Source organism: Apodemus sylvaticus, chromosome 10, assembly GCF_947179515.1.
Source record: "Apodemus sylvaticus chromosome 10, mApoSyl1.1, whole genome shotgun sequence".
Classification (NCBI taxonomy): domain Eukaryota; kingdom Metazoa; phylum Chordata; class Mammalia; order Rodentia; family Muridae; genus Apodemus; species Apodemus sylvaticus.
In genome coordinates, this window is record NC_067481.1 from 65,018,217 (window position 1) to 65,085,576 (window position 67,360).

The 67,360-nt window shown below is 52.3% G+C and overlaps 1 protein-coding gene across 1 annotated transcript; it reads right to left on the reverse strand.

Annotated features, from left to right (window-relative positions):
• Positions 1–33,946: 33,946 nt before the first annotated feature.
• On the reverse strand, positions 33,947–59,793 carry Wnt9a (Wnt family member 9A). Its single transcript, XM_052194144.1, has 4 exons — positions 59,638–59,793; positions 39,875–40,131; positions 38,865–39,127; positions 33,947–36,580 (listed from the first exon to the last, which is right to left on the reverse strand). The coding sequence occupies exons 1-4, from the start codon at positions 59,730–59,732 to the stop codon at positions 36,098–36,100; spliced, it is 1,098 nt and encodes a 365-aa protein (XP_052050104.1). The 5' UTR covers positions 59,733–59,793; the 3' UTR covers positions 33,947–36,097.
• Positions 59,794–67,360: the final 7,567 nt, after the last annotated feature.

Genomic DNA, 67,360 nt, shown 5'->3' on the forward strand with positions numbered 1-67,360 from the left:
ATTGCCTTGTTTAGAGATCCAATTTTTACATTTTTTCCCTAGTTGGAATAATACTACAGACTTGTGTGTGATGTGCTGTTTCAGTGAATGCAGACCGCCAGTAATGTTCAAGGTAATGTGGGCATGGGGGGCACCTTTCTCCTCCTATCCCCCGGCCTGCTGTGTCTGTACACAAAAACCTCTATGACACATTAAGGCTGCTGACCCATGCATTTTCCAAGCTTCTGAACATGCCTCCTCATTTGTAGCCCCCAATTTGTGGGTTTCCTCCTAAGACACAGGAGCCTGCTGCTTCCTGGCATCTTGACGTCTCCTGCCACAAGGGGGCAGGTCTTTGGCGCCCAGGAGTGGGACTTCCCTGGACCCTAGGCTATATGGACTGTCTTCTGCATAGACTCCTCTGCTCAGTGGGAGGAACAATTGTAATACCTGTCTTAGGATGCTGAGGTTTCTAGTGGAGATGGCAGATTAAAACCACAGCCTCACCAGCATCTTGTCGGTTCTAAGCATCAGAGAGTGAGAACAGGCGTCCCGAAGGCCCAGCCCACAGGGCCACAGAGTCCGCCTCTGCTTCGCAGTGCAGGCTGGGGTGCCATGAGCTACAGCACCAGTGTGGCTTGTGTTCTGTTTTCGTTCCACCTTTGGAAGAAGCAGCTGAGATTGGTAGTGGGGAATCGGGGTGAATCCTGGTTCGTGGATCTTTGAATGAAGGTTCAAGGGCCAGGGGAGCCCATCTCCCCCAGCCCCCTGCCTATTTGAAATCCTTCCAGCTCCAAGCCCTTGGGAATCCAATAGTTATTCAAGAAATAAAATATAAGTACCATGAAATGCCATGTTATTAGGATGAAGGGGGAAACATTGACATCTCAATTATTAAAACAACAAAAGAAGCATTGGACAAGAGCCAACATCCTTTTCTGATTAAAAAAAAAAACACCACACATTTAATAGACTGGGAATAAAATAGAACACACACAACATAAAAAAGGGCACGTTTCAAAAGCCCACAGCTGGTTCCCTGTCTAATAGGAAAAGAGACAACTTTTCCCTGAGATAAACAATACAAGATTTCCCTACTGCCACCCAGCAGCCTGCTGGGAGTGTTCACCAGAGCAAGAAGACAAGGACAAGGAATGGTGGCCCAGTAGGAAGAGAGGGAAGGAGCACTTTCTGAATGGCCCAGTTTTATGCTGTGGCATTTCTAACAGGCACACACACATTCCCTCTCCCTCTCCCTCCCCCTCCCCCTCTCCCTTTCCTTCTCCCCCTCCCTCCCTCTTCCTCTCCCTCTCCCTCCCTCTTCCTCTCTCTCTCTCTCTCTCTCTCTCTCTCTCTCTCTCTCTCTCTCTCTCTCATAAACCTCAAAAAGTTGCAGCATACAAAATCCACACACAAAAATCAGTCACACTTATAAACATTAGCCTTCAAAAGCCCAAGAAGGAAATAAAGAATACTAGATACAGGCCCAGGACAAGTGCCCAGGGCCCACCCACAGAATCAAAGCCGTGGTGTCAAGGCCACAGAGGCAAGCCCACATTTCTGGCCTGTTTCCTGGTACACATGGCGGAGCCGCTATGGGCAGAGTCTGGAAGGTCTGAGCAGCCAGGAAGGCATGCACGAGCTCTGAGGCCTTGCAGGAGGATACGGAGCCAGACTACAGGGAGATTCTGCCTTTCCAAGGCTGGGTTCTACTTCCAGTCAGCATTGTATGCTGTTGCTCCTTAGTGCTCTCTAGGGATGACGGATCCCGGGACCTTCAGGGTGGCCTTCCCATCACACACATTCTGCACTGCATGCCCTGAAAGAAAGGGGCCTTATTGCCAGGCGGGACTGGCTCTCTGGACTTCAGAAGTCTCAGTGGCTGAGGGATTCTGATGGGAGAAGGTAGTCCGGAATGGGGCAAAGGTAGGGGACAGGGACTTAAGCCCCAGAGCTAGAGGAACTTTAAGGGTATGGTTAAGACTTCCCAACAGTATGGGTCTCCCCACTCTCCCTAGCCAGAAGGGAGACTGGGTTTGTCAGTCTATGAGGGGCCAGGGTAGCCTACAGTCGAGAGAAGGAGGGCTGAGGACTCAGGCAGGAAGTGTCAGGGATGGACACGTGCCTGACTTTCTGTGTGGCCAATCTACACAGTCACTGACAGTACACAGGGGGTGGGAGTGAAGGTAAGCCTGTGGGGCCACCGGGCAGGGCACGATCTCCCCTATTTATTTACAGGAGGGAAATATGAAGAGCCCAGTCACTGGAGCAGATTATACAGTTCTAAGCGGGCTGAGGCTTCCTCTTCTTCCCAACTCTCCCCCTCTTTCCAACTCTTCCCCTCTTTCCCCTATACAACCTCCCCACCCCATATCTTCCCTCCCTGGCCCTTCCCTCCCTGGCCCTTCCCTCCCCTTCTCTTCCTGCCCCTTTCCTCTCTAGCCCAACCACCCCTCCAGCCTGCCTCTCCTTAGCTCTCTCCTCCCAAGCCTCAACCCCTCCTCCTTATGCTGTGGAGCCGCCAAGCCTCTCAGCTCCTAAGTGGGGCTCTTGGTCCTTTATGAGTCTCCCACCCCATAAAAGAGATCACAGCTGAGCAGTCCAGAACCTCTAGAAGCAGCTGGGCCAGCCGCAGCCTTGCAGGCCTGGCCCAGGGAGGGCACAGTGGGATAAGGCCGTCACACGTCTCACGTGGTGGGAAGGATTCTTGTCCCTCAGTCTACAGTGGCCCTGGCCACTGAGAGACCTGTTTGGCCTTGTCTTGGTCCCCGTTGATCTCTGGGCCCCGAGCCTTCCTCTGTTGGAGCAGATCGTGTAAGCAGGAGACCAGGCACTGGATAGGCCCCAGAAAGCCCAGGCCTCTCCCTGGACATTCAGAGGGATCAGACAGGGGTTGGTTTACAACAAACGCCTCCTGATTAATAAAAGTTTGATGGAAATTTCATATGTTGACTGAGGTCCTAAACATTTTCCAGGCGCGTCTGGCAGAGGCCACGCTGCCTGTTTATGTTCACAATGAGAACATTTTTTCCAGTGAGGTCCATAGCGATTGTCTCTGTCAGAACCAGCGTGGGGGACAGACACATTCAAGTGGGGCTCTGGGTTGTTCTACTGCCCAGACCCACCCATCCCCTCAACTGGTGACAGTAAGATCCCTCCCCAGAAATACAAACCCAGCCCCCCCCCCCCCTCAGCAATGCGAGCCTCAGGCCAGACGCCTCTCATTCCTTTCTCACAAGGGTCCCAAATGCCTCCATTTCCACAGAGGGCCTTCCTGGTGCACAGCCCACAGCACAGGTGCACGGCCTTGGAGGGGGCTGCTTGTGTGGAACACCAGAGAGGGCCCCTATCCTTCCCATGGGATGGGGATTGGGCTGTGGCTTTTTTAAAGCTGTGGTTGGGTCCAGCCTCCCCTGCACTGATCCTGGATTGGTGGTGGTGGGGGTCTTACTGGGAGAGTAAGCACTCTACCGTGTGGTGTGTGTGTGTGTGTGTGTGTGAGTGTGTGTGTGTGTGTAAATCAATGAACAGATGGGACATGTCTGGCGTGGTATTTGGGTAGGGAGAATGAGAGCCAGGACACGGTCCCCAACTGTTTTAAGCACAATATACCAGGACTTCTAGAGGAAAGAGGTAGCAAATGATACCTTCCCAGAGGGACACCAGGGGAACAAGGCTTTACTCAGTTTCCCAATACGTTCCAGATCCCCGGCCAACAATCCTAATGCCCCCTCAGAGAGCAACCCTGTACAGAACTCACGGGTGTACCTATCTGGCTCCGGTTCTGCCCCTGGCCTTCTACTGCCATGGGGGTCCGGTTTGGAGGTGGCAGTGACGGTGCAGTGTGCCAGCTGGGACTCAGCCTGCCCTGCGGCTACACCAAGCCACCGTGTGTGGTCCTTGTGGGAGACTCTCATTTATTTTTCTTTCTTTTTTTTTCTGCCCCCCTTCCTTTTTAATAAAATGCATTGGAGTGGAAGCCAGACACCACCTCTATCCCGTGTCCTTATAAAATCTGTGTGCCTGTGATGTGGATGCCTGTGGATGCAAGTGCATGTGTTCACGGCTCGCTTCAGGTAGAGACAGGCAACCCACCTACATCACCACACTACACCACGACTCCACATCCCTGCACAGCTCCCTCTCTGAGTAAAGAGTAGGACCAAGGACCACGACCCAGAGCCCAAAGAGGCTAAATCTTGGGCACTGTGGAGAGCTTCAAGCTTGAGTGGCCCCTGCTCTTCAGCTGTGAGCTGCAGGAGGCCATGCCCCTCCCTGACTGCCCCAGAAGGTTTGCAGTGTAGGATTCCCAGGCACTGCCTGCCAGAACCCTCACCTTTGCTCTGTGCTCCTCCAGATTACTTTGCTTTTCCTGGAAGAGTTTATCCCTGACACCCACGCCATGCTCACCACACAGACACAACCTCTGCAAAACACCTGTGAGCAGGCCCTGCCTAGCCTCTCTCCACAGGCCCTGCCTAGCCTCTCTCCACAGGCCCTTGGGTCCCTTTGGTGGATATAAGCATGGGGCCTAGATCTCCTAGGCCCAAGATGGGGGCCTGCCTAATGTAAGCTTCCAGCTGGCTTCCCCTTCCAATCGCCCCCACATCGAGATGCGTTCTTGTTATCAGAGTTGGGGGCTCCTCTCCCCACTCAGACACAGATTGCGTCCCTTCCTGGGCCTAAGCTCTGTGTAGGCAGTGTACAGAAGGCTGGGAAGGCAGAGAGTTCCGGGAATGGCAGCCCACGAAGCACCTTCTGTGCAGAGGCCACCTTCCCAGTTCTGCCTCACCCCTCCCCTCCTGTAGGCCCCTCCTTGGGCAGCTCTGAAGAGGCCGTTGCACCCCCAAGGGAACAGAGCTGGGGGGGACAGGCTCTTGGAATACCCCTGTAGTCAGAGGTGTCCTGACTGCCCTTGGGCCAGGTGGCTTTCCTCTTAGGGCTTTTCTCCTGAGCTAACACTCACAGCCACAGCTAGCCCTCTGCAGGATGGACCACTCATCGGAAACCCTCCCACGCTACCCCACACTAGCCTGTATCTCTCAGGAAACACCCCACTTGCTTTTTCCCTGCCTCCCGCCAGACACTGGCCTAGGAAACTGGGAAACTACCCCCGCCCCCACCCCAGAACCCTTCTCTTCCCCCTCCTCCATCATATCTCAAACCTCCTCCCACCCTTTGGTTCTGTCCTCCTGTTTCCTAGGAATGCCAGTTTTGTTCTCCCATGGACCGCATCTGGGAAGGGCGATTTGAATGAGAATGTTCCTATAGTTCTCGTGTGTTTGAATGCTTGGCCCTTCAACAGGGGCATTTTAGTGGGGAGGTCTAGAAGGTAGATGTGGCCTTGTTGGTAGAAGCGTGTCACTGGAGGAAGGCCCTGAGACTCGATGCTCCATTCCACTTCCGCTTTCTTTCTCTCAGCTTCCAGTTCCTACTGTTGGCTTGCTGCCGTCTCCATGGTTTTCCTGCCATGACGGACACTTATATCATTGGTACCAAAAGTCAGATTAAGCTCTTGTGATGGTTGGTATATGCTTGGTCCGGGAAGTGGCACTGTTAGGTGCGGCCTTGTTGGAGTAGGTGTGTCACTGTGGGTGTAAACTTCTAAGACCCTCACCCAAGCTCCCCGGAAGCCAGTCCTCTCTTGCAGCATTCAGAGAAAAGATGTAGAACTCTCGACTCTTCCTGCACTATGTCTGCCTGGATGCTGCCATGCTCCCCGCTTGATGATAATGGACTGAACCTTTGAACCTGTAAGCCAGCCCCAATTAAATGTTGTCCTTTATAAAAGTTGCCTTGGTCATGGTGTCTGTTCACAGAGGTGGGAACCCTAACTAAGACAGCCCCCCTTCTTTTCATAAGTCACCATAGTCAAGGCATTTATTACAGCAACCGAGAATTAACTGATACAGACCTCTAACTCTTTTGAGGTCCCCAGTCTCTCATGCTGTTCTCTCCCTCTCTTTGTCAAAGCCCTGGAAAGGAAGCATCTTCACAGGAAAGCATCTGGGAAGGTGGGTGTGGTAAGCTGGAGTCATGGACGTCAGTGGCTTGGACACGGGGGGGGGGGGGGGGCCCGGGGGGGAAGAGAGAACAGGGACAACAGAGGGAGAGGGTTCGCATGGTGACCACCTGCATTCCACTCTGCAGAACATCTGCAACTGTTCTCCAAGGCAGGCACAGTCACTAACGCTCCCACAGGCCTTGGCCAGGTCTATCCTTAGATCCCTGAATCTGGTTTCCTGTCTGTCTAAGATGTCCTTGGCTGGAGAGGTCCCCATCCATCCTCCTCATCTCTGTGTGTCCAGCGTGGGGTCAGACTGGAGAAGCAAAGAAGCTTTATCTCAGAAATCTGGCTTCTCTGGAGGCAGGGGTGGCCTGTGGAACCCACAGAGTGAGGCAGACAGAGTTGACGTATGGTGCTTGCACTCAGTTTCATCATAGTGTGATGCAGAAAGATGCCCACCTCCATGGTCATGACACAAGATCCTCTCCCAGAGATGGTCCTTAGAAGTCGACCAGCTTGGTCAAAATAGCCAGATAGCTATCCCTGAACTCTAGCCTGAGAGGATCATGGGGGCAGCAATGGCCTTTGATCGTGGAGAGGTAATCATTCAGTGTTGGCTTGGACCTTTCATGTTCAGGGCTTCCTGGCCAAGATGCATCAGAATACATATTCCTAAGGGGCTCTGACCTGGAGGGGACACGATCTGTCTTCCCATCGTGGGCTGTCCGAGGCCTGTGAGGGCTGGTGTGCACATGTGTGCGTGCACATATGTGTCTATGAAGAGTGAATGGTAGCTTTGCTGCCCCTGGGTCCTAGAGTTTCATGTGTGGGGCTCCATTAGACTCTGAATGTCTACTTGCCTTGAGCCAAGGTGCAAAGTCACCATCTCCATCACAGAGAGAAGTAGGACCTGGCCCTGTACTCGTGTCAGGAGTCTCTGTGACCCTACCTGTGGCACTATATATGCTCTAACAGGGGCCTCAGGCCAGAGAAGCAGGCTTCAGAAGCCATCTGCATTGTTTCTGTAGATAGGAGAAGTCAGGAGAGCCAGTGAGCCCTGACTCACTTCATAAAGGGCCCCTTGTGCCCAGAGGGCCAGTCCTGCAGAGGCCGCAAGCCCAGGGACCACCAACCCATCTTTGTCTACCTTCTAGAGACAAGGTAACTGAAGAGACCATTTCTCTCCATGCTATCTGAGACCCAGCCCATTAAACAGCAGAGACAGCCCTTTGTGCAGAGGGACACAGGGCCAGTGAGGAGAGTCCCGGCTTCATCTGCTTCCTCAGTTCATGGCGAAAGTGGAGACGTTCCTTATGATGATTTGAATGAGAATGGATGGCTCCCACATATTCATATTTGAATGCTCGGTTCCTAACTGGTGGACCTGTTCAGAGGGATTAGAAGGTGTGGCACTGTTGCAGGAGTTGTGTCCCTAGGAGTGGGAGTTGAGGTTTCAAAAGCCCACACAGGCCCAGTCTCCCCCCACCCTCCTCTGGACCTCCAAGTTGTAGATCTGATGTAAGCTCCCAGCTACCGCTTCAGTGCCTGCCTGCTGCTTTCTTTCTGGCCATGATGGTCATGAACTCACCCTCGGAAACAGCAAGTAAGCCTTACCCCACTTAAATGCTTTTTTTTTTTCTAAGTTGCTTGAGTCATGGTATCTCATCACAGCAATAGGAAAGTAACTAAGACACTCCTGGAATTTTAAATGATGCCACCCAAGGGAGAAAGACCCGCACTCCCAGGACAGCAAAAGGCTGGGGACAGGTAAGGCAGGTAGGAAAAGTCCTGATGCAGCAGGCACCAGACAGGGAGAGTGCACCATAGGCAGTGTATCCATGAGCACACTCACCTACACAAATGTGGAAAGAACACAAGCATATATTCAGGCATTTAAACAGCACATACGTGCACACACGAACCTGTCTGTGCATATAAGCATATGCATTCATGTACATGAGCACACACCTACATCTAGAATCCTCCTCAATCACACATATGAACATATTCCATGCACACAAATAACCATCTTATGCACTTACAGATGAGCACACATCTATATACGCAAGCTTGCTTATACACACATAAGCAGACACAGGCACACAAATGAACACAAGCACATACCTACACATACCTCATGCACGCATATGAAAACATTCATGCTTATATGCACAAGCACACACATGCACACACACACACAAGTCTGTGTGTGTACACACGAGCATACACAGACAGCACATGTGTGCAAATACCTAGACAGAGAAACTTACTTGGCCACTCACACACACGTAAGCACACACTTACACAGAGGATGCTCGCTCCCATACAGACACACTCATGCATACATACAAAATGCACAAATGAACAAATTCCTGTATACACATATGTACTGTCACACATGCACACATGGAGCACAATCACACACCAGGGTTGCTCATTCCAAAATGCATTTTTCCTGAGCATTTCTGGCCCAAGCCTTCCCAGTTTGGCCTCCCTCCCTTTCGCTGGCTCAGGGAAGCTTTGTGGGAGGCGAGGGGCAGCAGCCAGCAGCTGGACCTCGGGGCAGCCTGAAGCCTGGCTCCCAGGAGGACAGCCGCTGGGGCCTGCAGACACGTGTGAGAGGCCAGGCGACCCCCTGCGTGGACACAAGGGTGGACCCCAGGTTTGATTTATGATGGGCTCCTGCACATGTGTCAAACATGCTGTGTTAAGCACCGGCATAAAAATAATATATAGGTTACCACAACGTTTTTATGACCTTCCCCAGCCCTGCCCTGGAATGCCGGAATCTAGCAGGTGAAATAACACACGTTTCAGTGGTTGCCGCCGCCGCCACCGCTGCCGCACCCGGTGCAGGCGTAGAGCCTGGGCTGCTGAGAGGGCTTCATCTGGACCCGAGTGTTGTGGAAGCCCAGTCAGTCGGTTGCCGCAGCACGGTGAGGAAGCAGGCTCCTGGATGGAGTCAGGGAGCTTCTGAAGCTCAGGGAAGGCTGTCCTGCAAGAGGGATGCCGGATGCAGTCTCCACGTATCCCTTCCTGTCCTGTCCGTGGTGCACCTGCTCGCTACCTATCCCAGGACAGGCTGCAGAGTCTCTCCAGGTGTTAGGTCACAGAGGTGCAAAGGAGGATCAGGGACAGCCCCAGGCTACTGTGTGGAAGGCAGGCGAACGCAGAATGCAGTTGTGGAGAAGCTGCAGATGTCCCTGCATGTGACTAGTGAGTGCCCATCACCCACCATTGCTGCGGGGCTAACATCCACCCTCACACCCAGCTCCATTGAGCAGCCTGTGTTCTTGCTCCTGTCTTCCCGTTGGGAAACAGGATTTCTTCTTTCCACAGATGAGGAAACTGATGCCTTTTATAAGATGAAGGCCTCTGTTGGCTGGACATCTTGAGGATGCAAACCAAGTGTGGGAGTATACATCTGTAGTCTCAACACTGGGAAGCAGAGACAAGAATCTATGACCAAAAGAGTTTAAGGGCCAGCATGGTCTACATAGCAAGTCCCAGGCTAGCCAAGGCTACCTGTTGAGACCCTGTCTGGGGGGGGGGGGGGAAGAAACAACTACATCAAAAACAAATGCAAACAGCCCAAGCACCACCCTTTGGAATGTTGGATAATAGATGGGGTGGGGCTTTCTCAGTGGACTGCCCCAGAGCTATATAGACTGGATCAATCTCCTCAGCCAGAAGGATAGTAGGCAGTAGCTAGAGACTGCTGTGACTGGGGGCTTGGTATGCAGGGGACACAAAGAAGCAACTCAGGTTCATTTGCTGGACAAAAGGACATCTCTATCCTCAGTCCAGGTGGGACTTGGGGACTCCTGGCTAGGCACGGGCTTTGGTCTCTGGTCCTCTGTCCTCTCCTGCTGTGGGGTGTCTCAAGGTGCCTGTTTAACAGGCTGAGATTGTACCTTCTGAATACTTGCTACAAGTTCTTCTTTTATGTCCCTGCTAGGCCCTTCCACCGAGACCTCTCCTGGATCCCTTTCCTACCCCACAAATGGAGTAGGATGCTGGGCCCATTACCAGGGCTGTCCCTGTAGTAAGGGGCAGTCACTTTGTGCCTCAGGCACAGGACTTTGGTGGACGCTGCCTTGCCAGCCCAGCAAGGGAGAAGAGGAGGCAGGCACCTCTTTACTGGGTATGCTGGGTTGTCCTTACAGAATGGTGCTAGGGGTGCACGGATGGGGCAAGGAGGAGGCTGACCTGGGTTCCTTTGGGCTCTCATTGGGCTCTGCAGTGTGGTAACCTCCCAGACAGGTAGGACTGTTATTAAAGCGCTCAAAGAGACCAGAGCCTGAGGCACTCGGCCCCGCCCAGAAGCTTCCTCCTCCCCTTCTAGCAGGTGCTGCATATCAAGCTTTGGTTTCCTCATCTTGGAGCCAGGACAGGATATCACTTGTTGAGGCCTGCAGCCCTTCCCTACCCCAGGCTCAGAGAGTCAGTCAGCTGGGAAACAGAAGGAACAGCCTTGACCTCTGTCTTCATAAACCCCACAGAGAGAAGCAGGAAGCAGAGAAACCAGGTTCGTTCAGGCAGGCTTTGGAAACACCTTCTCTTGGGAAGCAGAGGCATCAGCCAGCTGCTAAATTTGGGGATGCTGCCCACATGGTGTCCCCTATGGGCAGCACAGAGGCAGGCTAGAAAGACAGGATAATTAAGGGGACATGAGAGGGGAAAGGGAACCTGGCTGAGGCTTTTCAACAGCGGAGAATCAAGAATTCCAGCACCACCACTTGCTATGAAGGTTGATGACACAGAAATAGAATTCCTTTTATAGAGGGGTATTTTATGTTAAAATAGCAATGACAAGCCCTAAGCACATACGGCCTTCAAGGACGCTCTCACTCATTTCTCTTTTTTAAGATTTATTTATTAATTTTATGTATTGAGTGTTCTATCGGCACGTACACCTGCATTCCAGAAGGGGGCATCAGATCGGTGGAGACAGCTGTGAACCACTGTGTGGTCTCTGGGAATTGAACTCAGGACCTCTGGAAAAGCAGTTGGTGCTCTTAATCTCTTCAGCCCCTGTGACCTTACTTTTACCACATATTTTCTAGAGAATCTTTTACTTGTCTGTCTATCTGTTTGTTTGCTTGAAGACAGGGTCTCACTACATGTCCCTGGCTGTCCTGGAACTCACTATGTAGGCTGACCTAGAACTCACAGAGATCCACCTGCCTTTACCTCCAGAGTGCTGGGATTAAAGGTGTATACCACTATGCCCATCTTAAAAAATTACTATTTGTTTGTTTTTGGTTTTTTGGGGTTTTTTTGTTTTTTGTTTTGTTTTTTTTTTAGTTTTTGAGACAGGGTTTCTCTGTGTAGCCCTGGCTGTCCTGGAACTTACTCTGTAGACCAGGCTGGCCTTGAACTCAGAAATCTGCTTGCCTCTGCCTCCCAAGTGCTGGGATTAAAGGCATGTGTCACACTGCCTGGCTATTTGTTTTTTTAGTCATTATTTCCAGTGTGTATGTTTTGCCTACATGTATGTATGTACCTCAGATCCCCTGGAACTGGGAGTACAGACTGTTGTGATTTGCCATGTGGATGCTAGGAATCGAATCCTGGTCCTCTGGAAGAGCAGACCATGCTCTTAACCCCCTAGCCATCTCTCCAGCCCTGGAGAATCTTAAAAACAACACAAAACCACTTTTTCTTCTTTTTATTTTGTTTACAATATAAACTTCTTTACTTTCCCACAACCCTTATGTCCTAGTGGGGTTTTACTATGACAGCTACAATCCCACTCAATGCATAGAAACCACCCTATGATCTCACTTAGGTTCCTTAGCAACCCTTGAATACATACGGCTCCAGATGCCACCCAGAGTGATACCTATGGCCACTGAGAAGACAATTCAAATTCTCTTTGAGAAGGCCATCCCATGCCCCCGAGTTTGTCTTATCATTTCCTGAGTGGCCTTCTCTTTTTATTAAACCCTTGTACTAAAATTCACGTTGAACTTTCTTCTCAATAAACACCAGCTCTGTTTTGTATTGTATCACCCTGAAATTATTTTCTGCGGCGAGGTCGGTGATCCAGCTCTGTCATTCACTCCGAGGCTTAGGGAACATCATGCAAGAGGAGATGGAAAGAATGCAAGAGCCAAAGAAAGGGTGGAGTGCCGTGGAAAGGCAGAGTGGTGTCTTCTGAGCATGATGTGGCTTCTGCTGGCTTGGAGTTGCAGCGACTGTAATGACTCAAACAAGACTGGGCCATTAGCACTGTCACAGAAAGAGGAGGGGGTCGTGAGGCCTAAACCAGAAGGACAGATATTTTTTCAGTGCTCTAGTTACTGGTAAGTTACCTATGCTCCTGTAAGTAATACCTTGCCCATGATCATGTAAGCAACTCTAACTAAATTAAGTGGGTTACAAAAAATAGAAAAAGACATGAACAGATCAGAGGAAATAAACAGGGACAGGGAGGTTACTATGGCTGTAATAAAACACCATGATCAGAGCAACTTGGGAAGGAAAGTGTTTATTAAACTTATACTTCCATATCACTGTTTATCACTAAAGGCAGTCAAGACAGGAACTCAAAGAGGGCAGGAACCTGGAGACAGGAGCTGTTGCTGATACCATGGAGGGCTTGAACCCTGGGATTTGCTTAGTCTCCTTTCTTACAGAATCCAGGACCACCAGCCCAGGGGTGGCTGTCCCCAACCACAACGGGCTGGGCCTTCCCACGTCAATCACTAATTAAGAAAACACCCTACATCTTGCCTACAGCCCATTCTTGTGGAAGCATATTCTCAAGGGAGGCTCCCTCCTCTCCAGTGACTCTAGCTTGTGTCAAGTTGACATAAAATTAGCCGATACACAGGGTGAATATGACCAAAATGCTTTATATACATGTATGAACATGTCATGATGGAATCTATTATTCTGTTTAATTAGTATATGCAAATACAAAATGTCAAATAATAAAAATAATTTGTCTTTACCAGAGTGGAATTCCCTGAAGGATATGAGAATTCCTCAGGCTACTGGCATCAGTTCTGGGTTTTTCTGCTTGCCACACCCTTCCCCTCCCATCCCCCACCCTCATATCACAAAGACAGCTGGAAAGATGGAGTCCTGGACTAGATTCCACAGGCCAAGATGGGACTAGAGGGTGTGGCCTCCTGAGAGTGAACCTGAGGTGTCATTGAGGCCAAATATGCAACTGGTGGGTGAAGGACCAGGGTGTGAGTGGGGAAAATTCTCAGAGAGGGGGCTCAACAGGCCTTTTTAGGAAAGCCACACACAGCTCCAAGCCTCCACTCCATGTGGTTCTTCAGTAATGTACACCTTTGCCCAGGAGTGCACAAGAAGAAACTGAGACTCAGAGTAAGCCAGCTTCGGAAACAATTTGTTTCTTCTGAGGGGGCTGTAGTAGAACCAGGAGATCTTGGGAGCTGCTATGACAACCTACTACCACCCTGGCTGGTAACCACACCCCCCCACTTCAGTCCTTGGGCCACCCTGGCCGTGTCAGGCTTCCAGACGGCTGAAGGGGTCACACGTGATCTGGGTGTGGGAAATAGTTGGGTGAGATCCACATGCTTGTCACCATGAATCTGTGGACCCAGCAGGGCATGACGAGACAGGTTTGTGGTCATGTGTGATCTGCCTTCACAGCCATTCTTCCAGAGCACCTCACAGTACCTCTCAGCCAGCCTCAGAAGCTGTGGGCTGGGCGGGGCCTCAATGCTTCAGTGCTCAATGTCTGGCCCCACAGTAGGCACAGGCTCCACTCATGAGGGCGTTCAACCTCCTGATGCACCTGTCTCCAACTGTTTCTGTCTTTGTCTCTTTCTCTCCTTTGTCACCCTTCTCCCAATCTCTGTCCTCTCTCTCTCCCTTTCTTTCAGTTTGTCTCCAGGTCTGTCCTTATTTGCTTTCTTCTGCCTTGCTGTCCTCACTAATCTCTCTTTGCTGTTTCTCCCCCTCTCATTTAGTCTGTCTCCCTGCATCTATTTCTGTGGACCTCTCTTAGTCAGTCTCTTCCATTTTTCCCTGTCTCTCTTCCTAGCTTTCTCTTTATTTGAGTATGTGTATATGATATTTATGTATGTGTACACGTATATGTGTATGAGGTATATGTATGTATATGATACATATGTATATTCATATGTATATACACACATATATTATATTTCTGTCTTCCTTATCTCTGTGTCTGTGACTCTGTCTCTCCCATGTCTCTCTCTCCATCCACTCTTGAGCCCTGTGCAGGTTCTTAGGAACCCCACTGCTTAAGATTAGACACTGGGAAGTTTGGTCAGCCTAGTGGGTTTCCAGCTTGTTTTCCAAATCAGTCTTCCACCAACTCCTTTCCTATCACTCCCCTGGAGCGTGGCTGGGATCTCAGGAGTGCTGAGACTGGGATCTCAGGAGTGTGGCTGGGGTGGATCTCAGGAGTGTGGCTGGGGTGGGTCTCAGGAGTGTGGCTGGGGTGGATCTCAGGAGTGTGGCTGGGGTGGATCTCAGGAGTGTGGCTGGGGTGGATCTCAGGAGTGTGGCTGGGTGGATCTCAGGAGTGTGGCTGGGTGGACCCCAGAGTGTGGCTGGGATCTCAGGAGTGTGGCTGGGTGGATCTCAGGACTGTGGCTGGGATGTCATAGCCCTCGTGGAGTTCTGAGGGCTAGGCCACACTGAGAGGCCTGGATCCAACAGAGAGGCCATAGCCCAACCCATGCTGGGAGAAGGGGAGTTAGGGGATTGAGAAGGAATTCCTGGAATTTGCCAGGAGGGGGAGAGAGGGCTGCCAGAGCAGGCAGCAGATGCCTGCAGGAGGGGCTCAAGATTTCTCTTCCTCCAGCTTTCCATGGTTGACAGACTGTTACATTTAGGACTAGAAGAGACCATAATGGCTAATGGTCCCCAAAAGGCCACTTTCTACAAGCTGGGTACACTCTAGACCCTCCCAGTTGCAGGCTCCTCAGACTGGCTTCAGGTCCTGTCCTCTGTCTCTCCGGGTCACAGCCCCAGCTTCTGCCTCTGGTTCTAGAGTATCAACGGTAAATGGGAACTTCCAGGGAGAGGTGTGGGGCTCAGATATCAAATAGGCCAGGTGTCAATGGGGATAAAACCCTCATTCCAGAGTCCCAGGGGATCCTGGAGGTTACTGGAGCCAGGTCTGGTCCTGGGCTAGTTCTATAGGACCTATGGGAGTAGCTGCAGGGAGCCGGCCAGGGTATCCTGTGCCTGAGCCCAGTGGGGAAGAGTGGAGAGGCTAGGGCCGTACAGGTGCATCAGGCCTACTGAGGAAGGGGCTTCTAAGACTAGTCCCTTAGTATACATTTTTAAGAGCTCAGGAGAAAGAGGTGACATCCTGGAGTGGGGTCTGTCTTCAGAGCCATCCTGACTATAGGCCCTGCAGTCTACTTGACAATGCCTATCTATGATTGGAAAGTCCCAGCCCTTGTCCAAGATTGGGATTAATCCCACTACAGGAAGGACAGAGAAAGTCATCACTCCTAGCTCAGGGATTGCCCTTGGGGATGTCCCAAACCAGTTACCAACAGGCAGTGTTGAACTACTACAGTGTGCTGGGTCCTGAGCAGATGTAGCCAGACGGAAGCAGGGTTCAAGAAGGCCGGATGGTTGCACCCCACCCTACCCTTCCCTTCCAGCAGGCCTGAGCCTGGGGTGGGCTTTTATCCCCTTTGGCACCTGGTCCATTTAATATCTGAGCCCCACACCCCTCCCTGGGAAGGGAAGCTCCCATTTACCTTTGATACTCTAGGACTAACTAATAATACTCTGGGGCTGTTTCCATGGGCTCAGGCTGGGGCTGTGACCCAGAGAGACAGAGGACAGGGCCTAAAGCCAGCCTGAGGAGCCTGCAACTGTGAGGGTCTAGAGTGTACCCAGCTTGTAGAAAGTGGCCTTTTGGGGACCATTAGCCATTATGGTCTCTTGGGCTGAGGCCAAGGCCACTCTGATCAATGTGTGTGTTCCCCAGCCTCAGCAGCGTAAAAGCAGTAGAGGGGCCCAGGCTGCTCTGCCAGAACGAACCCGAGGGGGGGGGGGGCATGCTGTACAGGGAGAATCTGAGCCTGAGTGTTCTCCACTAATCTCTGGGGCTCCTGAGGGCTTTCTCTCCCCAAGAGTGGCCTCCACAAACCTGAAGGATTGACTTTCATCTTGGGTCTCCTCCTGTAGGCCATGGCCTAGCCCTCATTTCAGGTGCCACGTGGGTGGTGTTCCCAGAACCGTCCAAGCAGAGCCCAGAGGGCAGTGAGATGAGGAGGTCCCCAAACACTTGGCCTTTCTGATAGCCTGGGCCCTCCAGTTCGAGACCGAAGTGGATCTGCTCCAAGGACAAAACAAATGAAAAGGATCCTCACATCTTCTCTGGGTTCTCATCGCCTTCAGAGCCTTACAAAGCTGAGTCGGCCTCCCCGAGACACCAACTAAAGGGTGGCATTTCTTGGATAATAACAGATTTTTCTGTATTTAAAAAGACTGTAAAAGAAGAACAAGTCAGGCAGACATGCCACAGCCCTGGGGCGTGGCACAAAATGCACACAAGCAGATGCACACATGTATGTACACGGGCATCCACAGCTCATGATTCTGCACACAGAGTGAGTGTCTATTCCATACTGAAACACACGAGACCCACAAGCCACATGTGTTCAGGACACATGATGTCCCAGGTGCCCAGTACTTACATGATGCATGCAAATCCATGCATCTGCCCTCACTGTGAGGTGTTTATACAGGTGGATTTCTACACACAAGAAATGCACCATTATACCCAGTGTCTGCAGATGTACATCCAATACAAGGTGTCCGTGCACGAACCTAGCTTTCCCAGTGCCCAGGCTGCTCACTTTCAGCACTGTCTTGAGTTGTTGGCCACGTTGGAAGCTGTGTGGACGAGGTAGGCAAACACAGGAAATAGTCCAGGAGCTCAAGACCCTAGTTGGTTTAGGTTATTCATGCTCACCTCCCTTCTAATAATTCACCGGATAGCCTGCTTCCTTTACCTGCATGTCCTATGCGCATACATCCTCTCTGAGCAATGCACCGAGCGACCTCAAACATCTCATCAGACCCTCAATTCCCTCAGGTTACATATGTGGCCCTTTCTGAACAATAGTGTTTCTTGGCCCACTAAGAACTGTCAAATTTAGTTTCTTTTCCAATGCATTCCCAGTGCATCCAGATAATAAGAATAGAAAAGCTGATCTGGCCTCAATTGATTTTGGGTACATTCGCAAGAAGGCAAACTGTGTCCTTTGAAATGAACTTTTAGGACTGACAAGATGGCTCAGCAGTTAAGATACTGAGTTCAATCCCATTTGACCCAGGCCCTGACCTGACCACTAGTAACTGCACATATGAGTTCCTTCTCCTGCCTCTACTCAGAAGCCAGAGCTGACACCTGCTCTCACATGCAGTTCCTGAGCGCACAATACCTGGCGGCGTACACATCAGCTACTTCAGACAAGTACCTGGAAGCTTGGAGCAGGGAAGGCTTGTGGATTTTCAGGGAGGGAGAGGACCAGGCTTCTCCCAGATGTGGGAGCCATCTTCCCTGGAATCTGAAGGCCCAGTGGCTGTCTAGTGCTACAGGTGTGTCATGAAGGCCACTCATGCCCATAAAGACAACAGGGTTCTGATTTCATCTGACAGACCCATGGGGACAAGGGACATTGCCTGGACTCGCTAGCATGCTCTCTGGTAATGAAAAATGTACCTTTGACACTTGTTAAAGACAGACTTAGAGCTGGGCATCCCAGTGGGTACCGGGCTTCTCAACATGGCCTCACTGCAGGGGGAACTGTACCTTGAGCACATTTGGGTAGCAATTACATCCAGAAGCAGGGGAGCTGAGTGGTTAGAGAATGATCAAGGGGAAACATCAGGTAAGGGGACTCTGGGTCCGCCCATTTGACAGGGTCCTACTGAGGACCAGCTTGAGCCAATAATACCCAGGGCTGTTCATCGGAGGTGGGGCTTCCAGCTCAGCTGCCTTAGCAGGTCCTCAATAAACCAAACATGCAAAGGTGTGTATGGCTACACAGATCAGTGCTCTAAACAACAGAGCTCCCCAAGAACCTGGGTGATGTGGTCACCTTAGCTTGCCTCTCCAGGTCCCACAGGCTGAGCAGCAGTTGGCTTGGGTTCCCGAGTCTAGCCTTTCCTAGGTGCCACTCCTCTTTCCTGGGAGGCGCTAGCGCTGGCTGGGCCTGTAGCTTGTGGAGAGAGCATGGAGGCAGCCAGTCTCATCCCCTGTGGTACCCAACTCGGGAGCACAGAACAGAGGGCAACCGCCAAGCAGCGGCTAAGATGGCTGCTAACATTCTGTTCAGGGCCCACTTCCGCAGAACTGGCTACAGCAGGCCCTTCTGAGAGTCTCCTGGGTCAGAGACTGGCCTCTGGCTACCTCCCCTTATTGCCCAGCAGCCGACCTGGGGTGCCCACCAGAAGAAGCTAGGGTACAGTGAGTTGTTTGTTCTCAGATGGGCAGAGATGAAGAAGGCAGACACAGCGAATGGATTTTTAACACCTGGTCCCTCTAGGACTCTGGGTCTGATATAGCTATGGCCAGCTGCCTCCTGGGCCTCAGTTTCCTTTTTCTGTCCTCTTGACACCCATCTTCTTTTTATTGAATAGTCATTTGATCCTGTGCAAGACCCCTGCATTGGAGCTTAGTGGTAACCTCGGACTCAAAGGCAGCCCGTAGACACTTGTGACACTAGTTCCAGATGACCCAAACTCTTCTTCTGGCTTCCTTTTATATACATGTAGTATACATAAACTCAAGAAAAGCAAACACACACACACTAAATATAAATAAATACACTTTTAGAAGCTCCCTGGGAGCCTGGCGGTGGTGGCACACGCCTGTAATCCCAGCCCTCTGGGAGGCAGAGGCAGGAGGATTTCTGAGTTCAAGACCAGTCTGGTCTACAGAGTGAGTTCCAGGACAGCTAGGGCTATACAGAGAAACCCTGTCTCGAAAAAACCAAATCCAAAAAAACAAAAAACAAGCAAACAAAAAAGCTCCTTGGATCTAGTAAGGTGGGCACACAAAGCAGGCCCAAGTGGGGGCCCAGGATGGAGAGGCCTCTGGGAGTGAGTGTCCGTCCAGGAAGTGCTGTCAAAGGAGATGGTCCAAGGTGAAGAAGCCCGTTACTCTGTTGTGTCTGTCTCTACCTCTGTCTTCCTCTGTCTCACTCCTATTGCTATTTTGAGGTAAGGTCACATGGGGGCAGCCCAGGCAGTCCTGGACCTCATGACCATCTTTCTCCCTCAGCCTCTCCAGTGCTGGGACAGCAGATGTGAGCCATCACAACCCTCTGTCCCTGTCCCCTTCTTCATTCTGTAACTCCCTGCCAACCTCCCAGTCAGTGTTTCCCTATGTCTTTACAGCATCTCCCTGTCTCTGTCTCCCTCCTCCTCCTCCATCTGTATCTTTCCATCTCCTTCCCTGTTTCTTTGTGTCTCTACCTCCCTTTTTGTCCCCACTTCCCATCTCTGTCTTTACGCCTGTCTTTGTCTCTGTTGCCCCACCATCCCTCCCTGCTGGTCCCCAGATGTTCTTCTCATCTGGGCTGAGAGTGGTGCAGGGGAGGGTACTTCATAAGCAGAGCCCATTGATTCAAAGCTGCCTTCATCTCTGGCCAGGGATTTGATACTGCAGGGCAGAGGGGAGGTCACATCTGCCACATCTGCGCTGCTTGCCAGGAAGCACTCCCAGGAGAAAGCCTTCAGGTAGGCAGGCAGCAAGAGGTACTGAATCACATAGTACCTGTGAGAGAGAAGGTGGCCCCTGTCCAGGGCATGGCCTCAGTGACCACACGCCTGTCTCTTACTGCACAGGCAGGCCATCCCTGCCTGCCCCAAGAGGCTGAGATCCAGGGCTGGAGCATGAGGAGCAGTCTGCTATTAACCTGCCAATTCTGCTAAAGACACAGAGGTCAGCGCGATGGACTGCCCAGTGCCACCTGGTGCAGAATGGCCAGTCCTGACACTCACCAGAAACTCAGCCCAGTCTGTATCCTGCTCCTGTCCTTCTACAGTGTCCTGTCCCTCATGCTCTGAGGTGACCCTATATGTCCTCTGGTGTCCCATCCCTCAGGGACACTTTTTTTTTTTTTTTATGTATATGAGTACACTGTCACTGTTTTCAGACACACCAGAAGAGGGCATCAGACAGCATTACAGATGGTTGTGAGGCACCATGTGGGTGCTGGGAATTGAATTCAGGACCTCTGGAAGAGCAATCAGTGCTCTTAACCTTTGAGCTGTCTCTCCAGCCCCAGCCCCACCCCCCAGCCCCACCCCCAGCCCCACCCCCAGCCCCACCCCATGACTTGCAATGTCTTGTCTCTTGTAGTGGTTTGAGTGAGAAGTCCTGCATAGTCTCAGATGCTTGTACATTTGGTCTTCAGTTGGTGGCGCTGTTTGGGGGAGGTTTAGGAGGTTCAGCCTGATTGGAGGAGGTGTGTCACTGAAGAGAGACTTGGGAATTTAAAGATTCCATGCAATTTCCAGTTCTCTTTCTCTGCTTCTTGCAGAGATTCAAGATGTGAGTTCTCTATCCCTCCATGATGCACTCATATCTCTCCAGAACCATAAGCCAAAATAAATCCTTCTCTCTATAAATTGCCTCGGTCATGGATTTTATTACAACATGTCTTCTTAGTGCCCCGTATCTCCTGTTCTGTGGCCTCGCATGCCCCTCTAATGCCCTGTTTCTCATACTCTGAGGTGACCCCAGCATCCTCTCACTATCCTATCCTGTGACCTACATATCCTCTTAGCCTCCATGCTGCTATAGCACTCTCACAGAAGGTAAACCTTCAAGAGTCTGGAGATCTGGGCAACCCTAGGTCTGCAACCCTGCCGTCAGTGAGTGGATAATTTGAGCGTCTCTGCTGGCTTCAAGGCGCTCCCTGGCTCCCTGGCTCCCAGGAGTTGTACATTCTGGAAGGTAAGTCAGCCATAGAGCTGCCCTAGGTCCTGGCACAGTCGAAGCATCCTGTCTTTTCCATGTCTCAGTCCTTTGGAATTAGTCCAACTCTCCCAGAAGCCTGGGAGAACGGCCCCCGGGCAGCAGGGCCTCCACCCTTCTTTCTACAGCTTTCTGGAGCAAGAGGTCTACCCTATGCTCCCTGAGCCCTAGCAGGAAATCCCCAGCTGTTCCTTCTGCAGCTCCAGAGATGGCTACATCCCTGCAGTCCCTGCAACTGTGGGGCTCCAATGCCTTTCCTTTCTGAGTTCATTCACTGAAGGCCTGGTACAGCCCCAGGCCTACTCAGCCCTCCTGGCCAGCTCCCCAGACCCTGAGCCAAGCGGCGTGATTTCATCTCGGGAGAATCCAACTGCGTACGGCATTTACATAAATAGTCCTCCTCTGCCCTGCCCCCATAACCAGGCAAAGAGAAAGGCCTGAGCTCTGTGAGGCCTGGCCTCCCTCTGCCTGCTCCTGGGGTTCCTCCATTGTTTCTCTCAGTCTGCAAAAGGGGGTACATGAAGCAGACTCCTTGAAGGCAGAACCCCCAAGTCTCAGCCCTGACATGTAATCCCCGAGGCTACCTGCAGGTGGCACACTGGAGTCTGGGGGGTTCACAGGAGGACCAGAAGGCCTGGAAGGCCAGGACACAGGTTCTTAGGCCTTAGGAGGGTCCAGTTGCTGTCAGAGGAACAGAGCATAGGCTGAGCCATTGTGAGGCCAAAGTCCCAGGGTTTCTTAACTGGGGCTTCGGGGAGAAGGGGTAGGAGAGCCTCACAGATGCTCTGAGTGGTGACAGAAAGGGGGCCATGGAGAGGCACAGTGCCATCCTGTCCTCTAAGCTGAGTAGGCTGAACCCTTGCTCCAGTGCGGCCTAGTAATGGAAGGAAGGAGGGGCCATGGGGGAGAGAAGGCACGGATGGGGCAGGCCCAGTTTACTTCCGAAGCTCTCTGCGGAATATCGGCCCCATCTTTCCCTCCTCCTCCTCTCCCTCCCTCTCTCTGTCCCTCTGCTTATCTCCACCTCTCTGTTTATCTCTCTCTGTCTCTTCCCCTGCATCTCTCTTTCTGACTCTCTGTTCTCCATCTCTGCTTCTCTCTCAATCTCTGCCCACCTCTCTCCTCATCTTCTTGGCTCTCACTTTCTCCATCTCTTCCTGTCTCTGTCTCTCTATCGCTGTCTCTCTGAATCCCTTCTGTCTCTGTCTTGTCATCTCTCCATCTCTCTCTCTGTCTCTGCAACTCTCGTCACCTCTTCCTCTTACTGTCTGTCTCTATCTCTGCCTCCCTATTTCTCCATCTCTACCTCCCCATCTTGCTGTCTCTGTCTACCCCCGATTCTCACTACCTGTCTCTCCATCTTCCTATGTCTCTGAGTCAGCCTGCTGGGCCTCTGGCTAAGAAGCCAAGAAGTGTCTGTCTGGAGAGAGGAGTGATAGGACATGGAGGTTGGCCTGACTAGGGTTAGGAAGAGGCTGCGAAGGCATTGGGCTCTCATGCTGACTCGACCCCTAGAACTCACTTCTGCTCTCAATCAATGAAGTAAGAGTCCTCTGGGGACAGTGCTGCCCAGACAGTGCCCCACTCTCTCCAGATGACCTGAGATGGGTACAGCTCCAGCCCAAGGCCCTAGAGTGCAGGACAGGTGGGGCTGAGCTTCGGAGAGCACCCTACAGAGAGACCCTGTGATCTCATAGCCATGGCAATGCTGCTTCAGCCAAGCTGGGTCTCGAGCAGGGGAGAGTCTGTGTTGTGGCTCACGATCTGTGCTGTGACGCTGGGCTGAGACCAGGCTGTGGTAAGCAGAAAGCAACAAACACGAACCTACAGATGAAGTTGTGGCTTGAACCCCTGCTCCTACCACACTGAGAGATTTCAGCTCTGGGCTCTGAGCCCTCCTGGGAGAAGCAGCTCTAATCTGGACTCTTGGACTCAAGGCCTCCAGAACCATGATCTGCCATATTCCCATCCTTCTTGGATGTGCCTACCCAACAGCAAGATGTCCATCTATTCAGACCCTACCAACGTGCCCAAGCCTCTCTTTAGCAGGAAGGGTCAACCCCTCTGTCCTTTGATCAGCTTGGCTGAGGACAGGGGTCATCAGGAGGAACCATGGAACATATGTCTCCTTTGGCTTGCTTCTAATGTCATACTGGCTAAGCTCCTGGCTCACCCCTGGGTCGCCTAGCTGATTCTCTGGCTGGCTCTCAAACTTGAAAGTCTCATTGATCCCTGGATCGATCGGCTGATATCTATTGAATCAACTGGCCCCACCTGACCCTGGCTTCCTGAACTCCCTTATGCCTCAGGCATAGCTTAAGTGGAGTGGGGAAACTCTGGCCCTATTTCATGTTGGATCCCTCCGACATGGCCTACAGGGTCTAGAGTCACATGTCCAGGTCACTGGCAAGCCAGTGTCTTCCCAGATCCCAAGGTGGACCACATCCCACAGGTCTCAGAGTAAGTCAGTTTTCACAGTTGCTGCCAATAGGATGGACAGGGCCCCCTGTTGTCTTTGTGTCTATTTGACACAAGAGCATGTATTGAATGCTACTAGGTACCAGTAGGCAAATGCAGGATGATGCCAAGTCTGCCCCACCTCCCCAGCACAGCAAATTGGGAGTTACATACTTGACTGGAGCGGATAAGCAGCTGATGAGGAGGCCTGAGACGTTCCCTGTCCCATGGACCATGTGGCCAGGCCCCTCACAATAAACCTTTACAACCCCCTCTGCCTTCCTGGATTTCACACGTTCGTTGTCCATGTGCAGCCCTGCTGAGTTATTTGGCATGGAAAATGTCCCCAAGGGCACCATAAATGTCATCAGCAGTAGATGCTATCAATGACAGTTCCCAACAACCAGAGCTGGCCACCCAGCCCACAGCCCTGTACTGGGGGCCAACTGGGGGCTGGGTGGGGACAGCTCATCACTCCCCTGCTCTTGCTGTGAACCTTCAGGAAGCTCTGACCATCTCTGGGCTGATCTTGTCAACTCCCTTAAGCCCTGAGCAGGCTTCGGCCACCTCCGCCTGAGCCAGACACCGCAGAGGATCTATGTGGATGCTGGATCACTGGGGACCTGGACTCTGCAAAAATGAGTCTCAGACAGCCACAAATCCCAATTCCACACCAGAACCACTGTTCCTCCTCCATGGAGCAAAGTCTCCTACTGGCCACAGACCAGTCCTCATAGTCTCCCTTCTGGCATGCCTAAGGCAAGAGTAGATAGGACAAAAGGGAAGTTCTTAGTCCAAGTCCCAGAAGCTTCTAGGCCCTGCTCCAGGCAGCAGCACACCCCAGGAAGCCACTAGCTAAATTAGTGAAGCACTCAGCCCACTGCCCTTCACTTTATCATCTGAGCCAACCCCCTGGCCTGCCTGGGCTCCCCATCTTTCCTAAGTAAGCAGTGGCATGCATCTGCCCAGCTCCTTCCGTACCCTCCTGCCCACCCCACTGCCAGGCCCAGGCTGTCATCCTCACAGCCTACACTCCCAACTACATGGCTCTAATCCCTTGTTTGGGAGGCAAGTGCTACTTACAGGGCCAGCGGCTTGTCCCAGACACAGTAGACAGATACACAGTCCTCACCTTGAGCCTTTGGTGTAGTTTGGCCAGTTGTGAAAGCAATGTGAAATTCCCACTGTCATCAGTAGAGAATAGTGTTAACATGTGCTCTGACACGGCTCCATGGGGGTCCAGGAGGCCATACCCCAGCCAGCTTCTCTGCAGAGTAATTCCAATCTCTGCAGAGATTGTTCCAAAATCTCTGTACTCCAGTTTACTCCTTAGAAGCAGAGGTGTGCCTTTGGGGGTGAGCTTGCATCCAGACAAGGACCACATGGGTAGGGGATGCAGGGGGGGACAGGAGCCTCTGGGAATCCTCCCCATTCCATCCTCTGGGATGAACCCCTCTTAGCGTGAGGCTCTGGCCTCCCACAGCCAGCCAGCACCACCTCCTCCTTCTCCATAGCCAGCCAGGGGCTTCTCAGCTGTGCTCTGCACCTAGCCACGACCTCACATATTCTGGTTGAAGTCCCCAGGACAAACCTCACAATAACTGGGGTTTCCAATAGGAAATCCTGGCACTGGGTCAGCAGACCAAGCACCCCACAACAAATCCTTATGTCCTGCCAGCCTCTTCCCCATCCTTCATTCATACCTCTCAACCCTACTGCCTGTACACCAGGAATCCTCCTCCTCTCCACACTCATGTCTCCAGATGGATATCCCCCAGGTATAAGCATAACCTCTCTTGTCTTACTCTTTTTCTTACTTTACGTATGGTGTGTGTGTGTGTGTGTGTGTGTGTGTGTGTGTGTGTGAATGTATGTGTGTATTTTTAAGACAGGGTTACAAGCCGGGCAGTGGTGGCACATGCCTGTAATCCCAGCACTTGGGAGGCAGAGGCAGGCAGATTTCTGAGTTCAAGGCCAGCCTGGTCTACAGAGTGAGTTCCAGGACAGCCAGGACTATACAGAGAAACCCTGTCTCGAAAAAAAAAACAAATCCAAAACATCAAGACAGGGTTACTCCGTGTAGCCCTGGCTGTCCTGGAACCTACTCTGTAGACCAGGCTGGCCTTGAACTCAGACTCACCTGCCTCTGCTTCCCAAATGCTGGGATTAAAGACGTGCCACTGCCACCTATCTGGTTTATAAGTAGTGGAAACATCTCACTGTGGTCTCAGTAGGTGGATAATATCTTCTATTCTGCAGTGTTTTGGTTATGACTTGTGATGGCTTGACAAGGAATGGCCCCCATTGACTCATTTGTTGGAATGCTTGTTCCATAGGGAGGGGCTTCATTAGGAGGTGTGGCCTTATTGAAATAGGTGTGGCCTTGTTGGAGGAAGTGTGTCATGTAGGGGTGGGCTTTGAGGCCTCATATACGTTCAAGTTACACCGGTGTAACACAGTCTGCTGCTGCCAGTGGATCTGGGACTCTTGGATCCTCTGGTACCATGTTTGCCTGGACGCTGCCATGCTTCATACCATCATGATAATAGACTGAATCTCTGAAACTGTGGGCCAGCCCCAAGTAAACACTTTATATTAGGAGGCTGGAGAGATGGCTCAGATGCTAAGAGCACTGTCTGCCTTTCCAGAGGTTCTGAGTTCAATTCCCAGAACCCACATGGTAGTGATACAACCATCTGTAATGGGATCTGATGCCCTCTTCTAGTGTGTCTGAAGACAACAACAATGTACTCATATACATAAATAAATAAATCTTTAAAAAAAAGAGTTGGGTTGGGGCTACATAGAGAAACCCTGTCTCGAAAAAGCAAAAAAATAAAAAAATAAAAAAAAGAAAGAAAGAAAGAAAGAAAGAAAGAAAGAAAGAAAGAAAGAAAGAAAGAAAGAAAGAAAGAGTTGTGTTGGTCATGGTATCTCTTCACAGCACTAAAATACAAACTAACACACTTGTTCACCAAGAAACCTATTCCTTAGGATCTTGATATTAAGAGTTGGGACCTTGGGCTGAAGAGATGGCTCAGCAATTAAGAGCACTGGCTGCTCTTCCAGATGCCCTGAGTTCAATTCCCAGTAACCACTCAGTGGCTCACAACCATCTGTAATGGGATCTGATGTCTTCTTCTAGTGTGTCTGAAGGCAGTGACAGCGTACTCATATACATAAGATAAATAAATAAATCTTTACCAAAAACCCAAAGAGTTGGGATCTTGATGATCGCAGTGGAAAGTGGTTGGGTCACTGGGTGCTGTCCTTGGAATGAATTAGGGATGTTTTCATGGGATCCCAGTTTGTCGACGTCAAACACTGGGTTGGGATGGAGTTATGATCCTTCTCCACTAGTCATCCTATCACGGCTCCTGTGGCTTCTTGCGGCAGTTCACACCCGGTATTTCCCTCGCAGCAGCCCTAGGCCGGTACCATTGAGCTGACCAATGTCTATTGCTTGGACATGTTTGTGACTCACTTGTGTGTCCCCATCATGACAAGCGCTCCATGTGTCAGGCTCACAGAACCTCTTCTCTTCGTGGTATCATGCTGATGAGATCCCGGTCACTAAGGCTCACCGAGTAAGTGGCTTGTGTGACCGTACTTAGGGACAGGTGTTCGTCCTGTGGAGCATACTTCCCTCCACAAACTGCTTATTCTTGGTGGTAATCCTGACATCCTTAATCTCGGTATGTGCAGGAGGAGAACATGCAAGGTACTTGGTAAGTACTTGCCGGCTGGATATGGGTGTTGGGTGGATGGAGAGAAAAGAAGGAAAAAATACAAGAGGAAGAAAAGAAGTAAATAAAAAAAAAGAAGAGGGAAAAGTAAAACAATTAGAGAAAGAGCAGTTTTTCTTTAAAGAGAAGAAAAAAAAGAAAAAGGATAGGTGATAACTCAGGTCAGCAGTGAGCTCCAGGTTCACGGAGGGAGCCTATCTCCCAAGAGTGGCATGGAAGCAATGGAGAAAGTCGCCTGGCGCTGACCTCTGGCCTCCACACATGTCTGTATACACAGATGCACTGCATATACTTTTGGGGGCAGCCTGTCACTCAAATGAAAGATGAGGAAGAGGATGGAGAGAGAGCTTAATGTTTAAGAGCAGAGCATCCAGGCTTGCTTGATTCCCAACACTTACTTGGTAACTGGTAAGCAACTGTAACTCCGGTTCTAGGGAATCTGATTCCCTCTTCTGTTTCTGCAAGCACCAGGCACACACACACCGCACATACACACACATTAGTGTGCATAAAATAAAAAATATATTTTTAAACAGAAGGGGGCTGGAGAGACTGCTGAGTGGGTAAGAGCACCTGCTACTCTCGTGGGAGACTCGGCTTCCTTTCCCAGCGCTCACAGAGTGGCTCACAGCTGTCCGTAACTCGGGATACCCTCAGTGGCCCTCCACGGGCACACACATGTACACAAACATACATACAGGACAGGCAAACACTCATACGTATAAAACAAAAAGAAATCTTTACAAAATGGCAAAGAGAAAGAGGAAATACAGAACAGAGGGAAAATGACAAGAGAAGAGGGAAAATGAGCTAGAGAGCAAGGAGTGGATAAGATGTCCTTAGGGCACTGGGGTTGGCTCTGCAAGGACACAGCCACCATCTGTCCCAGCTCCCCATCCTCAGACTGGTCAGTTCAGCTCTTAAACGACCCCAGGCTCCCAGCTCCACTGTTCACAACTCAGATCTATTTTGTTTATTTGTTTGTTTTTGTTTTCCAAAGCAGGGTTTCTCTGTGTAGCTTTCGCTATCCTGGAACTCACTCTGTAGACCAGGCTGGCCTCAAATGCAGAAATCCCTCCCAAGTGCTGGGATTAAAGGCGTGCACCACCACTGTCCAGCCAGATCTGTTTTTTCCATGTATGTGAGTAGTATGTGGCATGTGTGTATTGCAGGTGTATGATAGTGCTCACGCATGTGTGTGCAAGTCTGTGAGGAAGCCAGAGTCTGACTGCAGTGGAACCAGCTTTGCTCAGCCTGACTTGGGAATTATGCAAGGCCTACATGGAAAGAACAGGGCACAGTGCCCTATGAAAATGCATATTCTGTTCCCATCCATATAAAAAGCTGTTTTATAAAAAGCTATCTTGGTGGGTGTAGACATCTGGGATGGAGATGACTCTTCCTTGAATTATCTAGGTTTGGTGGTGTTTTGGTATGGGGGATTAAGCCCAGAGCCACTCACATGCTAGACAAGCCTGTACAATGAGCTGCACCTGAGCTCTCCACCCATCCATCCATCCATCCATCCACCCACCCACCCACCCACCCATCCATTCATCCATCCACCCATCCATCCATCTATCCATCCACCCACCCACCCATCCACCCATCCATCCATCCATCCATCCATCCACCCACCCACCCACCCATCCACCCATCCATCCATCCATCCATCCATCCATCCATCCACCCACCCACCCATCCATTTATTTACTTACTTATTTACTTGCTTTTATTTTGAGACAAGTCTCATAGAATTGCCCAATGTCATCCTTGAACCCTTGCTCTTCCTGCCTCAGCCACCTTAGCAGCTGGGATCCTAGGCCTGCACCCCAGCCTGGCTTCAAGCTTAGCTAGAGCTCTGATGTAATTGCTGCAGCGTGCCTAATGTTCCGAACTTCATGTGGCCATCACAGAAAAATGTGTTGGTTTTTCTCAACGTAATCTACTCAAACAGACAATCTTATAAAAATTTTAACATGTGTTTGTTTATCTGGGGGTCGGAGATAGAACCCAGACCCTCGCACATGCTAAGCACATGTGCTGAGCCCCTCCCTCAGCCAGTGTTCATTGACATTAAGTCACACATGCAATGAAAACAAAGGGCAGCGTGGGAGCCCACGCTTTCTCCTCCATCAGCTTCCGTGTGTGACTTCCCTACTCGAGAGCTCAAGATAGCTGCTGTGGCTTTGCCACCAGGTCTCGTGTTCCAGACAGAAAGTGGGTGAAGGGTGAAGCTCTGAGCCGAAGAACGATCTCTCAGCATCTGGTTTTTGTCTGCACATTAGAGGACGGACTCTCAGACTTGAGCCCACGGTCAAAAAAGTGTCAGGTGGTCAACGATGCTGGCAGTCGGCCAAGAGAAGCTGACCTAGTTGTTTTCCAATTGAGTTCTTGGAATTTTATAGTCTCTGTGTGTGTGTGTGTGTGTGTGTATGTGTGTACATTATGGCACATGCACAGATGTCAAAGGACAACTTGGGGAAACTGGTTCTCCCCGTCCACCTTTTTGGTTGATGGTCTTAAATTCAGATTATCTGGCTTGGTGGCAAGTGCAACCTGCTGAGCCATCTTGGGACCTGAAACATTCTATAAGTCTTTATGATGCGTAAAGACTTCAGCGATGGGTGTGCCTCAGATCTCAGGGTTTTCTAATGCTCAGATTACGGATGTTTACCCATCTGTCAAATATCCCCTAGTCCAAAACATGTCTAACCTCGGAACCTCCTTTGATCCCAAGCTCTCCAGATGAGGAGTGCTCAGTCTGCACAGCGAACAGAATGCACCTATCAATGACGTTATAAAGCTCCAACCCAGAGTCCTCCCACGACAGCATCTGGTCCTGGAGATGACAGACTTGGGCTTACTTGCTAGCGTATGGCTTGACCTTTACCAGAGCAGAAGGCTTCAGAGGAGAGGCACCTCCTCAAGTCACACAGCCAGAGAACAAAGACAGTCCCTCACGTCAGAGCGCTTCTGGTCCCATACCATAGGAAGAGAGAAAGCAGGGACATAGTACCTGCCCTCCCAATTTCTCTTAAATGGATAGAAATGTGTGTGTGTGGAGGATTTGGTCCTGGAAAGGTTGGTTCTTCATGGAGTGTTGCTCGTATGTTGCTGTCTTCTCCCATAGGGAGGATCCTGGTTTAGAAAGTTGGAAGAAACAGGAGGCAGAAGGATCTGTGAGTTCAAGGCCAGCCTGGACTACAGAGTGAGTTCCAGGACAGCTATGAATACATAGAGAAACCCTGTCTCAAATACAAAACAACAACAACAACAAAAGGGGTTGGAGGAGGTTCTCCTGAGAGAGCTGATACCCTGTGCCAGTCTCATACCTCTAGGTCCTGTGGCCAGGCCTTTCCCTCCCGGAAGCCCTACATCCTCATCTCCTACAGGACTCCACAGGGCTCTTCATATGCCCCAGGGCATGTCTTCACGGGGGGGGGGGGGGGGGGGCGGGGGGGACCCTTCCTGGCCCCCACAAGCTCTGTGAGTCTCCACACCCCAGCCCTGGCCTCTCCCCTCTGCCCTCCCTGCCTCCCCTCTCCTCCTCCCTGCAATGCCCTCCTCGGCTGCTTCCCTTTCTTTCTCCCCTCTGCTCTCCTCTCTTCTCTGCCCTCTCATTTTCCTTCCCTCTCCTTATTCCTGCCACCTACTGACAGACTGCAGCAGGAACAGCCCTGCACCCCCAGCCCCAGCCGTTTCCATGGATCTGGGCCTAATACAAACAGCCCAGGACCCCCCACCTTCAGCCCGGCCTTGGGAGTAAGGTTGGGTGAGCAGATGAGGTCATTGCCACAGGCCCCCCAGCAGGCCAGCAGGCCTGTGAGGGGAGGAAGTGTTTGTTTGCTCTTGTTTCCCTGGCAACTTGCTGGACCCTTCCCCCACTCCCATTCCTGAGCAAGCCGGAAAAGCTGTGGATAGGACCACTGCCCCTTTCCAGCCCATGCCTTGCTGTGCTGAGATCCCAGGCCATTATCCTGGGCTGCCAGGAAGGGGCTGTAAACCTTAACACCACTTCCAGAGGTGGAGTTTGGAAAATGGAGACAAGACCATCTCTGCTCTGCTCGGGGCTGAGGATCAGCCTGAAGCTCCACCTGCTGTCCCTGGGAGGCAGCACCTCTTTGGGGGACCCTCTACAGAGGCAACAGGTTGGGGTCAGCTCCAACCTTCCAGGAGCTGAGCCCAACCATCCCTGGCAGGCAGTGGAAAGAGGAAGGACAGGGCAAAACAGTGCCCCAGTGTGGCCAGTCCCCAAGCAGCTACAGGGTCTCCAGGGTGCCAGTGTGCATGTCTGCCCCAGCCCTGCCCCACAAAGTCACTGGCAAGTCCTCTCCAGTTCTCTTGTGTGCCGAGGGATCATAGAGAATCTCACAGATAGAGCCCCCATCCCAGGTCAGACTAGGTCAACTCAGTCTCCACAAGGCTGGGGATGGGTGCACACAGGGTTTGTGTGTGTGCGCATGTGCAAGCAGGCTAGACTCCACCCCCAGGAATGACCCTGACCCAACCTGCTCACAACCTCCTACAGTCAGCATGCCCTCCCTTCCCCCTCCCTACCCTGACAGCAGCTCCTGTGGGAGCTTACCGTTAGCATGAGCGTGAGCGACCTGGGCCAGGAACTGGGGACAGTTAGGAAGCCTCTCGGGGTCCCCATGCTCCACAACACATCCAGGGCAACCAAAGACTTCCACAGTCTATACTGGTCCCAGTGTTCAGCCTCCTCTCCCTTCTCTCAGTCTGTTCTTCATCTACCTCCTCTTGTTCCCCCATCTCTCCGCTCTTCACATCTTCATTCCCCTGTCTCCTCTCCTCTCTACCTTCATCCCTGGTTCCTGAAGTCATCCCTACAGGCAAGGCGGGATCCAACCCAATACCTTCCCACTGTTGCACACTCAAGCCTTTCTGAGACATTACCTAAGTGCCTCCTTACCTAATCCCCCAGCCATCTCCCACACCAGCCAGCCCCGCTGGGAGGAGAGCCAGATGCCTGCCTCGGCCCTGTCTCAGCTCAGGGAGTTGCCGGTTGATTGCTGGCTGGCCCCTAGCACCTGCATATGCTAGGCTTGTGTCTCCACCTATGAAAGACCCTGGGGTCACACCATTGAAGAATCTGTCTCATGGGACCCACCCCTTCTCTGCGTTCACTTGCCAGCACTTGTGATTGGATACCCTGTTCTCTAAGAACTGCTGGGGAATCTCTTCTCCAACCAAGAGTGGGAGGTACCTTTTAGGAGCCAGGGTATCTTGGTCCACTTGAGGAAGTAACTCAGTGGGAGAGATCTTTCTTTCTGCCTCAGGGGTCATTGGGAGACCGTCCACTGAGAAGCTCAGACTGGGGTAGATCTAGATCTTCACCATGGGGGGGGTGTGGCTGTAAAAGGGAAAGACTGTGCAGGGGCAGTGCAGGCTGTGCAGGAGGTGAGCTACAGCCAGCATTGTGTCCCTACTACACCCATATGCACACAAACATGCATGTGGACATACATACATGCAGACACAATGAATCACATATACATCTGCACACATATATTCACAAAGGGACAAACCTATGGATTGGGCAGCCAAATAGAATCACAAGATACAAAGATGTGTGGACAGAGACATAGGACATGGCTCCCATGTGTGCATACACAAACACATATGGACACATATCCAGACACAGCCCCTCTGAACATGTATAGACACTTCTGGGCACACAGACTTCGACATACACATAGGTGTATTCGCATGGTCAAGTTTATAAACCCTGAAAGAACATCTAGATGCCCAGAGACCTTATGCATAAAAGAAATGGCCTTTATAGTGGCAGCCAAGATGCCAGGAGAGAATGATCAGGACCAGGGGAAGGCACATCTACATGCCCAGGTTGAAGCACATCAGTCTTGCACAGCGTCTGATCCTATTTGTCTGGCAACTTTGCACAGACTCAGCCAGAGCTCACAGGACTTGCCCAAAGGAAAGGCCCCATGAAACCTCTCAAAACCCCAGGAAGGAACTGCAACCCCCACCCCTGCTGCTTGTCAATCAGAGTCCTGAACTCTTAAGGGGAACATGGCTGCCTGGTGGGGGGGTCAGTCTGTGACCAGAGGCTCAGTGAAAGTCCAGCATAAACATCTTCCAGGAGGCAGGGCTATGGAGATGGCCATCTTGATCAAATAGCTAGTCCACAGTCCTTGGTGGGCAACCTCTACCCTGAAGCATAAGCCCTGGGGCAGGATGGGGAGCAGAACATAGACCTGTGCTAGAGGAGCCAGGAGGAGGCCACACAAGGTAGGTCACAGAGGCTGGGGAGAGGGAGGGAAGGACTGACAGCTAGGTGGCTACTTTGAGAGCACCCCAGACATAGGGCAGGAGGTCCCTCACCGTAAAACAGACAGAAAAGGGCTGTAGGAACCAAGCCAGAGGAGGTGTGGTAGCCAGAGGTGAAGGCTTGACAGGCCTTTTTCTTAGGCCAAAGGGTAGAGAAGGCTTCTTTAGAGTGCCTCAGCTCCCAGGCAGCCTTGATAGTGCAGGCAGAGAGAAACCAGGGGTCTGGGGGGGGGGGGATCAGTCTTTCAGAAGTTAGCAAGTCTCTTTGCCTTAAGTCCTCAGAAAGGGCCCTCCTTGTCCTCCCATTCCCCCCTTCTCCCTCCTCCTCCTCTCATGTACTCCTCTTCCCCATCGCCAGGTCCTCCCTTCTCTCCCCCATCCAGGCCTTACCCACACCTTCATCCTCCCGTCTTTCCAGTTTCCCCAGAGCCTCTGTGAAAGCAGCAGACTTAGGTTGTCTATAATTTAAAATACATTTATTTAGTGTTTCCACTTGTTTCTGGTTTTGTTACACAAAGCTGTTAAATAAATACATTCTCTGCAGTCACTCAGGTTCACACCTACTCGCCACACAGTTGAGGTAGAGAAATCACAGGCTGCACAGGACTCCACACAAAGACAGCTCCCTTGTGTGTCCATTGCCAGGCCGGCCAGCAGTGCGCCTCAGAGCCGGCATAACCTGGGTGGCCGGCAGGAGCAGGGCAGCTGCTCACTCCACTGCCCATAGAAGAGAAGAAGATCAAAGAGGCTCTGGCCTGCGGGAGTTGCTTCATCCAGAAAGACATTCTAGTATATATTTATACAGAAACAAACCAGCCGGCAGACATTTTCATTCTGCCTTGTTTTAAAAAATACTTTTCTGAATATTGAGGACATAGAGCTAAATGTGGTATTTGATAAAAATATTCTTCCTCTGGACTGGTAGGCTCCTTCCCCCAGATCTGACAGAGATGAAGCCCCAGTCTATGGTGGTCATGTGACTGGGTACAGACATCTGAGAAGTATGGGGTACGCTCCCACCCACCAGCCTCCCACATGCATCCTGGGAACGTAGCATTCATCGGTGGGCTATAGCAACCACAGGAGAATAAACTTTGCTATTTACACATCCAATGGGGACCAGAGGCCCTCATCCACATAAATAGGTTTCCTTTAAGACACAGTCCCACCACCACCCCAAGCCCAGGTCTTCTGGACCCCTGGTGCTCCAAGGCAGCCACTCCTTTCCTCAGTAGTGCCTGTCTTCATATCTGCCACCTGCCCACACTCTAGCCTGCACTGCCATGGGTTCCCACAAACCTAAGGCTGGGCTTTCTGGGAACCACAGAGTCACCATACTGCAGAGGGACACAGGCCAACTGGATGCTGGCCATGCCAGCTCGGAATACATACACTCCCACACTCACACAACTCATGCGTACACACTCAACACCAGCTCAGTGTAGCCACCTTTCCCCTGCAGAGGCATCAGCAAGACCCGATGACAGCAGGTTGTGTCTGTCCTCCATAGCTCCCCTGGGGACACAGAACAAGAATGGCTTCCTGAGATGGACAATCGAAAAGCTGACCCTGGACCTGTCTCTGTGCCCACGGCTCTGGTACCCCAGGCCCCCAATCTATATCCAGCAACCTGGTCTCTGTACCTGCAGGGCACAGCGCAGGGACCCCCAAGGGTCTCTGACCCCAGGTAAGGTAGAATCAGGGAGTGGACTTCCAGAAGCCTTGTGGGCCATGGCTAGGTTCTATTGCTTCATTTCTTTCCAAAGGTGACCTTGATTTAGTGGTTTCAAACCAGAGCAAGCAGAGGAGGAGGGGTACGAAGGGAGGGAAGGCAGGGGCTCCCAGACTGGCTGGACTGGGCCTGGGGCAGGTCAGAGGGAAAAGCCACGGATTAGGGAGTAAGGGGACAGGGAAAATAATAATTACTGTATTAGTTAAATAATAATAATAATTTAAAAGTAACTGATACTCCAAGGAAGTGCTCAGGGTCAGAGGGCCAGAGCTGTGCCCTGCAGATGGAGTGGCTGCCCTCTCCTAGTGGTTTGGCTCTCTGAAGACAGTGCTGGCATCAGGCTGCTGGGCCAGAAGGGCAGCCATGTGATTCTGAAGGTGCACCTGCCCTCCAAGCCTCAGAGGAAGCCAAGAGGCACAGAGGACCAGTCAACACACCGGTCCCTGACAAGGGCTATATTGATGCGTCAGGGACAGAGGCAACTGAAAAAGCATTACTGCAACGCTCTCGGGTCAGGGGGTGAGGAAGCTCAGGCCCAAGGCATAAGCTAAAGGGTTGAGGAGGCCAGACAGGGGCCAGCCCCGCCCTCTGGGCCGGGAGACAGCCAACCAGCCGTCTGTATACCAGGGCCCAGGTGTGCTAGGGGCACCTCTTCTTCTTTGCAGACCTTTTGTGTTATTTGTAACACCTGTGCCCCACACAGCAGGACAGGCTGGACCTGCGAGGCTCACCCCACGAAGGTTAAGATCCTTTGCATTAGGTGCAAAGCTACACTCCCTGCAGAAAGGCTGGCAGGGCCGGAGTCAGCGGGAGTCAGCTCCTGCAGGTGTAGAATTCTTCTGGTACTCTGTGCAAAGCCCACACCCCTTGTGGCGGAGCTGCAGGGCCTCAGGTCAGCCCTTGCAGGTGTAGACCTCCTCTCTCTGTGTACACTGCCTGCACTCCACGTAGCAGCACCAGCGGACCTGGCATTGGCAGGGCCTTGTCACCACACGGCTCTGTGTGTTGTGGCCACGGCCACAACAAATACTCTCACAGTTCTTCTCACGATGACACCGGCGGCCTGCCGTGCCAGGGGAAAAGCGGCCAGCCAGGCAGAAGCTGGGAGAGTCATCTAGGTGTACAAGCTCTGGTGTTCGGGGCAGCGGGTCACCACCTCCTGATCCAGAGGCCCGGCCCCTCGGTGGGGAGATGGCACCCGCCTCGCCGGTGGCTTCATTGGTAGTGCTGCCCACCTTGAGTGAGGTCTCATATTTGTGTTTTAGGTGCTTGCCCACCTCGTGGAAGGGTGCTAGCTGCCGCCAGCAGGTCCGCACGGTGCAGGAGCCAGACACGCCATGGCATTTGCACGTGGTCTCCACTCCAGCCTTTATCACCTGCAAGGGGAAAGGGGATGGGAAGATGAGGAGCATGCCAGAAAGATCCAGAAGCATCGGAGAGGCTGGAACCTCAGCTAAGGTGGCCCACTCTGCGACCCTCTCAGACTTAGACCAGAGCCTGGCCAGCAGGGGGCAGCACTGTCCCAACGCACAGCCGTCCAGCAACTAAGATCACAGGCTGGCTCTTTCCCCTCCTAGTGAGACTGCCAGGGGACAGAGGTCCTAAGGCCAGCATGTTGACGTCCAGGATGCCTCTCTATGAACACAGCCTGGTCCTTGTCCCGTTTGAGACACTTCCTGCCTACCCTCATACCATCCCTGCCCCGCTGTCAACAATTACAGCCCTGCCGGTCCCCTACTTCTGATCACAGCATGCTGCCTGTAGGATGGGTGAAGACAAGGCTTCCCCCGGGGCAGACCACACCCCTCCTGAGTGCAGGCCTCCAGTAGACCTGACTCAAGCCCTACCCACTGAAGCGTCAGCCTGGGAGGGGCATGGGTACAGATGCAGAGAGAGGTTGTTAAGTACGCTTCAAATAAGGATAACGTCTTAAGAAAATGCTGCACCTTCCAGAGCTAACTCCCCAGGAGAAGAGGCTGCACCCCTCACCCCATGGCCGCAGGCAGGAGCAGGCATGACTGAGCACCAAAATTCCAGGTCTGGTAAACTGCCAGGGAACCCTGACTAGGCCTTTCCCTTCTCAGGATTTAGGCCTCTGCCCAAGGAATCTCCTGCCTGGCCTCTCATACCCAGGGTCTCTCCAAATATTGATTCAAATCTTAGAGAGTTGTGGGACAGAAGAACGGGGGCGGGGGGGGGGACCTCTTCCCAGGTGGGCCCTCGGCCACTGCTGAGTGCTCAAGCTAGCCCCCCTCCCCCAAAGCGTCCATTGGAGAGGGATTAAGAAGTATAGCTACCTCCTCACTCTCCTGCCAGGCAACCGGAGAGTCCCACTTAACCATGCTTTTCCTGAGAAACCAGGACAGATTTAATTAAAGTGCGGCGGCGGCCTGGGAGCGGCAAGCTGATGGGGCACGTTCACACTTTCTGACTTTTCATTAATAGCTCAAAAGGGTAAGGTGGAGGGAGGCTCCAGCAGGGAAGAAAGGCGCAGCCTGGCCGTGGAGATTGAATCTGCCCTCCCGGGCTTCCCTCCCCACTTAGCCTGGGCCTGGGAAGGCACTGGTTGGAAAGGAGGCAGACCAATCCTTTAATAAGTGGGGGATTCAGAACTCCAATTACTCAATAGCAAGGAGCTCAGGGCAGGACTAGCTCTAATTACCTCGTTGTCCTCCCCGGACTGGAGATGCAGAGCCAGGCAAGGGGAGGAGGAAAGGCCCCCAGCTCCTGTGGGAGGTATGGACCCTGCTTTCCCAAGCCCAGGCTAGAGTTTGGAATTTGGGTCACTCAAAGATGAGGTGGAGGGTGTCAGGGGCTCCATCTTGTTACCTCCCAGCAACAGGTAACCAGGAGCAGCAGACCTGTGAGTGACATCTAAGACCTTCAAGAAGCCAGCCACCTCCAGAGCATGGAGCACCCTCAGAGCATGGAGCACCTCCGGAACATGGAGGACCTCCGCAGCATGGAGCACCTCCAGAGCATGGAGCACCTCTGGAGTATGGAGCACCTCCGGAACATGGAGCACCTCCAGAGTATAGAGGACCTCTGGAGCATGGAGCACCTCCAGAGCATGGAGGACCTCCGGAGCATGGAGCACCTCCATGCCTGCAGCCCACAATTCCCCAAAGGCCTACCGGAGAGCTAAGAAATCCTTTCTTTTGCTTGTTTTTAAAGTCAGGTCTCTATCTTCCAGAACAAACTTGGCCACAGACAACACTGGGCTGGGGTAGATGGGTCCTGCACCGTCAGCTCTTCCTTGGAACCTCCCATCTACTATACTGTGGCTGCTCTTTATTCTGTGGTGACTCTGCCAGTCACTCTGGCAGATGGGATACAAACCACCAGCCTCTGGCGCAGACTGTTCACAGAAACTATCCCCAGGTCCTTGACTTGCCAGAAACAGACACAGAGAGCACAGGCTCTTTCCAGGACTACCACAAGGTACCCTCCTTGACTAGTGACCTCATCTGTCCCCTATCTAAGCAGGGTGCCAGGACCCTAGCTGGCTCTACGTGGCTAGGACAGGCAGCTCCTGCCTCCTCCCAGCCCCCAACACGTACTGTCCTCCACCCATTGCCCCTTACTCCAGCCTCTCAGCTGCCCTATCCAGGTCTCAGACACAGCAATCCCCTCGTCTGCCCTGTGCCCCACCCAGCTTGCCTTCACACCCACGAGGTTGTTGTGGAAGTCCACGCGGGCTCGCAGATCCTTGCTAGACCGCCGGCCCAGGAACTCCTTGACGAACTTGCTGCTGTACTTGAGGTTGTCCCCGCAGCCGCCCCACTGCCAGGCCTCACGGTTTTCCAGGTCAGGCGCCTCGTCACAGGTGCAGCGCTCCATGCGGCCTGCACTGCAGGCCTTGGCCAGTGCATGCGTCAGGCCCGCAGAAGAGATCGCATAGAGGAAGGCAGTCTCCTTGAAGCCTGGGGAGAGCAGTAGAGTTAGTGAGGCCCAGCAGGCAGGCAGGCCCAGGAACCACACAGCACATCTGCCAACGTCACCTGTGTGCTGGCTAGGTAGTACTGTGCCTCTGAGGGCCTTCAGCAGGCCTCTGGAGGGAGGTGCTGGGGTTACAGCGGTGTGTAACAGGCTGGGGAGTGGGCAAGGCTTCAGAGCTTACTGCGGTGCCTCTAGTGTAGTGGTCAGAGACCTCATTCAGGTCCCCAATGTCTTGGCCTGTCCCTGGGTCCTTGGCAAATCTAGCCTTAGACTTCTGGTTCTGTCTATCATGTGCCATCCATCCATCCATCCATCTATCCATCCATCCATCCATCCACCCACCCACCCACCCATCCATCCATCCATCCATCCATCCATCCATCCATCCATCATTTATCATCTACCTATATATTTCCCATTATCTATCCATGTCTACCTATCATCTATTTATTATCAATCATCTATCAACCTATGCATATAGATTGGCAAGTCCTCTCCCACTGAGTTACAGCCCCATTCCCTCAGGTCTCCAGTTTTTAAGGCTATGAAGAGATTCTCAGGAGCCCCTGTACACAGTGAAAGGAGGGGCAAGAAGGGTTTGCCCTGGGCCTGAGGTTTCCGGTCAAAGCGGATGGTGTGCTGCCACCTGTGCACACCTCACAGGGTGAGCCTGGGGGCCGGGGAGGGGCAGGGCGGGACGGGTATGGCTGAGGGAGGCAGGCAGAGCATACCTCGCTTGAGCAGGCTGGCTCGGTAGCGGCCCTCCAGGGTGCAGTTCCAGCGCTCGAAGCGGAACTGGTACTGGCACTCCAGGGCGCTCATGCTCACGGCCTCCACCAGTGTCTCGGCCACACCCGGGTCCCTGCGGCACATGCGGCGCTGCTTGCGCTCCAGCTTCAGCCTGTCGCAGGCCTTGTAGTGTGCCTGGGCTGCGGCCTCAGTCTCCAGGGTCAGAGGGAGTATAGTCAGGGGTTCGCTGCCTGTTAGCCTGAGAACAGAGAAGAGAGAGAGTGAGGCCCTGTCATAGGGTGGGGAGAACGGTCTGGCCTGAAGTGTCTGAGAGTCTCCCTTGGGACAGAGGAGTCAGTGCACTGAGCCAAGTCAGAGAAGTACAGAAGGGGTGAGATGGGCGTGTCCGGCCCTAGGTTAACCCAGAAAGAATCCACAGCAGCGCATAGAGACCTTCCCTGAACCTGCTCTCCCTCACATCTACCCGCACTGCCCTGTTCCCTACGGAATGTCTGGGGACTCCCGTGTAACCCAAGGTCCTCATAGCTGCCCAAGACATGGCCTCTAAAAGGTATGTCATTATCCAGACAGTTCCAGTTGATATCAGCATTGATAAAGACCAGTCCCCAGTCACATCCTCAAGAAAGTATCAGTGTATGACTACAGTGGGGAAAAGGGCCAGGGCCAGGACCCCAGGCTGTGTCCACACTTTCCTCCTCCCCAGTTTGGGGTTCCCAATACCGGCCATGAGTGTTCCTGGCTCCTTTCTCCCCGCTGACCCCCTGGAGCCTGGCTGGGATAGCCTCTCAGTCTCAGGACTTCTGGCACGCTAGTGACGTAGGCGCCAAACCTTCACCTTTAGCGGCACCTCTGAGAACTATGTGTGGTGCTAACTTTTGAGAGCGTGCTTTACCACAGTCCCATTTAGGTGCCAGGATGGCATCTACCCTGCTGGATAGGGTCCACTCAGAGTCCAGAGAGTACTGACAGGGCCTCAGGGGTACAGAAGGGTGGGGTGGGGCATTAGAAAGAAGGAAGTTGTCAACCGAAAGCTCCAAAGGTTAGAGAGGTTCAGAGAAAGCTGTGAGGCAAGAAGGGCTAGGGCCCAGTCACAGAGGCCTTGACTAGTCAAAGTCAAGCTGAGCTCAAAACTTTGGAGTCCTCCAAAGGAGCTGGGCAGAGCATTCCTCAGAGAACTTTATAATAAAACGCAGGCCTTGCTGACCAATTCTGCTTACACAGATAGTTCCAAGCTTCCGCCTCTCAGACACCAGAGGCCTTAGGTCAGCTCCCACCAAAGCAGGGTCAGGGGAAGGCTGGACCGGGTGATGCCCAGCGCTATGAGAACCAAGGTAACTCACAGACTAGAAAGCTCGTCTTCAGACAGGCATGGCATTACTATGCTCAACACGGAACAGAAAGGTCTCAGCTGGCCATCTTCCTATCACCAGGATGCTCCCTCCAAGACAACCCATGGTCAAGGCCTTGAAGAGGGGACCAGGGACTAGGTGCAAACATGAAGCTGGAGTTTAGGACAGATAGAAGGGACAATGACAAGCTGACAAAAAGGAGGAGGAGGAAGAAGAGGAAGAGCAGGAGGAAGAGGAGGAAGCAGAGCAGGAAGAGGAAGAGGAAGACGAGGAGGAAGAGCAGGAAGAGGAGGAAGAAGAGGAAGGAAGAAAGAAAGGAGGGAGGAAAAGGTAGACAGGGGATAGTGTGTCACTTCCCGATGCCTACACAGCCTGGACACACCACAGGAAGTAGACAGAAGTAGCGCTCACGGCAGACAGGAGTAAAGGTGACAATATATGCTCGAATATATTTTCGGGTGGGAAAAGTCCTCCTGGAGCTCACGCTTTAAACATTTGGTCTCTAGCTGGTGGCAATAACTGGAGGCCCTCGGAAACTTCAGGAAGTGTGGCATGGCTGGCAGGCACAGAGTATGGGGTGGCCGAGTGATGTAAGCAGCCTCCGCCACACCACACCGCTCCGCCACACCGCTCCGCCACACCACTCCGCCATGCCTCACCCACTACCACGGATGGAAACCCTCTGACAAGGCAAGCCCGAGCACACACTCCTTTTAGCTGTTTCTGCCACGTGTTTTGGTCACTGGGATGCAAAAGTCACTAACACAATAAATGGCAATACTATTTGTCCCCAAAAGTTAGAAAGATTTTGAACACTGAAAACCTGGGATGATTTAAAAAACAATGTTTTAGTTTACCCTAACTTCAAAACCAGATAACACGTGCATACATGAAAACCTCATGGATTGCCCCTTAGTATGCTCACTTTTTTATGTATCAATTAAAAAATAAAGAAAATAGCTGGGTAGCAGCTCTCAGCACTGGGGGCGGGGGGGGGGGGGGCAGAGGCAGGTGGATCTCTCTGTGTTCAAGCCCAGCCTGATCCACAGAGACAGTTCCAGGACAGCCAGGACTACACAGAGAAACCCTGTCTCAAACAAAACAAAAACAAATAACCCAGCTGTCCATCTTTGCAAAAAACAAACAAAATGCAGTGGCCCAGGCCTGCCTTCCTGCGAACTCGCCTTCTTCCCTCTCCTGGGTTGGCACTGTGCAGCATGAAGTCCCTTGCAGCTGATCTCTGGATCCTCAGAGATGCTTAGAAGTGACGCAGGCAGTCAGCTTATGACGAAACAGGCTTGGCCTTGGTTCTGCTCCAGTAAGCCAGGCTTCTGGGGGTATACAGCCGGCTGCTGGTCTGAGCTGCACGGTCCACGCATTATGGCTTATGACACGCCACAGGTTTCTCAGGCCATAACCTAAGTCAAGGGGAAACTGAGCCACACGGTCCTCACAGGTGATGGCAGAACACAGTGCTAGTGAGTGTGTGAGAAAGAAGCAAGAAACGGCTGGATGTGCCTGACCCACTGTGCCCCGTGCCAACACCAAGCCCACACAACACCTCACAAATGGCATACCCAGTAGCCTGCAGACAGGCTTGAAGACAGAGGAAAATACACTCAGGACAAGCCACCTGGGGAGGCGCGACACATTCTTCTCCATACAGCTGTGTGTACATCCCTGGGCAGAGCCTGCTTCTCCACAAACACAAGGCAAGCGCCTGACTATATGACTCTCCACCAGAGGTTGTGGCCCTGCAGCCCAGACAGCATCCCCTGTATCCTGTCCTGGCATGGCATAGGCCTTGTCCACCGACCAGCTGCCTGCCACACACAGACCACCTGCTGCCAGGCTCAATGCAGCTGCCGCCCAGCCCTGGTGGTGTCTGGCCTGACGTGGCAGACAGAGCCAGCTGCACAGCTCAGCACAGCCACTCAGCTGGGCAGACGCATCTTTCCAGGCCTCAAGAAAAACCCAGAATTCCTCTTGACATGATTTTCTGGGCAACCAAAGTCCTTAACTCAATCACATATCATGTCTGTTTCTCCATGATTCTATTTCTACCTATCTACAAACAGGCCTCTCATCATACACAGACAGACAGACATGCAGGCAGGCATGCATGTGCATATGTACACACACACACACACACACACACACACCAATATTACAGTGGTTTAACAGGCTGGAGATGCAGATGCACATCAGCTGACAGAGCGTCTGCTTGTCATGCACAAAAGCTTAGTTCTATAAAGCAGGCATGATGGCACACACCTGTAATCCCTGCACTTGGGAGGTAGAGGTGGGAGGGTTAGAGCTCAAGCTCACCCTTGACTACATGTTAAGACTGAGGCCAGTCCAAGCAACACGAGAACTGTCTGAAAAGAGATAGTTCAATGGCTTAGAGCACTCACTGCTCTTGCAGAGGACTGAAATTCATCTCCCAGAATGCATATGGTGGGTCACAATTTTCCATAATTCCAGAGGATCTGACACCTCCATGGGCACCAGACATGTCTGGTACACATACATATGTGCAGACAAAATACATAAAAATAAATCTAAAAGCAGCAGCATCAAACCAAAGGTAGATTATAGTCACCTAAATACTAGTCCTAAAACTACTAAAATACAGAGGGGGAAAAAGTCACTGATCTTGGTAGTTTTGTTTATTGTTGTTTTAACATGACCCTAAAAGCACACTGAATGGAAGTCAGAAAACAATGAAAGTAATATAATATGCATCATCAGAGCGAGGAAGCCATCCGCAGGGAAGAGATACCGCAGAAGAGGAGGAAGTGCTCTGAGCAGGGTCTAGTATGAATTCAGCAACCAGAAATAACCACTTGAAAAGTAGGCACTGGGCAGGCTCAGTGATTAAAGCACTCTGCTCTTCCTGAGGACTTAGGTTCAATTCCCAGCACTCACATGACAGCTCACAATAGTCTGTAACTCATCCAAAGGGACGCGACACTCTCTTCTGGCCTCTGTGGGCACATACGTCCACGCAAAATACCAGTACACATAAAATAAAAGTCAATCAATCAAATAAAACTAGTCAAAGAACCTAGAGAGATGACTCTAAAACAGACATACAAGGAAAATAATCCTTGTCCCTCATCATCAGGGAAATGCCAATCAAAACCTCAATAGGATATCACCTCACCATAGCATGTGGAGCTCTGATCACCACTGGAAGGAATAGAAATTAGTATAGCCGTTGTGAAAGGAAGGTTCCTAAAACCAAAATGAAACCAGAACTATCATGATCTACTGACTTGGTCGCTTTCCTGTCATTATAAGACACCATGATCAAGGCAAGTGATAGAAGAGTTTATTGGGGGCTCACAGTTCCAGAGAATGACTCCATGATCATCATGGCAGGGAGTGTAGCAGCAGACAGGCAGGCAGGCAGACAGGCAGGCAGGCAGGCAGGCAGGCAGGCAGACAGGCAGGCAGGCAGGCAGGCAGGCAGGCAGACAGACAGACAGGCAGACAAGCAGGCCCGCAGACAGGCAGGCAGGCAGGCAGACAGACAGGCAGGCAGGCAGGCAGGCAGACAGACAGGCAGGCAGGCAGACAGACAGACAGGCAGGCAGACAGGCAGACAGGCAGGCAGACAGACAGACAGGCAGACAGACAGACAGGCAGGCAGGCAGGCAGGCAGGCAGGTAGACAGGCAGGCAGGCATGGTGTTGGAGCAGTAGCTGAGAGCTTACATCTTGAGGCACAACCAGGAAACCAGAAACGAGGCAGAGAGCTAACTGGAAAAGGCATGAGGTTTTGAAACCTAAAGTCTGCCTCCAGTGACACACCTCCTCCAACAAGGCCACGCCTCCTAATCCTTCCCAAACAGCTCCACTAACTGGAACTGAGTATTCATACATATGAGCCCATTCTCATTCAAACCACCACTCCAGCTACCCTACTCCTGGGCATGTGTCTGAAAGACACGAAGTCACTGTGTCAGAGACCCCTGCATCTCTGTGTTTGGCACTGTCACAAGAACAGAGAAATGGAAGCATCCTTGGTGTCCAGCAACTTATATGCAGATAATGAAAGCAAGGCATACCTACATTCTGGAGGAGATCAGGTCATTTATGGTCATTCACGAGGACCTGAAGACCATTACTCTAGGTGAAGTGAGTCGGACACAGAAAGACAAGTACACCCATATACAAGGTGAGAAAGCTCAACTCAGAAGCAGTGAACAGAGGTTACCAGGTGTGCTTGGAGGTGGCTGGTCAAAAGATACAAAACCACAATGAAACTGGAGGCCTATCTACTGCATGGTGACCATAGCAACCCTGGGAGCAAGCTGTGCACAGCCAGCGAGGCCTGTATAGAGCAGAGAGCTTGGCAGTGCCCACCCTCATATGGAATGCAGGTCTGGAAAACACCGAGGTCACCTTTGATACACCCAGAGACGCATAGCTAGTGCTATTTTTAATTTCCCAAGGAATGGCCTGTTTTATGCTCTAACGGTGCCCTTTCCACCTCGATGGCATTTTCCTCCTTTGCTTCCATAGAGCGGCGAGAGCCCTCAGCACACACAGTGTTATGGCCTCAGCTGACTGTCCCCCACACTCAACCTCCCCAGCCCATATCACTGTGGTCTTTGGCTGACCTGGCTATTATAGCAGCAGGTGTAAACACACAGCCATGCCCTTTAATAGCTGACAGCAAGACAGTCAAGTCAACGTCACAAGTTTGTCATCCAGATGTAGCCAGCCTGGCATGAAGATGTCCCCAGAAGACAATAGAGAACAGAGAGGCAAGAGCTAGGACCAGTGCCCACACATTGCCCAGACTTTGAACTACATCATGAGGCAAGCTAGGGACAGTGAGCACCTTCCCAGTATATACGAGGCTGAGCTGGCCATCTCTGTCACTCAAAACATCTTGACATCACCCCCATTCATGGTGAGACACGGATACACTGGAGAGGGTACAACATCTCTCTCAAGTTTCCTTCAGACTTATGAGTGGAAGCCACACATAATCAAATGTTGTTTACACCTCTGGGAGAGTGAGCACCCCCCTTTATCTGTAAAGGGAGGCTTGGAAACATCCAGTTTTGACAAAATCTCTGTTCTGAGTTTGAGCGAAGCTTAGAGAACATACTTGAGTCAGGATACCTCTGGCAGAAGCATGGCTAGACTCTGCCTGGGACTTTCACCTGTGTGCCTTTCTCTCTTCCATGTTCTTCTTGTTGAGCCTTGGTTCTCAGAGAACCTTCTGCCGATCTTCCCTGAAGAGATAACATCAGGTGGAAGAACTTAAGATTGTCAGGAACCAACCCTTTGGAACAGCTGCACTTGACTCCACCACCTCTGGTCACTCCCAGCTCTCTTACTGGGAGATAAATCACCTACCATAAAAACCCAACATTTAAAGACTATTGATGTATTATTCACAGATATATCAATCATCAGCATCAAGTGTAGGCCTTCCCCCATAACTGGATATAGTGGTGTACACCTTTAATTCTAGTATTCAAGAGATGGAGGCAGGCAGACCTCTGAGTTTAAGACCAGCCTGGTCTATAGATCTAGTTTCAGGACAGACAGGGCTACACAGAACCCTGTCTCAAAAACAAAACAAAACAAAACACCACCAAACCAAACGACAAAAGACAAAAACAAACAAAAGCCCCTCCACCTTACCGCTGACAACTTACAGTAACAAACCACTTTACTTTCTGGCTAGATGGATTTACCTATCAACTCAGGGTATTATTTTATATATAAATATATGTGTGCAGGTTCATGTATAAAAAATGTCTATAGGCCGGGTGGTGGTGGTGCATGCCTTTAATCCCAGCACTTGGGAGATAGAGGCAGGAGGATTTCTGAGTTCGAGGCCAGCCTGGTCTACAAAGTGAGTTTCAGGACAGCCAGGGCTACACAGAGAAACCCTGTCTCAAAAACAAAACAAAACAAAACAAAACAAAACAAAATGCCCATGGATTGAGGCCACTGGCCAACACTATACTTTGTGTAACTGATCTCCACCTTATTTTTTGAAAAAAAAATCCATATTTATTTAGTGGCTGGATGTCTCCGTTGTTAAAAGCACTTCCTGTTTTGATACATAACCCAGGACTAGTTTTGGTTCTTGTGGGTGTGTCCTTGGGATAGAATGGCTGGGCCAGGAAACTGATTCCCAGCACCATCGTGGCAGCTCACAACTGTCTGTAACTCCAGTTTCAGGGGATCTAACATCCTCTTCTGGCCTCCATGGGCACTTTATGTATGTGGTACACATATATACATGCAGACAAACACTAATACACATAAAAATAAGTAAAATTTTAAATGTGTGTGTGGGTATATTTATGTGCCATGGTACATATCTGCGACTTGCAGAAGTCAACTTTTTTCTCTACTATTTGGGTCTTGGGGATCAGTCTCAGGCCACCAGGTTTAGCAGCAAGCACCCTTACCTGCTGAGCCATTGTTCCAGCCCTCCTCCTCATTTTTTCAGACAGGGCCTCTCACTGAATCGAGAGCTTGCCAATGGAAACAGGCTGCCTGGCTAGGAAGACTTAGAGATCTTCTAGTGTCTGCTTCCCCAGTCCTAGGGTTACAGGCATACATCACACCTGTATTTGGACATGGGTCCTAGGGTCCCGTGGCTTGCACGGCAAGCCCTTTACCAACAGAGCCACTTAACTCTGAGTATTTCATTTGAATGGAGCCAGGCGACAGCAGCCCTTTGTGCCTGGTTCATTTCACTAAGTCACACTCTTGGCTCTTCCAGGCTGACGAATACTGAGTTGTTTTCTTTAGTTGGAAACATTCCCTTGTGTGGAAGGACATCCTGCTTATTTATTCACTGATGGATGGGCCCTTGGATTGTCTCGGCTCTTCAGAGGTCATGTGGACCTGTTTTGGTTCTTGTGGGTGTGTCCTTGGGATAGAATCTCTGGGCCAGGGACTTTCCAGGAACTGTCAGGATGTTCTCCAAGGGAGCCGCCCCTCCTTACATCCTCAGGCAGGGTTTCTGAGTTTTTCTGGCCCTTCATTAAGGTGAGCTGTCACCTCTGCAGCACACTGACCTTAGGTAAATGACACCGCCTCTGTCAATTGTCTTCCCCTGACTGTCTTTGTATTTGGCTTTGAAAACTTTCATTCCTGCTGACAGGACGCTGCTCAGTGCTACCCCGTGCTTCCAAGCCTTACTCCACCTCAAAATTAAGCAACTGTCATCACTCCTGTCACTGCTATCCTGCAGCTCCAGCCCTGGCCCCAGAAAACCACGTGGAGCCCAAGTCACTGATATAAACCCTGAATTACAGCCTGACAAGATCATTGAGCACTCGAGGTACAGCCTCATGAAACAAGTCATAGCACTGAATTCCAACACAGTGCCCAAGCTGTGGCCTCAAATCATCACAGACTGAAGCAAAGCTCCACAGACTAACACGGAGCCAGAATCATAGCCCCAGAAACTTGTGCAGAATCCGAGCCGTAGTTTTAGCTCACCATACAGACTCTGAGTAAGAAGTATAGATCAAAACAGATCCCAAGTCACAGCCCGAGTTTATCCTACAAAGCCCATTATTTCAGAAAACTATACAGAGCCTGAGTCAGTCTGATACAGAGCCCGAGTCAGTGTCTGGTCTGATATAGAATTTGATTTCCAACCTGGCCACCAGGCTGAACTCTCACTGTCTCCTGAGATTCCCTTACTGTCTCCTGAGATCCCTGCTGTCTCCCGAGGTCCTCCACTGTCTCCTGAGGTCCCCCACCGTCTCCTGACGTCTCCCACTGTCTCCTGAGTTCCCTCCTCACCTGAGGTCCCCCACCATCTCCTGAGTTCCCCCCTCACCTGAGGTCCCCCACCATCTCCTGAGGTCCCCCACTGTCTCCTGAGTTCCTCCCTCTCCTGATCCCCCCTCCATTGTCTGTGCCTCCTCATCCTCATGTTCTGGCGACTGTCTCATCAGGAGCCTTCATCTGCACTGGACCACTCTCCCTCGGCTCGGCTTAGCTTTACTATGAAGTCCTGACCCTATAAGGTCAAGGGTCTTGGCTTGCTGTTCTTGTTCATACATACCTGCCCATTTTAAACCTTTTTCGTTTGTTTGTTTGTTTCAGTTTAGGGATTTCCCCCTATTTCCCCTCTGCACCTTTGTAGTTAATCCTGCCTCACGTCCAGCTCTCCTTGGCAGGAGGTTGCCACTTAGCCATGCCCTTTGCTAAGTAGGTCACCTGTCACACTCTTGCCACCAATGGTATGCTATTATGTTCTTTAGGTCCAGCTCAGAGCCGAGGAAACATCGTGTTGCAGTCGCACTGTCTCACCTGCCACTTCTCAGAGGCCATTCTCTCTGTCCTTCTAGGGATGGGTGAGTCTGCTGTCAAAGTGAGCGTCAGCCCCTTGGCCCTCAGGGACATCGCGCCATCTGGGTCCTGCTCTCTCTGGTCCCTCTCACAACTGTCTTCAGTATTTACAGATGTACCAGGAATACATTCCTATGAAAATTACTCTTATTCTCTGTCTGAGTTTTATCCATTCTCCGTTTCTTGAATCTTCTGCACAGTTTTATTTTGGAAAGTACTTGCCCTTTCCCTTGGAGCATCAGCCCCGTCCAGCTCCCTCCCCTGCTCTGGACCTTCCCAGCAGGGAGGCAGTTCCCCTGTCCCACATCTGTCTGCCTCTCCACCAGCTCTGGGTAATTTCTTCTGACCGGCTCCCAGTGTGCTAATTCTCTTCAGCTGTTTTGAATCTGCTTTTCAATCCATCTGTCACTGGCCCTTTTTCCCCCTGGTTGTTTGGTGTTTCCAAACTGCTGGGTCAGTTTTTTTGTGGGTTCTCTCTGTACAGAGATTCCTAACCTATCTGCTTTCATTGGAACCCCCCCCCCCTCCACAACCCTCTACTTTAAGTGCAGTGAGCGCTGTGGTGCTCTAGAGCCTGGTGTGGCTGTGGCTGCTGGGCCTGGTGTGGCTGTGGCTGCTTTGCCGTGCATTCCTGCTTTCCCTTGACTGTGTGCTGGTTGCTGTCTTTGACATGAACAAGATGAAATAAGGTATAAAAGATGGAGGTGGCCGGGTGGTGGTGGCGCACGCCTGTAATCCCAGCACTTGGGAAGCAGAGGCAGGCGGATTTCTGAGTTCGAGGCCAGCCTGGTCTACAGAGTGAGTTCAGGACAGCCAGAGCTATACAGAGAAATCCTGTCTTGAAAAACCAAAAAAAGAAAAAAAAAAAAAAGAAAAAAAAGAAAGAAAAGATGGAGGTGGGTTGATGGTAAATGGTGACCTCACACGTTGGACATCTGCCCAGAGCCCCAAGGAGGCATTTGGAATCTTCACAGGGAGCATGAAGGTCAGAGTCCTTAAGTTCAGGCCCCTGTGACCAGCAGAGGGTATCCTTATAAGAAAAGATGTGAGAAGAGGCCAGAGAAATGGCTGGGTGGGTCAGGGGCTTATTGTATAAGCATGAGGACGCAAGTTCAGGTCTCTGGCACCCACAGAAAGTCCTGGAAGGTGATGTACATCTGCAATCCCAGTGCTGAGGATGAGGCAGAAATGGGTAGATCATTGGGTTTGAGTGCACTACCAATCTAGCTGAAGCGGTGAACCTCAGGTTCAGCAAGAAACTCAAAACACAATGGAAAGCGCAATAGAGGAAGACATCTGGTGTTGACATCTGGTCTCATACATGCTCCCATGTATGTATGTGCACACAGACACTCCATATAAAAGGAAACATATTGAGGGTCTCAGGAGTTAGGGAGACAGGAAGGACCTGCACAGCAGCCTTCAGCAAGACCGAATACCTTGAATTCAGACTTTGAGTCTCCAGAATTGACAAAGAACAAATTATTGCTGCTTATATACACCACACTGGTGTGTAGTCATGTGTACAGACCAGGGTCCAAGAGCAGTCCCTTGGTGCAACCCACAGAAATTGTTCCCATGTGGGGTTGTCAGGCTACTATGGCCATCATAGTCTGCAACCCAGTATAAGTGCAAGCAAGGCTGGACCCTGGACTGTGATGGAGACTCAGGCCACCATCCAGTGTCCTGCAAGCTCCTGGGCCCTGATGGTTGTGGAGAGGTCTCAGCCAAGTGTTCCCTGCTGTAGCAGGCACTAGCCTCTGCTGTCCTTTCTCCTGTGAGAGGCTCCAAGTCAACCTGTCTCCTTGCTATCTCTATGGGTCTCTCCGTATGGGCTTCACCTTCCTGGCCTTTGATATTCTCAAATCTCACCACCCACATGTACATGGGTGTGCATACACACCGGTGTACACAGGCAAAAGAAACATGCACACAGCTGCATTCACACAAATACCAAGACACACCCAGGACAAAGGCACTCACATAGACACATGCCTGTACATGTACACACACACAAATCAGCTTCAACTGTTTTCAACAAGAGGACACAGGCCCCTGCTACTGGAATTGGGACACTTATACTGACAGGTGTTCTCATTCTGAGGGATTGGTGGGTGTTTTTACTCCAGGCATAGGCAGAACTCTAGAGGACATGGCTAAGAGCATATAGTCTAGAAGCCAGATAAGACCAGGATCCAACAGCAGCCCCCCAACCCAGCCCAAAAGCAGGCCTGACTTAAGATTGCTCCCATGGCAAGAAGCCCAACATGGTTTCCAGGGAACAGCCACACATCGCCAGTAACCAAAGCATCCCAAGCTGGCGCTCACACCGACTCCATCATTCAAGTTGCAGCGACTCTGGAAGATGGAAGGCCAGCTGGAAAGAAGGAAGATGTTTGTAGCATGGTGGGCCACATGTGAGAGACCTGTCATTCCAACCTGCAAAGCCCCAGAGAGCAGGGGAGGACTCATGGGAGGACTCATGGGAGGACCGCAAGACTGATCCTGACTCCCTAGGATGCTGAGAGGTGTCTACCAAGACCTCCCACTCCAGCAGCCTGCAGGAAGCTAGCAAGCTGCCTTTCTAGCCCATTGGAGACATCAGTGCTGGTGATTGGTTGCTCCTGAGTCTTGGACAACCTGAAACTGTGACTGCTTAGGGACGCAAGTGGCTCCTTGGAGCAGGTAATCAAGGGCTGGGGATAGCTTAAGATGGATGTGCACCCCAATCCTCCAGCCCGAGCTTCTCACACACAGGGCAGGCAGATCTGGCAGCCCTTCTCACAGCATGCCCCCAGAGTTGATCTTACAGCCCTTCATCCCACCAACAAGGTAGGCCACCCCCGGGGCCACCCTGCCAGGGAACTGGCTCTCCCCTGGGCCAGGGCAGAGGGGGCCAAGGATGCAGCTCCAGAAGCCACAGCGCCCAGCCGAGGAAACCTCAGCTCCGCCAGACAGCATTTAATTTCTGTGTGAAACAAAATCAAAACAAATTCCAGGACTGAGAGACGGAACTGAGATTAACCCTCCGTCGTCCTGACGTCCAGCTTCTAACCCCGGTACCGCCATGTCCCTGGTGGCAGCATGCCCGGGATAAAGCCAGGGGTGTTTTGCACAGAGACACTGGTCAAAGGCTGCACATGGGCAGCCTTCCAGTCTTCCTCCCTCACTGCCCACTGCCTCGGAGGAGCCCTGGGGACTGCTGGATAGACAAGCACCATCCAGCTACCACCCCAGGATCCAAGCTGCTGTCCAGCAGGCCCCATCCATCACAGGCAAGCTTGCTGTGGTGCCACGGTGCTGCCCTGAACCTCTGGGAAGAAGATGGGAACAGAGCTTCCCACGACAGGCACCCGTGTCCAGCACCAGCCTTCACATAAGGCCCTGACACTGGAAGCAGGCAGAGCCATGGGCCCTCCGCAGCCACCAGCATGATCCCACACAGTAGTCCTCCCCTGAGGACTCTAGTCGCTCAGTTGTGTGTTGGGGCTTTGAAAGACTTTGTGGCTCCCATCTCCATACCCCCCTCTGCCAGGATGCACATGGTCCCGGTGTCCTCAGGCTCTAGGAGCTGCCAGCAGGCACTGTCCCTGGGCCAGACCTCCAGCCCACTTCCCCTGGCTGCTCCGACCTCAGGTATTGCGATGAAAAACAAACGCAGCTTGTGGCTTGCCTTTTCCATTGCCTCGTCCGACTGCCCGGCCCAAGGTGCTCAGGCTGCCAGCTGGGCAGCTGGGTTTCCTCCTGTGGGTAGGGGCGGAGGGCCAGCAGGGCTCTTGCCAGAGGGGCCAGGCCTGTGGGTCACGGGGGCAGGGCAGTCCGGAACCACCCAGATCGGCGTGTATGGTGAGTCTGTCCCCAGACACCTGCCATTAGGGCACTTAGCCATAGGTGTCCTTTCAGATTTCCTCTGCCGGGCTCACGCTGCACGGCTGCCGGGAGTGTTCATCACAGGCCCCTGCCTCATAATGATCGCAGGCATGCCAGAGGCAAGGTGGTGTGCCAGCCGAGGAGCCACAAGCTTGGAGCAGGCAGCCACATGTCTTCTGAGCCACATCTAGTAGGTGAAGTCAGGACTCCAGTCAGAGTAGTGGACCAGGTAAGATTAATGAGCAATAGAGACCCTCCAGTAGAACAGAGGGTCCTCCACTGGCTGCAGGTGGCCTTCAACTAGGGGCTACAGTGTGCAGCTCAGAAAGGACTCTTGGGAGACCCTCCTGTATGCCACAGTGTTATTAGGGAAAGACTGACACATCTGGGCTGTGACGGAGCAAGCCAAGCAAACGCTGATTTCACCCCAACTTTCCCCAAAACAGAAATGTATGTGCTTCAGGGGGCCTGGCTTCATCCACAGGCATCTAAGGTTCATGCCAGAGGCTTCCCTGACTACAGAGACAACTGTGCCTTGTCCAGAGTCTGCTGCAGCCAGCCGGGCACCAGCAGGGCACCCGCCACACGGCACAATACACAAAGGCAGCGGGTGCCCGGCAGGCTGGACTCAGAGGGCAAGTGCAGGAAGCCTGTGAACAGGTGTCGTCTTTCCAGCAAGGAGCCAGGCGGGCCTGGCTGCCCCCCTCCAACCAAACCTTATCAGCTCATCACCCTTCAGGGTTCAGAGCCTCCCGGGGAGGAATCTATCCTCATGCATTCTTTCCTAGGGTACAAATTACCTGCACACCTTACCCGTGATGGTCAAACCTGGGAGTTGCAGGAAGGCAAAGTCACAGGCAGAAGGTGCCCTAGGCCACCTCTAGATGCTGCCTGGCACCCACCAGGTCCTACAGGCACCAGAGTCACAGAGGCAGGAGGCTGAGCGTGTGGCAAGCACCGAAGCAAGATTAGGCCAGCTGTCTCCCCGTCCAGACGGCTGTCGGCTCTGAGCAGGACATCTGCTCACACAGCTGAGGGGGGCCAGGTGGCCCAGCTGGCCTCACCTTAAATCCCACCACACTCCTGCTGAACACCACTTCCCATTCCCTTCAGGAAGCATGAGGAATATTGTACGCCCTAGTCTGGAGGCTGGGGGCTGGGGGTTGGGGGAGTCTGGGCTTGGCCTGTGCTCGGATCCAAGGCAAAGCCCACCAATTCTGAGAACTGCAGATGCAGACTCGAGGGCATCTGGAGCTGAGGGTCTAAGGGATTGCCAGTTCAGAGCGAGGGTGATCTGGGGCCCATGCTACACCTGCTGAACAGCCTACCTGGGAAACCAGGCTACTCCAGCTCCAGTGGCTGCTTCAGGTGAGTTGTTCAGGGAGCTGCGAAGGAATGCTGACTCCGCCTCAGTAGGCCCCAGGGAGCTCTCCTCCCCTTACCCACCTCTTGGTTTCCCCTAATCCTCTGCCAAAAGATCTCACCCACCACGGAGCCCCCTTGGCAGAGTCTGCCAAGGCCAGCCTGTCTGTCCCCACATCTGTTCCACATAGCCCCACTACCTGGATGCCACACTCAGCTGACATGTGAGCGTTCTGGGGTGTCGTGAGCTTAGCAGTTCTGCGGTTATACCCGTTCCCAGTTCCCGCCGTGACTCCTAACCTGGACTTGACCTCCTGGTCAAGACTGCCCAGCTTCTGCCTACTTAGCTCATGGCTGGACCCAGACCCCTGACTTTTTTGTAACCTCTCCTCCACCCCAACGCATACTGTGAAGGCTCCGTACAGCTTGGAGAGCCTGTGCTCTCACATCCAGTGTTCTGCCTGGACCCCTCCCGGGCTCTCTGACTCTAGAGCTCCCTGGATGCCCCTTGTCCAAACAGCTGTCAGGCCTGGGCCAATGGCCACAGGTCCTTCCATCCAGGCCCCAGGCTAAGGAGGAAGGAAGAGAGAGCCTCCTGACCTTTTAACCTGAGGGAATCTTCCTCTTCTCAGTTTTTTTGAATACCCAGACTTGCGCCCCACATAAGGTTCTCATAAAGGAAACTCCCTCCACTCTTACACCAAGGCTCAGGCAGGCTTGAGAAAAGCACCTAAGGGTTGCTACCACCTCTGTATGTAGGGATGAAAGAGTCCATTTGTGCTCCAGTCAAGAAATAAAACTCTGTCCAGGAGAGGTCCAGAATATGTAAAGAATTGTCACACACCACCACCACCAACACAAATAACCCAACTTTGAAAATGGTAAAAGAATTGAACAGCTGGTTCTCCGAAGGAGGCATGCAAAGGGTCAAGGTGCCTGCAAAAGCCACGGTCTTCAACCCCCTTCCTCTCAGTGCTCCAGAGACAGAGTCGGGCAGATCTCTCCAAGTGGGAAGCCAACCTGGTCTCATAGTGAACTCTAGGATAGCCAGGGCTACATAAGGAAGAGACCCCCCCCCACCTCGCCATGTCAAACAAAACGAAACAAAGCAAACAAACAGAAAACCTAGGCAACCAACCAACCAACCAAGAAGAGTGCAAGAGACAATCACTTTCATCGGCCATCAAACGGACAAGGAGGCACGCCTCACACCCACTAGGACGGCTAGAAGTAAAAACAATGACAAAACCCAGAATGTGCTCCGTGATGACATGGAGAAACTGGAGCCCTGCACATTTATGGGAGGGATATAAAATATTGTAACTACTTGGGAAAACCTTTTGGCAGTTCCTCAAGAAGTGTAAAGTAGAATTACCCAGGGAACCTAGCGATTCCACTTCTAGATAGGACCCCCACACACACCTCGTGAATATCCCAAAACCAAAACACAGATATGTGGAAGGGGGGAAATAGATGCTGACATTCCCAGCAACATTATTAGAAACAACCAAATGGTGGAAATGACCCAAATAGCCATCAATTGACAAACAACAACAACAAAAAAGACTCTTGTGTAATCAATTTGATCATAAAAAGGAGTGAAACAGGGATTCAGGATCCAGCATGGATGAGCCTCCGGAGACATGACACGGGATGAAAGAAGTCAGACACAAAGGCAGAGCGCATGGTCCCACTTCTACGAGGAGTCCAGAATAGGAAAATCCATGGAGACAGGAAGATTAGTGGTTGCCAGGGGCTGGCGGGAGGGGAGCAGGGAGTGACTGCCGAGTGGGTATGAGGTTTCTGGGGTGAGGAAAATGTTCTGGAATTAGACAGTGGTGATGGCTGACAGTTTTGTGAATATACCCCCAAACCGCGGAGCTTGGGGGAGTTTCTCAGGATGGGAGTTATATTCAAAAACAAAAAAGAGGGCTTTGGTAGACTCTGATACCACTCGGGCCCAAACAGTCCATAGTAGTCCCAAGTGTCTATGGTGCCTTTCAGAAGGGGACATACAGTCATTCCCTAGGAGAAATAGGATGCATATGGCTGAAACCAAGGAATGAAAACCAGTCTTAAGGTTTACAATGCAACTTCCTAGTTTGAAAAACAAAACAAAACAAGACGAAAGCCCCTCAAGCTCCCAAAGGTGCTTTGCTGGGGATCTGGCTCAGCGCTGCAGTTCTTGACCCGTAACCTCCACTCAGTCTGGGCCTCTGCAACCTAGCAGGGACAGAGTCACAGGTCTGCTGCTCCCACCAATCCTCTCACCCACCAATTCCCAGGGAAGGGCAGGGGGTGAGGGAAGCCTCCAGAGGGTCTGTATCTGTGTCCTCAACCCACATGTGACCTCCGGCTGGCCCCAGGAACACAGGCAGGCGGCCTGCGGCTCTGGGAGAAACTAATGGAATTGCCACCTGCTGGTCTGCTGATCGGACCGGGATGAAAAACTGAGCCAAGGGAAGAAGAGAGGGGAGCCCCTTCCCCATGGCTGGTGGCCAGCCTAGAGGGGTCCAGCAGCAGGGTGGCCAGAGGCCTCTAGAAGGGAAGGGCAGCCAGAGCTGTAGGGTTGGGTTGCAGCTCTGGGAGGGGGTGGGGAGGGCTCCTGTAGCCACGTGACCCTCCCCGGGGCCAGCCTCTCCTCTCTGGGTTCCTGGGCTGTAACTGGAGCCGTGTTTCTGCCTGGGAGCCTCCGTGCCAGGCAGAGCTTTGGAGAGGGGGAAGGGAGAGGAGAGCCCCAGATTCCAGCTCCTTCTCCCCACTCCCTCTCCAGTTGGGCTGGGAAGGGACACTTGAGCACACCACATTCTCACAGGCGCACCCTCAGGCTCCCCCTCCAGCTCGGGTCCTGCCAGGCCTTTCAGGGTTTCCAGACTCATCTCCTTCCTTGGCTGGGGAAGGGGTGCGACTGCTGGACACCGAATAGCCAAGGATACATCTTGTGCCCCCAACATACTCTTTAAAAACTAATTCCACAAAGACCCAAATCAGCTAGCCTATCCTCCCAGGCCCTCCCTTAGTTCAACAGGTACCCACTCTGCCCATGTTTGGGGTCCTTCCGTCAAGGCCAGACAGTGGGTCTAATAGGCAGCTGCAGGAGAGGTGTGCTCAAAGGCATGGTCAGCTTCCCTTGATGGGTCTTCAGAGACAGAGTGCTAAGTAGAGGTTGACCCAAGCCATAGCAATACTGACGTCTTCAGTATCTGCTTGGAAGCCAGCTGACCTGTACTTAAACCCTGCCACGGAACCAGAGTTCCAACACCCCTACAGGAGCCAAGCTGGAGAACTTTCCCAAGATGCAAAGTGTAGAGACAGCTAAGTGAGAGTGAGAGAGAGGGAAGGATGGGAGATGGCGCAGCCAGGACTCTCTAGCCCCATCACCTGCAGGTTCTGAATCCTAGAGCCACAAGGCCATCAGCAGAGATCCCAGAAGGAGCAAAGTAGCCGCTCCTGCAAGCCCAGGGCGTGTCAGATGCCTGGCTGGGCCAGAAGAGAGGAAGGCACAGCTGGCTGATGGGCTGCTGTGACTCACCGCGGACCTGTGGCCAGACGGCCATCCTCAGCCCTCCCTCTTGCCCGCGGGTGAGGCTTAGGGCTGCACAGATGGCGTGCAGGGGCGTGCCAGGCCAAGGCCCAGGGGTTGGACTAGGGGAACCAGGGTGGGGGAGACCCTGGGAACCGAGACATGGAACTGACCCTGGAAGACAACTCAAAAGAAATGGTCAGACAGAGGAGAAAGGAGGAGAAAGAAAAACACAAAGGGAAATTTTCCCATGAAAATATTTTATTTTCTTTGAGAACAGGATACACCTGCAGGGCTCCTCGGCCCAGCAGCCTCTCCCTGCCCTGGCGGGTGCCAGATTCCTAGACCAACGGAGCCCTCTGCCGGCCACACCGCTACAAGCGGGCACTGCAGCCAGGGGCGAGGGAACAGGTGACCGGCTAAGGGCGGAGGCCCAAGGCGCAGTCCAGAGCACCCAGAACCGGAGCTGCGACCCGAGGGGCTAACTAGGGCACCGAGAGGGGGGACGAGAAGGTGATAAGCAGTGAGAGCAAAGAAAGCTGGGGCGCGGTCATGCATGGTGCCACCCAGGACCTTGGAGAACTCAAAGTGCAATGGGTGTCCCTCTAAAGATCTCTAGGTTCGGGCATCCCAGACCTGGGAAAGCGAGTAGAGAGGGAGGGACGAAAGAAACTAAAGGCGAAGAGACGCGCCCAAGAACGCGGCAAAGCTGCTAACACATAGACAGGCGAGTGCGGGCGGCGACCCCGCGGGACAGCGACGGCGTTACCCCCCGGGGTCAGATCTCCCAGACGTGTTCCCGAGGGCCCGAGGTCGGGGCCAGGCTCGGGCGAGCGCCAGAAGAAAGCGCAAGAAAAATAAATTTCTCCAACTTGGAGGGTTTTTTCTCTCTCCTTTGGGGCTCAGCGCAAGGAACATCTGGATTTTGTACGTGTTTTTTTGTTGTTGTTAAATTAACTTTTCCAGGAGAGAAGGGGGGTAGTGGGCAGGGGCCAGGGAGGCTCCAGCCTTTTGGCAGGAACACCGCGGCCTAAGGCGGCGGCGGCGACTCGGGAGTCACCGTGGACCGCGGCCCCGTGCAAGCCCGTCGGGGACACCCGCCCCTCTACCTCTAGGGCGCACGGCGGGGCAACGACCTGCGGACCTAGAGGCGCGCTCACTGCCAACTAACAACTCCAAGCCACCCGTGTACCCCGCCGAGCACCTGGCGAGTGCTGCCCCGGGCTCGATGCCCCCGTCCGGCCCCGCCGCCCTCGCCCGCCCTCGCGCGGCCGCCCGCCGCGGGCACCTACCCGAAGTAGGCGGCCGAAGGGCGCAGCGCGGCGAGCAGCAGCGTCAGCCCGAAGGCCGCGGCCAGCCAGCGCGCCAGAAGGGACCCATCCAGCATCTTGCCGCGCCGCGGCGGCTGACCATCGCGCTCCGGGCTCCGCGCAGGGCGCGCCGCGACCGCCGCCCTCTTATAGCGTCCGCAGCCGCGGCCGCGGGGCGGGGCGCCGGCCAGCTGGGCCCGGCCCGCCCGCGCCCCGGAGGAGGGGTCACGCCGGCGCCGGGGGCGGGCCGAAATCCGAGCTGCGCGCCTGCCGCCGCCACCGCCGCCGCCGCCGAGCCGCTCGGCTCGCGGGGCGGGCCTGGGGCGCGCCGTGGGGAAGGCTGGGCACGTGGCACGGTGGGAAACCTGGTCGAGTAACGGAGCCAGAGGGAGCGGTGGGTGGGGCGGGACCGGGAGACAGAGCGGGGTTACACCCCGGGGGCTAGGTGTCGCTGCCAGGACACAAGTGCGAGCTCCGGGATGCCTCCTGACAGTTGGGGGCCGGGTGTTGGCCACCGGGAAAGACAACCGAGAGCCGTGAAGCTTGGACGGCTGTGCTTGAGGAGCGTGACTGGGTGGCTTGGGGGCGACGTTAGCCACCGGATTACAGAGCGGGGTGGGGGGATGCGAATCCACTTATCTGAGAATGTTGCCAAGAGGGAGCCACTGCTCAAAGTTGGGGTGCTGTGACTGGAGGAATGGAAAGGCAGAGGGAGACCAAAACGGCAATTCTGCAGAGTGGCTACTGTAGCGGACTTGGACCTGAGAATGGGGCGATCTGGTCCTCAGGGGCCTTCTGACTACCAGCTGCAGATATCACTGATACCCAAGGACCTCATCCCCCAAACAGATAAAGGAGACCGCTGGCCAGGATGGTGACTGGTCTGTATAAAAGCTCAGAGCTGTGACTGACTCATCTTCGTGGACTGAACTGTCTATAAGTCAAACCTGAACTAACCCTCCGAGAAACACAGGTGGCTAGGGCACCCAAGAGCCTGCTAACAAGTCCCCTGACATCGGGGGAGGGGTGGCTTATTGAAGAATGATTCAAAGTGCTGCAGAATAGGACTGAGTGATTGGGTCCTGGCACAGACCCACCACGTGTCAACTTTCCGTGCTGGAGACGCACTTCTGTGCAAGACAGTGACCCCACACACACCAGAGCCAGGCTAACAAAACTCAGGGACCTCTGACACTAGTGCGCCTCCCTGACCTGGGCTTGCTGGGGCGAGCTCCACTCCCTGGAAGGCAAATCTCCTGACCTGCCAGCACCTTCTGAACTTAGAGGGGCTGACTCTGGATTGGGGACCTCCAAGTCTGAGGGCTTTGAGCTCCTCTGGGAGGCTGAGTTGTCTAGCTGTGCACAGCAACTGCGCAGCCACCTGTCACGGCTCCAAAGGAAAGCGGAGGAGGAAATGAGCGCAAAAAAAAAAAAAAATCACATCGGCCTCCGCACTGGCCAGAGCCAAGCAGGTTGGTGGGTGTGGACCACCCAAGTGAATATACCCTGTCCTGACTGAAAAGCTTCCATATGTGGTGGGTGTGTGGCTGGGTGAGGGATCAGGAGAGCCCATCACTTCCTCTCTGAGCCTTGGTTACCCCATCAGAGGCCCATTTAACTACATTCAGGGACTCATACCGCTCCCCATTGCTGAGAGCCCTCCTACACCCCACATAGCCCTCCGATGGTGCTTCTGCAGCAAAATGAACCCAGAAGGCAGCCCCAGCCATCGCAGCATTTTGGGGGGGGGTGCTCAGCGTCAGGGGGACTTCCACCTGGAGGCCTGGCTCCCGCTCCTAGGAAGAAGCAGGAGACGGGAGACCCCGAGCGATGACATATTTAAAGGCACGAGATTGCTTCCAAGAAAAATGATGTGTGAGATTGTAAACGAGTGTCGCCAGGCCCTGCAGGCGGTGCACACTCAGTGAGAGTGGAGCTGGCACCTCGGCCACCCAGCAAGTGCCAAGGAAGGAGGCAGCAGTCGGGCAGACCCAGCACAGAGAGGCCTGGTGCCAGCCCTGGACATCTGTGGAGATGAGGTGCTTGCTAATGAGGATGACCCACCTTTTAGATGCTGGGGACAGTTCTGCTTTCTTTAGTTTTGGGTGGGTCTGATCACAATGATGGGAGGTAGATGTAACCTAATCTCTGAGTGACCTGTCCAGCTCAGAACCCTAGCCCATCTCCAGGGGACCAGGGCATGTGTGTGGCAGGTCTCATGCTGGCACAAGGTAATGCCAGATCTAAGTCTTAGGGCTTCTCCCAGCCTTCTGTTTCCATAGATGGGGTGATGGCAATAGAAGGTAGAGATACCACCCCTGTCCCACCTTCAACAGGACTTCAGGAGACAGTGCCCCAGCACACTGCTACCTGTATGCTGCTCACCCAGGCTATAGCAGCTTTGCTCCTTAGCATAGGAAAGCCATGTCCCCTCTCTCTCCCTCACAGATCTTCGAGGTGCTTCTCCATATAGAGCTTCGCAGTGCTATGCTCTCCCAAAGGAGCACCCAGCCTGTCACCCCACTATATCTGCCAAAATTGCCGCCAGTCAGCCTAGCATCGGGGTGGAGAGGGCCCCTGTCCCATAGAGGTCCTGCCACACAAGTCTGTGTCTCTGCTGAAAATAGGTGGGAAGGAGAGAGAAGCTCAGGGGAGGAGGGCGCAGAAGACCAGAGTTGACAGGCCCAGGAAGCCCTGTAGTCCAAAATGAAACCACAGGGCTTTTCTGGGGCTGGTCAAAATACAATGGCCAAAGCAGCCACTAAGTAGATAGAAAGCAGATTCCAATAGAAGAGCTATTAATAAGCATTGGGTAGTAACCTGAGCCCTCTGAGTTGGGCAGAACTCACATGCCCAAGGACATGCAGCAGTCGAGGAAGGGGCACCCCCGCCCTCCTCTTCCTCTCCTCTCTTACAGCCGTGCTCTCTCTCTCTCTCTCTCTCTCTCTCTCTCTCTCTCTCTCTCTCTCTCTCTCTCTCACCACTTTCCCTTCCCCAGTGTAGGTAATCGCTCAGCTTTGCAGAATGTAGGAAGGGCCGGCCAGTCTCCTCCCATGTCCTCAGGCTGATGGCCAAGTGGCCCTCTGGTTCCATTTTGGGATACAGAGCCAGAAGGCTCATTGTCATCTCCCCCAGTGACCACCTAGGCCTGTGTACGATCCAAGTTACAGGGAAGAAGCCAGATGCCACTATATTCACAATCCAGAGATCAAAAACCAAGCCGAGTCGCAGTTCTTTGATGGATCTTTAGGTTCTAGTCCACTGACAGGCCCAGAACCCCCAAATTAGGAGAAGATCGGGTCCCCTTGAGAAAGGACCCGGCTAGTTGCCTAAAATTTACACCGATATTCTCTCAGCCTGCCTCTAGGTCTTTTGCCACAGTGACTGACCTTGAGAGGAAAGAAAATGAGCAGCTCGACATTTTTAGATTCCTGAGCCCAGGTTCTGGACTCACATGGACTCTCAGGGTCCTGAAATGTCACTGCCAGTCCACTGAGAATACAAAAGGCTTGAGAGGGACAGGTGACAGTACTGTCTTAGGTCCACCCCATTTCACAGAGGGTTCTGTGGACCTACTGCCACCCTGCCACCATTCCCCAAGACGGGGGCTGCATAATATGAATAGACAGTGAACAGTGGGGCCCTCGGTGGGCAGGAAGAGGTTAAGGGGGTGGTATTTGTCCTGTCCTGTACACTCACTAGGCATTTGAAACTGGGAGAACCAATCTCGGGTGGTCTGGAAGGGGTAGGGCAAGGGGCCACTTATCAGGAAACACTGCCTAATTGAGAAGGTTGGGCAGGGGTCTCCCTGGGGGAAAAGGCAAAACCATGCATGAGTCATTTGAAATGAAGCTGGACAGAGTGTGAGGAGAAATGAGTCCACCCAGATTGCCAGACATGGACAGAATGAGCTCATGGCTGTGATAATGTGTGGTGTGATGTGTGATGTGTGTGTGTGTGTGTGTGTGTGTGTGTGTGTGTGTGTGTGTGTGAGTGTGTGTGAAGGGGGAGGGAGAGAGACAGAGAGAGCGCAACACACACACACACACACACACACACACACACACACACACACACACACACACACACACGAAGGAGCCCATGCTGGAGCCAAGCCTGGGAAGCTAAACTGTAAAGCCACGCTGCCCCCTGGCGCTCAGTAGGAGAACTGCTAGTGCTCCATCCAGGGCCTTGGCTACTATCCCAGCCAGCATGTGCATACCTACAGTCTGGGCAGCACCAGCCCAAGACCTGGCTTGGGACAGATGCCAGACAGAAGGCAGACATGGTGAGAAAAGCATCAATCCACACCAATATACCCTCTAGGAGATGAGTGTGAGAAATTTGTTGTTAGTTTGGTTTTGGTTTTTTTGTGCAAGACTTTTATTAAATTGTCTTTTGCAAGACAATATTCGGACTCCAGATACAACTCGCAGGCTGTGTTTTTCTGTGGGTACTGGCTAGGGTGCAGAAATGGCTTTCTTTTCTTCTACTGTGAAGGATCTTATCGCCGGGTTCCTCGCTGCTTGCTTTGCCAGGCAGGAGCTTGCAGTCTTGCCTTCTGCATCCCGGGAAGGATCATCTTGGCTTTGAAGCCCAGCACATCTGGCTGAGCACAGTGAGAGTGATGTTGACAGGCTCCCCACTGTGGACCACCAGCCCCTCCACAGATGTCACGGCATCTGTCCTTGCCGTTCCCCTCACCACATCCTCACAGCCCTTGGCTCTGCCCTCTTTGGCACACCATAGACTAGCCTACTCTGGAAAGGCCTTCTATCTGCTTATCTTCTTTTCTCCTTTTCCCTTCCTTCCCTTCCTTCCTTCAAACCTTCCTTAGCGTCCTTGACCTCACTATGTAGCTAAGGACCTTAAATTTTTTTATCTTCCTGCCTCTCTTCACAAATACGACGATTAGTTGGGCATTATGCCATCTTATGTAGCGCTAGGCACCGAGGTGCGTGCTGGGAATTGAACCCCCATGCCTCCCTCCAGACCCCCTCTCTTTCTCTGTTTCTTTTTAAAATCAGGGTCTTACGTATCCCCGGCTGTCCTTGAACTCCTGATCCTCCTGCCTCCAGCTCAAGTGCTGAGATGATGGCTGTGCACCATGCTACCCTGCTTCATCCAGAGTTTCTAACCACAGGTTCTGCTTAAGTAGCATGCACGTGCCTTCCATGGTTGCTCTTCTGATGTGAATCCCCATCGACCCTCAAAGATGTTCCTGCATTCATCAATAGTTTGTTTGTTTTTTTCTTTCCACTGTTTCATACAAGTTGTCTTTCCATGTCTGAAGGAAAGAGAGAGACATCTGCTGATTGCCAGGGCTGATCTAGCTATTTGGTTGTTGTGGAAAACAAAGTTAAAGGTCACCCTGTGGTGTCGATTTATGGGCTGGAGAGATGGCTCTTCCAGAGGTCCTGAGTTCAATTCCCAGGAACCACATGGTGGCTCACAACCATCTATAATGGGATCTGATGCCTCCTCTGGTGTGTCTGAAGACAGCAACAGTGTACAGATATAAATAAATAGATCTTTTGATTTTACACGTATAAGTGTCTTGCCTGTATGCATGTGTTTGATGTCCTTGGAGGGCAGAAGAGGGCATCAGATGCCCTGGAACTGGAGTTACAGACAGGGCGTGACTTGCCAGGTGGGTGCTGAGAGCCCAGCCCCAGTTCTTTGCAAATGCAAAAGGCACTTTTTTGTTTGTTTGTTTTCAAGACAGGGTTTCTCTGTGTAGCCCTGGCTGTCCTAGAACTCACTCTGTAGACCAGGCTGGCCTTGAACTCAGAAATCTGCCTGCCTCTGCCTCCCAAGTGCTAGGATTAAAGGCATGCACCACCACTGCCCGGCTCAAAAAACACTCTTTACAGCTGGCTAACTCTCCAGCTCAACCGTGCACCTTTTTACCTCATCCTATGGGTCTCCCCAGCAAAGGGATTATTACCTTGCAACACCTGGCTCTTGTGTGGATGCGACCTTTGGTCCTTCCTGCAAAGCAGGCGCCTTGCTGACTGGGCTCTCCCCCAAATGCGCTCTCTGGTTATTCTGTCTTTTCTGGGAAGGTCCAGAAGGAACATTTGAAGCTCTTGGGGAGAAGTGCTGAGTTGAATTTGGGGTGAGTGTATCACCCAGATTTATGTGTTGAGATCTTGGCCTTTTAGGTAGTGGGTATTGGAGGCCATTAAGAAATGATGCCCGGGGCTGGAGAGATGGCTCAGTGAGATGGCTCAGTGATTCAGAGCACTCTGCTCTTCCAGAGGTCCTGAGTTCAAATCCCAGTAACCACATGGTGGCTCACAACCACCCATAATGAGATCTGATGCCCTCTTCCAGGGTGGCTGAAGAAAGCTACAGTGTACATACATATAATAGCTAGATAAGTGTTTTTTTTAAAAAATAGAAAGAAATGATGCCCAGAGGCTGGAGAGATGGCTCAGCAGTTAGAGAACACGTGTTGCTCTTGCACAGAACCCAGTTTGTGCTCATAGGCTAGCAGCTCCCAATTGTCTTTAACTCCAGTTCTAGAAGAGCTAATGCCCTCTTCTGGCCTCTGCAGGCACTGCACAAATGTGGTATGCAGTCATATAAAAATATAAAATAAAAAACCAATGAAAAAGAAAGAAGGGCTATCTAACCTAGGCTTGGGGTTAACTCCTGAAATCCCAGAATATAACATGTGCCTTTTCTGACCACAGTGACATTAAATGAAGAATCAGTAAGTGCCATCTGGGTATGGTGACATTCTTATAATTACAGTTCTCAGGAGACTGGAACAGTGAGATTGCAAATTCAAGGGCAGCCTGGGCTACAAAATGAGATCCTGTCTCACCTTTCCTGGTGGCACTACCTTTAATCCAGCACCCAGAAGGCAAATTCCACCTGCTCTACATAGTGAGGGCAGCAGGGCTGTATTGTTAGACCCTATCCCAAGAAAAAAATGAAACCAAACCAAACCAAACCAAAACAGGTCAAGTGGAAGGTGACTGGTTCACCGGTACTTAAAGTGGTCGGGTTGCTTACAGCCCTCACCCAAGAGCGTTGTTTTTAAAATCCCTCAGTCTCTCTGGCCTCCTGCTTTCCGACAAGATCTCTTCTGCCTATACAGGGTCCCGTCGTCGTCGTTTCAACTTCCCTCTCCAGAGGCCAGCTTGGCTACCTGACACTAGACTTTCAGCCTTCCAAACTGCTTCCAAGTAAACCTTGGATATTCTCTATAGGAAGACAGGCTAATTAATTCAAGAGGCAAGGGAAAGCAGGAGAGGTATAACCCACCCTAAGGAGAAGCAGAGTCACAGAGAAATGAGACTGGTTGAGGAGACGGATTGGAGCATCTGGCGATGCCAAGGGCTCAAGTTCAGACCACGCTGTAGTGGTGGAGTAGGGGCTACACGGGTAGACAAGAGCGGAGCTTTTCTGGGATGTAGTGTGCAAACAACAAGCGCTAACAGGCACTAAGTGAGGTGTTTTGGATGTCCCTGCCACATGGCACTGTCCTACCTTCTGCAGATAGGATTTTTTCCTCCCCTCACCCCATGTCATTATCTTTTCCCTTGTGTTAGCTCTGAGCTGGAAAAGTTCCTGATGACAGAGTCAGGGTTGGTCAAGCACCTGCCCCACTGCATCAAGATGTAACTTACGCCTGCTCCTAACCAAGCTTATCTTGACCAGGTGAGGTCCACAACTTAGTTTTTAATCTGGGCAG

What these genes read in the sequence shown, in the direction of transcription:
- Wnt9a (XM_052194144.1), bottom strand. Translation starts at nt 59,732, where the DNA reads ATGCTGGATGGGTCCCTTCTGGCGCGCTGGCTGGCCGCGGCCTTCGGG. An exon ending in CCTTCGGCCGCCTACTTCGG is followed by an intron (nt 40,132 to 59,637) that starts GTAGGTGCCCGC and finishes CTCTGTTCTCAG; the next exon opens with GCTAACAGGCAGCGAACCCC. An exon ending in ACAACCTCGTGGGTGTGAAG is followed by an intron (nt 36,581 to 38,864) that starts GCAAGCTGGGTG and finishes TTCCCCTTGCAG; the next exon opens with GTGATAAAGGCTGGAGTGGA.